The sequence below is a fragment of the Sinohyriopsis cumingii genome, chromosome 12 (genome assembly GCF_028554795.1).
Source record: "Sinohyriopsis cumingii isolate HCF-2022 chromosome 12, ASM2855479v2, whole genome shotgun sequence".
Taxonomy (NCBI): domain Eukaryota; kingdom Metazoa; phylum Mollusca; class Bivalvia; order Unionida; family Unionidae; genus Sinohyriopsis; species Sinohyriopsis cumingii.
The window spans coordinates 48219930-48292018 of NC_142972.1; the positions used below are offsets into that span (position 1 = coordinate 48219930).

General features: G+C 35.7%; 2 protein-coding genes across 4 annotated transcripts in view; both read right to left on the bottom strand.

The window, feature by feature from the left end:
• Positions 1–5589: 5589 nt before the first annotated feature.
• On the bottom strand, positions 5590–39543 carry LOC149786406 (uncharacterized). Its single transcript, XM_089975933.1, has 6 exons — positions 39241–39543; positions 23162–23347; positions 21103–21241; positions 17018–17235; positions 11276–11316; positions 5590–5752 (listed from the first exon to the last, which is right to left on the bottom strand). Exons 1-6 carry the CDS (start codon positions 39541–39543, stop codon positions 5590–5592), a joined length of 1050 nt encoding a protein of 349 aa, XP_089832059.1.
• Positions 39544–66425: 26882 nt separating this feature from the next.
• Positions 66426–72089, bottom strand: part of LOC149786407 (uncharacterized) — a 144192-nt gene continuing 138528 nt past the window's right edge. For all 3 annotated transcript variants that reach the window (XM_089976829.1, XM_089976830.1, XM_089976828.1), the window contains 2 exons: positions 71098–71140; positions 66426–69919 (listed from right to left, as the gene is read on the bottom strand). In XM_089976829.1, the coding sequence (XP_089832955.1) occupies positions 69894–69919; positions 71098–71140 (69 nt within the window). In that variant the 3' untranslated portion in view covers positions 66426–69893. The remainder of the gene's footprint in view (positions 69920–71097; positions 71141–72089) is intronic.

Consider the following 72089-nt stretch of genomic DNA (forward strand, 5'->3'; position numbering starts at 1 on the left):
TGAATTTGGATCAACTACATCGTATGAAAAATACTGGAAATCTCGCATTGATGTATCCCTACCTACTGGTTCATCCATGTCAAATACTTCATTTGATACCTGCGCGAACATTTATTACTAATAATATCGTCTAAAACGAATACCACTTCCTGAAACAAAACTTGTATTTGCCGGATTTGTATTAGCAACTTCCTGCACTAGATTTGTTATAGCAGCTTCTTGTTCTAGATCATTTATTTTTTTATTTGCCGCTTCATTTATGACCCTACTAACTTCGGGCGGCATTTCGCTGGTAATTGGTAATTTGACGGGTTGTTTTTTACGTACTAAACTTAATATTTTATTTTTGATAGCGTTGAAGCCTTTACTAGCCAAATTACCGATACCAGAAACAGCGGTCTCACCTATTTTTCCTATCGCTTTCAATCCTAATTGTTTTACCATTGGTCCAATTTTAGGTATTACTCGAGTAACTAGACTTCCAATGATATCGCCGAATCCATTACCGTGAATATATTTATATACTGGCAATCTAGAGTTTACTATGCGGACCTGTCTGGGTCTGCGTTGATGTTTATGAATAATCATATTATTCCAATTATGTTGTTTTAATCAATGAGTTCGTCGATAAATTCCTTATAAATGTGAGAATTAATGATGCCACCACGGAATAATCGCTGACAAATATCTGATGCTTCGTTGACTATTTCACGAGAGTTATTTCCGGCTCGTTTTCCTCCAATTAATACTTCAAGGCGAGATACGTCGTTGACAACACTATTGGGACAAACTGAATATCCACTTCCATATCCGCTTCCTGATGATCCTGGTTTAGGTGATGACATTGGTGAGAAAAAATCTTCCTCTTCTTCTTCTATACCCATTTCTTTTACTTGTTTATAAAATTTTTTGAATCCGGGATCATAAGGATCTATTCTCTCTCCTCTTCTGGCAAAATACACAACAGGTATCCATTGTTCAGGGGTGTATTTATCTATTTTGTTAGGTTGTAAATATTTACCTCTATCGCTATATTTAGCGGCAATTTCAATTGATTTGTTGGATTGTAGTTTAGTAAATCCAATTGGTGTAAAATCTGCTTTGGGATTACTATTATAAAGTTCTGAAAATTGTATTGATCCAGTAGGAGCCGGTTCATTTGCAAATGTTTCAAATTTTTTATATCTCTCATCATCACTTCTAACCTGAGATAAATTAAACTTTATCCGATATATTGCTTTATTCCAGTTATCCTTATTATTATAATGTTTCTTTCCTTCCGTCGTTAAATGTGTCGAGTAGTTAAAACTTCGATTTGCATAATATCCAAGTTCATCAATATTATTAGGGTCAATTTTTCCTAAACCTTCACTTATCTCGTTAAAACCGTCGGGTGTAAAAAACTTAATTTTCATATTCGCAAGAGGATCGCTTTTTGCTAATTTTGCTTCTAGTTCTTTCTTTTCTTCGCTTTCTTTTTTTAATCGTTCTTGTTCTGTTATTATTTGTTGTCGTTGTTCTTTTTCTTCTTCATCTCTTATTCGTCGTATTTCTGCTTTTTTTTCTTCTTCTATTTCTTCTTCTTTTTCTCCACTTAGATATTTAAACATTTCCTTTTGTTTTTCTTCTTCCCGCCAATCCGGTGATAACGGTTTTCCAGATTGATATAATTCTTCTTGAAATTTCTCTCTTTCTTTTTTCAATAACTTTTCTATTTTTTTTGTTTGTACTTGTTTTTGTAATTCTAGTTTTTGTGCTTGTGCTTGTATTTTATCCTGACGAACTTGTGTTTGTTCTTGATGAATTTGATCAAGTTGACCAGGAACAATTCGAGTATGTTGCTCGATATCTCTTGTCATAGGAATAAACCCAAGATCTCTAAGTTCCTTATCCTCTTTTTGTTTACCATATGCAACTTGTTCGATAATTCCAGTAACTGGACTTAACCATTTTGACGATACTTCACCAATATGATGTTGTGAATCATCATACTCACGAACTTTTTTCTTAAATAATTTTTTCGTCGGAATAAGCTTCTTTACTGCCGCTAATTGCTTTCGCGCTAATTTAGCAGATTGAGGTTCTCCAACTGTGCTAATTTTTTTACTCATCTTATTTTTAACGATATTGTTTTATTGTAAAATAAAATTAGTATCCGCAATAAACAAATAAATTTTACCACCCCCCCCCTAAATTTTGTTAAATTTTTTTTTGTCCAAAAATGCAGTCCCGGGCGAAATTTTACTGATTAATTTGCAAAGGAAGGTTTATTTTTGAATTCTGAGGGTTGTACGGAAAAGTTTTGTTTGGAAGGGTTAAATCGGTCTGTGCCACCTGGTCTGTAGCCCCCCTCTGCTGCTGGTCTTGATGATCTTGAAGACTGTCTTCTTAGATGATGTATTGTCTTCTAAACATGTCTACTGGAGCTGAAATTTCTCATTCAGTAGTCTCTGTGTGGCAGCATTATTCTCATCAACATTGATTTTAACGTGTGGTGGGACCGAGGGTTTTGGATGGAGCTGATGTGTCAGAGTCTATAGACTGCAATGTTTTCTTCAACATTCTCAGAATTTGCATCAATTATTTTAAGGTGGCTGCGAAGTTCTTTGACAAATGTCTATTTCATATCTTTGTGTTTCAATTTAGAAACATTAAACTATTTGGGCATTATTTTCCTTTTATTGTTGTCTGCTAGGCTGAATCCAGATATTGTGCTTGGAGACTATAAACCTGTGGTCAGTCAAGCATTCTTCACTTTCTATGGTCCTTATCATTCATATCTTTGCTGTGTATTCTCCTGACAATGATGTTGTCAATGCGATGCCAATGCTCAGAGCATGGGTGCTTCTGAAATGGTTTGTTGTAGTTTGGCAGGCGGAAGATTGTGTTGATGACTAGAAAGTAATATTCGGTGAATTTTCTCAGCAGGAGAAGGCTTTGTTGCATCTGATAATGACACCTGGCCATGTCTGGTGATCTTTGGCAAATTGGACATTGAAGACAGAAAATATGTGTATCTTGTCTGCCTTCAATACTTCTGCAATAAGAAACTCTAGGTCTTTATAAAATTTAATAAATAAAATGTGCCCTTCATCTGTGTCAACTCTGATACTGAACTCACCATGGAAGATGATCTTGTCTACCTTCAACACTTCTGTTTTAAGGGAATCCGGGTCTTCACAAAATATGTACTTGATCTCATCTGGGATAGTTATGGTGGGTGCACAGGTGCTGATGAAAGCTGTACATCATTGCATGTAACATGGAAGTTAGGGTCCATTACCACTGTGTCATATACTGAGTAGCAGCCTAGTGACACCAGTGTTTTCTACTGAACTGCACAATAGTGAAAACTGTGCATATACTATGCTGGAACGATCAAAGTTGGTGAAACGTTCATTTTAAAAAGGAAAATAGATGTAATATTAAGCTTAATATTGTTTTCTTACTGACAAGCATTGAAAAACTAAAATACAATGGTTTCATTTTGGTCAAGAGATCAACAAAAATATAGCGTCATTTCTAGAACTCTGGTATAAAAAGCATGTTACAATGATGTATACACGGACACATATACACACATAGTGAAACTCCTGAAGAGTGAACCCTTAGCATAGCGGAATCCCCTCAGGACTGAAATGTTTTTGAGTCTCCAATTCTTCATTTGTTATTATCCTCTTTTCCTAGGAAACTCAGCTCTTTATACTGAAGCCAGTTCTGATTCTAAATACAAGATTTCCACTAAATTAGACCGCTTCCTCCTGTAAACTGCGGAGCATTGAAACCATTTCTGATATTCATCAACAAAAACAAGATTTTAAATTAGTTACTGTTGTGCACATACTGGCTGTTAGTATGGCACCATTTTCATTTAGGACAAAGAAGACATCATTAGAAGTCTTTTGATGCAAACCCCGTGTCATAATGATCATCCATTCAGGGGAGTCATGACAACAAGGATTTTAAGATAGTTGGTGTGGCATTCATATTGGATGCACACCTGGCACTATTTTCATTTAGGAACAACCAGGTATCATAACAAGTCTGTTGGTTCAATCCCCTTGCTGGTGAAGGGATTGCAATATTTTCAAATATGTATACTATGGTGACCATATTGAAGTCATTTTCATAAAGGACCAAATAGACACCATAAAAACTCTTTTGGTATTGTTATATATATATATATATATATATATATATATATATATATATATATATATAGTTTCTATAAATTTCGGTAAAATATTTTCGTAACTTTTTTCTTGGTTGTAAACTGTAATGAATATGTTTTTTAAGATTGTGTATAATTGTGCTCTGTATAAAGCACAAATTACATAGGATCTATAAATAGTTGTTTACATACGTGTTGACATTTAATACTTATACTCATAATAATAAACCTTAAAATGGCACTATTGGCATAGTTTCTCAGTGACTGAAGGGATATGGAAATTTAGAGAAGAATAATGTGGCTTGCGTAAGATTAGGTGACTCAATAGTGTATTTGGCCATTGCAAAATACAATCACCATTTACGACGTATATAAGGAGAAAGTTAAACATTCAGTTTGATTTGGATTTCTGGGGCCATTCACACTTTTTGTGTTCCGGATGTAAGTCTACAGACATATTTTATAGTGTACTAAGATATTTGTCGTGAGAAAAAACATTTGTTTGGACTGTTCAGTGGTGATAGAAAGTGTTCATTATTTGGACTAATATTATTCTGGAACTGTTCTAAGTTATTCAAAAGAATTCTGGACAACGCCATCACAGTTTTTGAAGGACCAGTACATTTCCGGTATTGAAATTATGTAGGACTTTTCATTCGTTTAGGAGTTTCAAAAACTTTTATAAGGACAAATTTGGATTCGCTTCATTATATTGTAAGTTCCTCTCACACTTTTCATTTATTGCTATTAAACTTAATTATTTGTTGAGTTTTACAAAACTTTTTGGTTTTGCTTCTTTTCTGTTACTTAAGTTTCTAACAATATCAAAATGACTTTCCTAGACGTGCCAATATTGAAAAATATCAAAATCAGGACTTTGCCTCCAATTCAACATTAAAAATCGGGAGGCCGGGTAAAAAATCAGGAGGTACAAGAGTAAGGTGTATATATCATGATAAAGATGTTTATTTTTGTTTTTTCTGTCCATTGTACATGTATGTCGCAGATTTGCATTTCTGTAAAAGTTCATCCTTTATTTATCATTGGGAGCCAAATTTGCTAACAAGAAAATCTTCCAAGGTTGATTCTGACAGGCTCTTTCTTTGGCTGTTCTTTTTTTTCTTCTGACCATTAAGAATGCTCTCTCAGCATTGCAGACTCTGTGCAGAATTGAAAGTATTAATATCATTACTCTCCCAAGGGGTGGAAACAACAGTTGGCCAGATCCATCCTTTTTTTTCCTGAGAGCAACCCACTGATGATCTGCTCTTTCCACATTCAATTCTGCATCTAACTTGTAGATTTGGTAAAACGGAAACTCTCTAGAGCAGATTATCAGTGTTGATTCCTTCCATTTGGCTGAAGAAAAAAAGCCAGGTCCTTCAACTTTCTAGAGCAGATCATCAGTGTAGATTCCTTCAATTCGGCTGGAGAAAAAGGCCAGATCCTGAAACTCTATAGAGCAGATCATCAGAGTTGATTCCTTCCATTTGGCTGGTGAAAAAGGCCAGGTCCTTAAACTCTCTAGAGCAGATCGCCAGTGTTGGTTCCTTCCATTTGGCTGGAGAAAAAGGCCAGGTCCTTAAATGATACATACAATTATTTAGACATATCTGCATAGCTTGCATGAATGAGTCATCCTTTAGTGGAAATTTATCCTTCATGTATGACAGTGATTGGATCAGAAATGCCCTACAGTGCATTCTTGTCTGTAACTGTGCTTCATTATCATCTTCTCTAGAAGCTTGTTTACCATGGCAAATTCCAGTGTCCTCATGTTGTTAAGATCTTTGTTTGCACCATTTGTGCTTAGCTGTTGCACTGTGTTTATTAATGTCATTTAGACTGTCATATCGTATTGAGAGATGCTGTGAATAACATTGGCAGAATGCATGATAGGACCCGCGAGTCAGTGGATGAATGAAAGCTAACTGCTTCTCCTAATCACTCCTATATTATTGATCCCATTTCTTTTTCTTGGCTGGTGAAAATTTGTCAGTTACTTCCTTTTCTTCTTTTTTGCGCTTCTTGCTGTCCATTATGTTGATGTGATTTGCTGATGAGGTCGGATAAAGAGAAGTACACTGTGAAACAATCTCTTTGTACTGGGAGGTGATAAACGGAAATCAAGCCGGATATGCTGAAGTACTAAGAAATAAACTAGGCACCAAAATACCAGATACAGAAATAGGGAAACAGAAATGATGATTCTGTGTTTAGAAAAAATACGCATTTATATTTCTTCAGGATTGTTCCAATCTTTACAGTAGTTTTGGCAGGTCTGCTTTCATTTGTGAGAGGTAGCTAAAACAATATTTTCAAGAAGGCAATATATTGGCATTGATCAGTACCATTTTAATTTAGGATCAACAAATCATTTTGAGCCTTTTATTTAAAAACCCCATCTGATCTGAGAGTTATACTGGAGATCTGATTTAAGTATTCATTCAGGAGAAGTAATGGCAACACAGTTTTCAAGCTGGCCACTGTGGCAGCCATATCAGATATCACATCAATAACAGTTTCATTTAAGGCTAACCAAACCTTGTAAAAAGTGTTCTGATGAAGGCATGTGTCAATATTACTTTAGAGTCATGAGGAGTAGTGATAACATTTTCAAAATGGTCATTGCTTCAGCCATATTGGACCTCACATCAGTTTCATTTAGGACCAACTGGATAACATCATATGAAGTCTTTTAGTGACAACCTCATGCTGATAAGACCATGCAATCAGAAGAAACACCAATAAAACGATTATGAAGGTGGATTCTGTGGTGGTCATTTTGGAAGTCATATCAGCACCATTATCATTTAAGACGAACCAGACAAACTAATAAGTCTTTGAGCGAAAACCCTAAGTCAATATGACTTTCTGTTCAGGTAGAATCGTGCAAACACGATTTTCTAGATAGCAGCTGTGGTGGCCATATTGGATTAGCACCATTTTTATTTAGCACCAGCTAGACTTCATAAGAAGTCTTTTTCTGCAAAATCCATGCTGATGTGACCATGTAGCAATAACAAGATTTCAAGATAGTTGCAGTGGCAGCCATGCTGGGTAACATATCAGCATGATTTTCATTTAAGTCCTACTAGAAATCATACAAAGCCTTTTAGTCAAAGGCCCATTTTGATATGACCATCCATTCAGAAGGAGCGACAATAACAAGATTTTCACTGTGGTGGCCATACTGTATGTATCATCAGCAACAATTTCATTTCAGACCAACTTGACCATAGAATAAATGTCTTGTGAAGTCCTAACAATGGTTTAGGAGAGTAGCCGTCACAAAAGTACCGCCTATACTAACCTATAAGGTAAGACCACCTGCAAACTGCACAGACCCAGATCTGCTGTTGCGTAATGTGCAAAAAGATCTGGGCCTGTTCAGTTTGTTAGGAGTAGACAGTAGAACAAAGAATATAGACCCTGATTTGCAGGTGCAATATTCTATGGCAGATCAGGATCTTTGTTGTTTGCAGTTGGTCTCGACTTACAAGTGAGTACTTGCATTACACTATTGTACGGACAGATGATGGATCATTATGTACATGCATTTATGTAGCTACGACTGTCAAATGTTTCCCTTCACATGTCAAGATGTCAGAACAACCAGCTAAGTGTTGTATGATTGAACAATCCTTTCAGATAAAATTAGTCTGATCAATGAGTACAGTGTGTATAACATGGTAGTTGGGAGCCATATAACCTTACCGTGTTATAGACTCAACCATGTTATAAGCAACCAGTCAGTTAGATGAAGAAAATGATGCATGTACCCCAAAACATTTGCAGGGGGGTAGGTACTAGGTACTATATGCTGGTGGTAAAATATGTGCTTCATCTGTACAGTTACCATCTTAAATCGATGCATATTAAATGAGAAATACACCTGTAGTGAAAACAGAAGGAATATATAATAGTTATATAGAGAAACGCAAATTGGTACAAATATGTGTATACTGGTTATATATATATATATATATATATATATATATATATATATATATATATATATATATATATATATATATATATATATATATATATATATATATATGTCTAATGTATATCATGAATAGAGAATCAATATATTGTACTCACCCGCGAATCTCATCATTTACATTGAATCCACAATACAAGTGATTCCATCGAAAATATGCACACACAGAGATTTAAATTATTCAATAATTTTGTCACAGGTCGTATTGGTCTGAATTCAGTGGGAAAATATAGCTTAAATAATGTAATGAATGACGAAGCTAATTTACCTTATAGTACAACCCAAGTCAGTAAAAGTTAGTTTGTGTTTTAGGCCGTCGTTGGTAGTGTTTGCAAGCATAAACATTTTCCTTGCAAAAAGCAAACTTTCACAGAACAGTTACCATGTTCCTGTCAGGTTGTAAAATGCAAACATCCATCAGATTCCATTAGTTTTATTTAAGTTTGGTACTGACTTCCTTTGAAGAACAGTTCTATGTTTTTATTGAAGACTGTAGTCGGCTTTCTTTGATGAAGTGTGTACGCATTCCTGAAGTCACAGCTAAAGGACACATTTGGAGAACCCAAAAAATGCCCATTTCTTTTTGTGGCGGTAACATCAAATAATTGTATTTCATGATTGAGACTGACTTTTTTCATTTGCTAAGTACGTTTTCAAAACAATTGGTGCTTCAAAGGTAATCTGTTTTCTTTGAAATATCAGCAAACTATTTTATCTGGGTATATTTTTAAAAGGGAATTGGCCGTCATTTGGTCTATTCTAGTTACTGTTACTCCCTGCGTATTGAATAAACCAATAAGTGTTTTTTTGTCTTACATTTGTGGTAGCAGTGTGATGCTGCTTTCCTCGCATGCGTCAGAAATTTAAAAAAGGGTCAACAGACGATAGAAACGCAGGTGTTCTGGTCTGATGACAGAAATTATTACAGAAAATGCGAGTGTTCGGAAGGATTTAATTCTGAATGAAAAGAAGAGGAATTTTACTTATCATCCACATATAAATGTCAGTCTATATGTAAATATATTAATTACGAGCGATCACCCAAATATCTGACGAACGATAGATTACGAGATAATGCCTCGTCCGGTCGATCTCCGTTACCAGAAATGTCAACAATATAAAAACGGATATCTCACGGACAGTACTCAGGCAGCATGTCAAGATAAGTGGATTATGATATAACAATGTACTGTTTAGATGGTTTGTCAATATGGACAAAGAATTTGTTCACATAACAAAATATAAATTTCAGTACATTTTATATCCAGTTTGCAGCTTCCTTTCATGGGGCCGCTGAATTTCTCCACTCCAAACGAATGGTTGTATATACAAGTTAAGCAGCCAACAATGTCGTCAATAAACAAAAATCGCCAGATGGTATACTTTGCTGCCAAGAGGTGGAAAAAATCCAAGTTTGCGACATTGCCGAAGCTGTATGCGATCCCAGAATAGACTTTTTATACATTATTTTTCGTACTTTTAAGAAGAAAAATTACTTTTTCGTGTAGGAGAAAAATACATATAAAATTTCAGGAGCATTGCCATGATCGTCTTGTATTATTCATACGCGATCTCTTGCAAAAAATGGTAATAAACGTTTTACGTTTTTTTCGTTTTTTTAGAAAGAAATTTGTTCGTGTATGAGAAAGAAAAAACAAACATATATATGAAATTTCTGGTACTACACCACGACCGTGATATATCCGAATTCGTGTTAAAATAGAGCATGCTATAGCAGGGTAACACGGTATGAATTTTCCCAAATACCTTGATTGAAGAAATTAGGGTGAAAATTTGACATAGGTGCATGTACTGTTTAAGATATTGTAAAGAAAATGGAATTCTACAAAAATGAATTTGAAATTAAAAATGATGTAAACAAGTGTCCTTTCAATAATTCCTGCAAATCTGAGAAATTGAAAGAACTAGTGTGGCAGTGGTTTAGTCATGCTAGGACCAAAAACATTTCCAATTGCAGACCCTATCATCAAAGAAAAGCTTATTGGTTTTGTCAAAGAAATAGCAAGTTTGAACTTTAAATGATCCAATGGATCATTAAATAACATGCTACTTGATGAAGGACTCACAGTCAGTGGTATGGGGGGGGGGGGTGTTGATAAGGAAGAATATTAAGTGAGAAATACCAGAAATTTTATTAGTGAGTATAGTCCTAATAATGTATTTAATTGTGATGAAACTTGACTCAATACAGTTAAAAAGTAGATCTTTCCTCAAATGTTTCTTGTCATGAGGACTGTATTTCTATGTGCATCAACTGGGTTCATGTTACAGGATGTAATTGTTGGAAGGAACATATGTTGTTCAGCTCATGTATTATCAAATATTATCCACCCCACTCCCCCAAATTAGCAGGTTCATTAACTGTGTGCACTCTAATGCACACATACACCAATGTTATGTCATAATGACAATATCATCCTCTCTCTCATCACATTAGTGGTTGGAATTTGTTTGGCACCAGCAGATATGGGTCTATGCAGATTAAAGCCAACTTGACTTATAATAAGCAAGTATATACAATATTGCAAAAGACATTTGACAAAAGATCATTTCCGGAATGTGTACAATCTGTCAGATATTAAAAGATTCAAGAGGGTTTTTATATGAAAATTTATAACTAAAGTTTCAGTTAGAAAAAGAATAATAACAAGTTTGCAATGTGGATTCTTATAAAAATGATGGGTTACACAGATAATGTTCATGTATGAAGCATCAAGGTGAAAGTAAATTTGTTCTTAACAAGATATGGTAATTAAAAAGATTTTTTGGTCCTTAAAGTGTATACTCAATTTTCTACTGAATCGTGTCAAAATTCTGTCTTTGAAGTTGTTTCATAATTTTCATAATCTTATTTGTTTAGACTTGCATCATCAATAAAAATACATACAAAACATTACAAATGCTGAAAACTCTCTATAATCTATTAGTGCCTTCCAGTATTTTGTAAATTTGAAACAAAATGAACAAACAGAAGCAGTCAAGCTACAAAACATCACTCAACTCTCTGAATAGTGTAAGAGAGATAACTCTGTCTTGATTCAGTATACTGTCCATGTAACTTGTTTCATGGGATTTACCCTGCCAATGGTACGCTCCTCAAGTGCCTGTCTGGATTGTTCTGCAAAGGAAATAGCAAGAATATAATAAAATTAGGGACTGAATTAAAAAGAAAACATGTTGATAAATTTAATGTTTGACACTAGTAATCAGCTAGTCTGGGTCAACAAGCTCCCTTCAGTTTTCATCACAATGCACCAGAAGCTAAACGAGGTCGCACAATAAGAATGAAGTAACACATAATTGAACCTCCCATCTGGATAATCAGCCTTCTCATCAGCTGTTCGCATCTGGTGCAAAAACCTTTACGTTTACAAATTTTATCACTCTATCCATCAACTTCTACAACACTCCCTTTTGGTTAAATTGTTCCATTCAATTTTATTTGTAAATTAAATTTTAAGCATGCAACTTCAAAGGAAAATGAAAAAGATGGATGATAGAAGGTGCAAGTGAAAGTTGAAATATCCAAGAATAATCAGGTTGCCACCTATCGAATATCCATAGTCCAGGAGATTCGGAAACTGCTCCAAAAAGAGACAGTCAGCCATTTTGTTTTTTCTACTAGGAGGAGAGCGGTATAGGCAGAAAAAAATGGACTGATCTTTGCTTCTTTATGTCTTGTGATAATATAATTTTTTCCTTCTACCAAAACTTAGAAACCCTATAAATTTTAAAATTGTCACAAATCTATTGAAAAATGGATTTTAATGACTCCCCATCCAGCCTGCCTAATGCTAATATAGAAAAAAATTTAACAAATGTAAGAAGTATCTTATTTTTCTTTTCTTGGATAGTTATTTCCTGTTTGTGCTTTTACAAATCAACCCAAATACACAAGGGAACAAGTTTAAGATTGGCAGGAAATGTGGATTATGCTCTGACCTATGCAGACATTATAGTACATGTATTGCCTCTAATGTGCTTGGAAAATGATTATTCTAAAGTGATTCTTTTAAGCCATAGGTTACTGTCTGAATCTAAAGTTGTTCAGTGCTCGATTTTCAGGTTTTGACGGTAACTATCCTGCATATCATGATAGTTAATGCCTCTGAAATTGTTTAATTACCATTTTGTGGATGCAAGTGGCATTTCCTAAATTAAGCACTCAGAGTAATGCAGTTGTCATTCTCTAAGCATTACATCTCCCTCAATATTGATCAAATACAAACACATTCGGAATATAGCAGTTGTGATGTTCTCCAAGCGGTATAGTTATTACAGAAGCAGTGTTAGTACAAAAGATGGCTGAAGGGTAAACCCAGATAGTTACTAAACCAGTCAGTAGACACTTTCAAGCACGTAACTACCAATTTAAATGCCTTATTTCAAAGTGCATTAGAAGATATGTAAAGAAAAAAGGTATGTAATTAAAACCTGATTTGACACCTTGACCTTGCATATAAAATAATGAAAGTGATATAAGATGTCATCAAACAGAGAAGCATACAAGTAATGTGGTTTAACCCTGTACATTGTTGTTTTTGTTGTTGTTAAAGGGTTTAACACCAATTTTCAGCAGAAGATACACTATACATGGTGGCTAGTATAAATGGTGGCAGAATAACCCAGGAAAACTCTGGACAGAACCCCTGACAAACGAGAATCTACCAGCAGGCTTTCTCACATACCAAAATTGGCTCTTCCCGAGACTCGAACCCACACAGACATCTTCATGTGACAGTTTCGGTTTTTATGTTGGTTTTAATTATATTTTTAACCTATTATTGGCTATAATATGCCAAAGAAATGGGAGCTTAGTGCTTTTACCAACGATACACCATGTCATCTGAGATAATGTTGCTCCATTTATTATAAGTACATAAGTACACCAAGCCTCATTCATTTATTTTAAACATCTCCTGGGTTAGAAGGCAGAAGGGCAAATGTGGCTGAAACCTAAAATTTAGAACTGTGAATTCATTCACAATCAAACTTTCTAAAATTAAAATAGCCAGATTTCAAGAATTTAATATGCAATTGTTGGTTTTAATAAAATATAAATGGCAGTTTTTAAGAAATATATATGTAAATCAGTGACTAGAGTATAGTCCATATTTCTGAAGAGGTCATTTATGCACAAACTACCTGTAATTTTAGGGCACCCATGGAAGAGAAGAATGGATATTTTGAGGCAGAACTGTAACACTGCTTCCACTGCTTTATCGGTCAGCTCTCTACATCCATCCATGTGAATATCCTACTAGTTAGAAAGAATTTCCTGGAATCCGAGCTCTCTGTTGAACCAAATTATGTTTGGAGTTTTCTAAAACCGTGAAGAAATGTGGTCGGAGAATGATATCATGTAAATACATTTTCTCAAAATGTCTCAAAAATAACCTCCCTCGACCTGCAGTCACCAACACATAACTCACCAAAAACAAGGATATGTCTTTCAGAAAGGGTAAAATCAAAAATAAATTTACAACTGCAAATAATATCAACTATACTGTTTTGAATTTGACAACACAAGTACTGACCTCCCTTTCATAAGGCATCTGAACTTGAGTAAAATGACTCAACCAAATTTTTCATCGCTTGATACAATGTTCAAAAGCCTGTTATTAAACATTCTGTTTTAAGGTTATATGGTCTGAAAATTTTACCTGAGCATGCATTCAGTCTTGAGACATTTTATGACAGTCAGACCGGACAATGAAAGTTTCATGACGAAAAAACAGCGATGTCTCAGAAATAGTGCTCATCAACATGCAAAGTCTTTGAACAAATGCATGCCAAGTATATCATAGTAGCCAGTTTTTTGTGATGGAGTTTAGAAATCATTGTAATAAATGTACCAGTCATACTTCATGACTATACATGCAGACATGTTGAAGAAAATGAGTACAGATAGGTGTAAAACAAAATATAAACAACACTGACAATGACGACAACAAGTTTTGCACAAGTTATACATACATTCCACAAATGCTTCATAGGCAAATTAAAAAGTTTAAATTGGAGGAAGTAGCTGATCGTGTGATTTAAAGCACAGTATAGATTCTAAGAATTAATTGACTTGTGCTATTTAGATACTTCAAATGAAGGACAAGTGACTTGGAACTTATATTTGTCCAGCATAAATTCTACTCATCCTATACTTATGTATAATACTGAAGTTTCCTCTTTGTATGTTTTATTAATGATCTGGCAAGGTCTCTATGTTCAAGCTTTTCTTATGTCTATTCATGTTTTAAACATATATATATCGAAAACTTTTATGATGAAATTTCACTGATTTTTTCCTTATTTCACCTCGTAAACCAAAAGTAAGGATAATTTTGAGTTTGGTATTGATAGATATTTGCACACAAAACATGGCACAATGGACTCATCATATTAGTCCAGCTAATTAAATTTGACAAACCATGCTCATTAAAGTTTCTCATTTCTTGATCACTCGAAGAATAATACTACTTCTTTTGCAATTTGTTTTCTCTTCTTGTATTTTAAACTTTATTCCTTTTTGTTTTGTCTCACAGTGCAACACAACAAAAACTTTCTTATGTCAAACATGCCTACTGCTCAGGTTGTTGTAGGTAGCATCAAAATCCTTTTGCAAAGAACAAAATTAACCAATTGACAAATCAGTCTATATTGTCTTTAATGTCATTCAATTACAAAATAAACTGTGTTAAATGAAAGCTTGTTGGTAACCAATTGCTAAATCTGACGCACTTAAGACCTAAACACAGGTAATAAAGAAATATTATGGGATAGTTATGTAAATGTGAGCTAATTTAAATGACATCCAATGATTTAATATCTTCCTGAAAATGGACACATGTAACCAGACAGCAACAAACAATGTTATTTCTGCCAGTTATGTTATGACTGTTGAGACATATCCTTAACAAAGCATGCCAATGATTAGCTATGTCTTTTTCACATTAATATCTGATAAATTGTTTAAAACTGTAATTGTCCAATTAGGTAAACTTGAAAAAAGTCACTTGCCCTTCCTCATATCATTTATTAATTTGACTCTATCTATATATACATATGACAGTAAAATCTTTGATTATAAGGATGACACTTCTCCAGACTTTTTGACTTTACGGACCACTGCAGTCTACATAGATTATGCAATTTATTCTGTGTACATTTACGTTATCCATACATCAAATTATATGAAAACAATCCATAACTCCTGATGAATCAGAAGAAGTATGCTTAATATAGGTTCATTTCTATTAGGAATGAAAATATACCAATATGCCAAATATCAACATGTATCATGATACACAAGATGCTATGATAAAGAAGCAAACAACTAATACATTACTCATGGTCATTGAAGATTGAAGTTTAAAAGTAACTTTCGTAAGGTAATTATTGTTTGAATCAATTATCCATTTAAAGTATTGATGTGTGTATTAAAATGGTAGAATTATCAATGCCTCATTACATTGAATCATTTCATCCCTATTATAATAAAACCTCAGTTTGCAGAACGTTTTAAAAAGAGACGGTTTAAAATAGGTTAAGGCTTGATGCAGGTGAACTTTAAGGCAAATTTGACTTATTAACGTATAGGTATGTGTACATCCTGATTGCAAGTTAAAACTACTTTTATGTATTGCTCCATTTTATGTAATCCTCATTTCCAATTGGTGTCAGAGGAAACGTATATAACCCATAAAATTGTGTCGTTAACAGTTTATGAAATATGTATCTCCACTATCTGAACCAATATCATTACACAATCAGTACAAAATAATTACACTTCTACTGTTTTCATTTGTATGTAATGGAAAAAACGCTCCTTTTCCAACTGGTGCCACATTTATGTGGCAGGAGGTAGTAGCCTACTGCCGAGCTCTGTATCAGCAAGGTCAGGTATGATACAGTAAAGTGAATAGTATTATAGAAAGGTAGACAGATATAGCTCTACAATGATACAAAATAATCTGGACATTTTAGTTGCACTGCAAAATATATTATTGGACCCGTTTGTTTTCCTGCTCAAACTTCACCCATGGTCAGAATCCGACTTTGTGTCCGGATTTTAGAATGTTTGGCCTCATATCTAAAGCACACCAGTCTGAATTGCACACAGACAGGAGAATCATTGCCAAAAGTAGGATAAGGTGGGCATTTGGAAGAAAGAGTGGTCTTGATACGAAAATGATGTGTCCGATAAGCAACAAAAAAACCCACCAAACAAAATAACTCCAATTTTTACCCTTCCGATCATACACAAGCAATATAACCAATGGGAATGATGTTTATAACGCAATTTGGTATCAGTTTAAAGGAAAATCTGTTGGAAGTCAATTATAGTATATTTAAAAAAGGTCATATTCCTAAATATTACAGCATGTTAGAAGAATATTCATAAAAGAAAATACACATTACAAATCTTATAAGACAGAACTACAGTTGAAAATTCCTCACCCTCCAATTTTAGATGTAAGTTTTGATCTTCATTGTTACCTTTTGTGCTCAGTTATGCCACAATTGATGTTTTGGACATCATCGCTCATTAGTTATAGAAAGCATAGTGTAACTTTTTATACTACAAACATTTAGTTGGTATAGCAATTACAGAACTTTGATAACTTGAAGAAATGCAGTTTGAATATTCAATTGTATCAAGTTTTTTTAGATCACCGGTAAATGATGGCATTAATCTCCAATGAAATAAAGTCTTTATGTGACTGATTTATGATGTATTATTTAATGAGGATTTTATTGTATGAGCAGTCAGTCCATCTTTATGTTCTGTCTAAATTCAAAGTTCAAATGAACATGATGCAAACCTTGGTGTGTGCAAAATTCACACTCTGCAATAATCTGCTATTTCGTCCAAAAGCTTCCAGTGACAGATATGTAAGCTCCTGACATCCTCCAACATTGAGATACTGCAGATGGCGACAGTTATGAGACAGTGAGACTATGGCCTCATCTGTGTTATTTAGACAGCGACGCAAATACGCAGTCTGCAAGAAACAACAGGACTGGGCCAGACTTATCACACCTTAAGAAAAAAAGAATGAATCAGTCTTTTGAATTTATTTATTGATAGATGTTAAGCTAGAGATTTTATACAATCAAATGGTGCAGTCATCAGGGCGTGGTAATGAAGTTGTCACTTCCAATTCAAAATCTAACATTTAATAAACTTTGCCATGAATAATAAAAAAACCCACAAAATTATCTTTCTTTTTATCTTTAGAGTAACTTTGAAAAGTAAAAACTACACAAAATTTTACTTATGTTTCAATTTTGTTTTAATGAGTAACATCAATTTGTTGTACAGCTAATCAATAATGCAAAAAGAAAGGTATACATAACATAAAACATTTCTGCTGCCAAAGATTTCACTTTGATAAAAGTATTTCATTACTGTAAATTTTGCCAGATACCAGTATATTGTTTTGCAATTGAAAAATGGGTATATTGTATGAATTGGATGTACCCTTTTCCTGGAACCCCAACTGCAGTTTCTGTGTCTAGGGAAAACTGTCATTAACAATGTTATTAACAATTTTTCAAAATCTTTCTCCAAATTTATTAATGTTTATTACATAAGTTTGATATAAATTCATGTACCTTAAATCAAAAACAGGAAAACAGGAAATCGCTTGTGCAATGCAGTTGCACTTTTATTTCACACAGAAGATTGCATGAAGATATATATTAACTTACCACTTGATTAAAACAACAGCCTTAGTATTTCCTGACACAGTAAGAACTTGTATGTAAACTATTATGAAACGTTCTCATGACTAACATCTAGTGAATCAGTTTTCATCATTCAATAAGTAGTATGTTTTTTAGTTTAGTAAACGTATTTTGATTCCTAGATATGGCAAAGTAATGCTGGGTCATCAATGGCATCATATCCCATTCAAAAAAGACTGTAATAAGTACAGTATGTGTAGCTAATAAAAATGTTGCCGGCCTCTATTTGTTCATACACAATATGTTTCAAGACAGCATTCTGGCTCAAACGGTTTGGAATGGTGTTTTACAGCACAGGAAACAAAGTATGTTGATGCATAAAACAAATAAGACCCTAATCTGGAGGTGCAGTATGATAAGGCATATCAGGATCTGTGTTGTTTGTAGTTCAAATCAACTTATGAGTATATACGGTAACCAATGACCCACCAAAGCTTATATGCCTCCATTACTCACCTCTTACAAAATGCAGGAGAGTACACTGGGCCTATCATACATCCTGACTAAAAGAAATGAGGGTGCCATCTGATCTCAAGGACAGTATTGTACAATAAATAAGCATTTGCTTTGTCATAATGAAAGTTAATTTGAATTATTATAGTTATTTACCCCCAATAACTGTAATGCATTTTTCATGATGAATAATGTCCTTTCAAAAGATAGTAAAAATTATAATGAATTATATAGGTATTTTATCTTTAATAATTTCTTTATTTTGCAGGAATTTAAAAATAACTAAATAAATATTATTTACATATTTACTGAATAAAATAATAAAATTTGTGAGTGTGACGTTTGCACGCACTGGGGTGGGGTTCTTCCAATATAATTTAATTAAATTAAATTGAAAGTTCCACCCTGGCTCGTTAGGTTAGAAAGTTAAATTAGTGACGAGGTAGATTTACAGCTCTGAGCCCCCAGTCAGCAATGCCGACGGTTAAATTATGGAGAACACGAAGATGAAAATTCAGTCAATAACAATTTAATAAATTCGATTAATTAAAACGATAACTTCCAATCACACGTCTTTCCCTCGACCAAGTGACAGCCTAATTCATCCCGTGATTTACAGTGTGAGTTCGATTTCCCCCTGTCCTTGCATCTACTCATCTATTTCTTTCCAACTGATTCGTTCCTTCTTTCCGTTCCTCTAACTCCTCCTTTGTCTCCGTTTCCCTCTCTACTATCTCCTCCTCCAATTTCGCTCCCAGACTTCAATTTCTCCTGACTTCTCTCCTTTCTTCTCCTTTCCTCCGTCTCTCTATCTGAGACTACGGGACCAAACTGTAACTGGTCTGTCCCTCAAAGCTTCCTGTGAAAAACCACAAGGCGTTAACATATGTTTTATCGAATCTCACCTCACACTATATCGACAATTAATCATCAGATAAGCTATCACGGTTTCGGTCACGCATGCATACACATCGAAATTCCCACACACTTCTTGCAGGGTAAACAATGGCGTAATAACACGGTATCAGCGAATTTGTTATACAGACATGAATACATTGCGTCACGTCAGTATATACACATATATATTTAATCTGATCGTACTACAATCTGACAACAATCAGACACATGTCTGTACATTACAAATATTCAACAATGGCAAAATCTATAATCATATGAACACATGTGTTAGTCTACTATAAAATACCCACATAGCTAATTACAATATTAACTCTTACGACGGCTAGCAAGCTATATAATTCTTTACAAATATCAACTCATTTCTTCAAAATATGCAAACACATTAACAAACAAAGTCATTCTTCGTGCTACGATTCTAGTAATAATAAAGTCTACATACGACCTACAATTAAAATGCAGTCGCATTCCACAAAGACCGAACAAATATCCTACTGACCTTATTTGAAGCTCTCTACTTAGAATTTCCTGCTCTAAGATTTTCCCGCCAATAATGAATGGCTATTCGGAGTTACGCTAACCTCTCCTCTGGGTAATTTCTCTCAGCGAACTAATTCTGGCCGGAAGACGCGGAGGTATCATTCTACCCAAATCAAGGTCTCTCCCCTACTCGATTCTGATTGGGTGGCGCTGTGACCCTGTCCAATCGTCTTAGCGGCCAGTTCAACCTGTCTGTCTCCCATTTCTTCAGGCAACTTCTTTTGATCTTGGACAACATTTCCACACCTAGGTGATAATTGGCTATCGGACGGCCTAGCAACTCCTATGTCCCGCTCTCCACTTCTAGCTACGGCAATCTTACGTAATGGATTAGTGCTAGCCTGCGGCAATGTTTAAAATCAAACAATGGCTTGTCAGAATTACTTTGATTATACATCTTTCAACTGGGGCTACTCTGGGTCGGGGTAAACATGACAGTGAGCTATATATAGTCACACAAATATCACTCTGAACTGTTATGCATTATAATGATACATATTCCTTTTCATTTTATTACTTTTTATATATAAAAACAACTCATTATCATGTTTATTGTATTCTGTTAGAAGACAGATCCAAATTTTGAACTAATTTTGTTTTTGACATTTCTGTCTTGAATTTTGTTTGTCTGTCACGCTTCTTTATTCTGGGTCAGTGTTAGAAACTATGTTCTTAACCATAACATAATCTCATTTTACTTCCCATGCAATCTTCCTTTACTACTTGAATGGATGTAGTAACATCAATGTTAAATTTTCTGCAGTCTTTAACTGGATAATGTTTGCAATAAAATCTATTCTGTGCTTGGCAACACTCGACTGAAGAAATAAATAATCACCGATAACTTTTCAATATTAAAGCATACATTCTTAACTAGGAGAATTTACTGGAAGTGATCAACAACACTGAAAAAACAAGTTTCCCATTTGGGGTCCAAAGTTACATTTTTTACATGATACACAATTAAATACATGGTATCTCTGCTTGTATAAAACCTACTAAATAGCTGGTTTAATACCGAGCCAAAAATGGTACCCTGTTTATTGATGCACTTAACAGTATTTACTCCAGTGAATAAAACTGTAATGGGTACTAGCATCTGCTACGAGTTAACCTGTTTTGGACTGGCATCTGTCACGGGATAGTCATGTACTTTGAGTGACTTTACTCTATGGAAGCAGGACTAAAGATTATAAAATAGCCCCATGCTCAACTAGTAACCTTGGAATAACTTGAAATGTGCTGACTTTACCTTCGGTTGTTATGGTGGTTCTGGATTGTTTAGCAGCATTCAAATCTATTTGTCTTAGCTCTGGGCACCTGCGTAGACTTTGTAAAGATTTGTCTATAACATCACACTCATATAGGGTTCTTAAATGATCATGAAGGACCTGGTAGATAATAAAAAAATAATGCATTATATGTATAAAACAGTAAAAATATGTAAAGTATAAAGTTTCTTTAGTCATTTAAACTGCAAATAAGATGACTTTTAAAGATTAACTTTCAAGGTTGTTTTTGCATGATGGGATTCAAATCAATAATTCCAATGTGTGACTACGAATCTATCTCTGTTTAAAGGTTTGGGAAAATACATTTATTTCGCGATTAAATCATGTTTTAACAAAACAATAAATACATGTATGTAAATAATGCTGTATATACAAATAATTATGTCAAGTCCAATATATTTATATATAGTATATATATATATATATATATATATATATATATATATATATATATATATATATATACTAAACAAATGGAAGAAACACAATTCTATCTTTGTCTTCAACAATTAAGTGATGTTGTTACAGCAATAATAAACAGGCATTTGTTTGGTCCTTCAAAGAGAATCTTTCACGGTGCCTTCAACACAAGTACCTTCATCAAAGCAAGCCAAAGACCTGTCATCAAAGGAAGTCAGATACACACTTTAAAAAAAGCATTTTCTTATTTTCATAGTTTCCTGTTTGCAGCTTAAACGTCAGTCCTTACGATCGCTACCAATGGCAGTGTAAAACTCAAATTATTGTACCAATTTATTGAAACAATAGATATGTGGCAGTCAAGTTACATGAAGGTGGAACATCTCGCAAGAATGTTTGCTAAACGTTTTAATTTGTTCTCATGTTTTCACTTCCATGGTAGCTTTCGCATGATGGTAGTTGTCTCTGGCTGACCAAAATCAAGGCCAAGTTAAGCAAATATGCATTGCCGGTCTGTACAATCACCAAACAATTAACTGCTCTACTGCATGAATTTAATGGGAATGGTATCCTATCCTTTTTAGATTATAGGAATAGTAAGGTGTAACAACAGAAAGTAAAATTAGTGGTATTTTACTGAGGGAAATGCAATTTTACATCATCAAAATAGTACTAAAATATGGGTATACAATATGTTATTGTGCCTAAGCTGCTAAAACATTTACAAATCTCCCTTGGGTGGAGTAGAATAATTAACTCGAGTCAGCATTAGCATCATGATGGTGGCATTCATTATAGTAATTTGACTGTCTACTGACGAATGCACGTTTACGCATCAAATGAAACATCCTGAAGGGGGTTGCAATGATGTACTTTTGACTGAAAGTGGTAATGAAAGCTTGCTGTTAAGTGTAAGGTATGCTCAGTAGCAGGACCAAAATACACTGTAATAACAGCTTTCTACATGTGCTATTCAGTGAGACTCTTCTATGAAAATACGTCAAAAAACTCCATTAAGTTTGTGGGGAAACCAATTACATCATAAATTGAGATTAAAACCTGGGACCTTCTTAGGGAATTGGTAATTATCACATGACCTTGAAAGAGCTCAGAATGCAGAGCTCAAAGAATAGGTCTAATGGTGTACACGCTTTTTTATTGTTAATATATAAGAAAAACAAATATCTAACAGTTAATACAATAGGAATTAGTATATATATCACGTGCATTTGATGTAGTTACATGTTTACAAGATACATTAAGTTTTTATGAAGGTAATATCCATTACCTTTAAATGCGTGCATGCCTTTTCAGGACAGATATTTCACTGCTGAATTACAAGTCAATGCATATTTTCTGTTCCTTACCATAACTTCAATCACTTTTAGTTGGATGGTAACACTTCACTTTCTGCAAATTCTGAACTTTTCACGGACATACAATCAACTAAGCAAGGAAACTGAACTCACAAAGCCTTTGTTCACCCTATAGACAAATAGCATAGAGAATACTTATTTAGACCATTATTAATGCCTAAACTTTACATGTCACCAATATACTGAAGGTAATCGGAATGAAAAATTAGAAAAGCATTCATACCTTTTTGATATTAGCATCTGTAACCAGCCATTTCTTAGACATCAGATACAAACATTTGTCTTTCAGATTCGGAGGCAGGTTGTCCAGGTCTGTGACAAGTTTGGTAATATTGTTAATAATGGTCTGGATACATGTGCAAAAGTTAATCACAATAAAAACATAAAGTACACAAACAAGCGTTTGTACCTACAACCATGCGCATTCTCTCATGTTGTTTTAAAACTCACTAATTGTATCGCAAGCCTGATAGTTGTTTACGCTTGCACGTTATATGATTCCTATCTTAATTGCTAAATGAGAACAAAAACACAACAGTTTATATGGTGGAGCGAGATAGCATATAGAAACAGGATACCTTAGTTGTGAGAACCTCCGATTCACAGCTAGTTGTGAGTTCAAACCTCAGTGCTAAAATGCCGTTTCAAGTTTTTCTTTGTCATCAAAAATAGCCGATACCAGCTATTGATACTTGCTGATAAATGAAAAGCTACAATAAGTGATCATACGGGCTGCTGTTGTTGCAATTACTGACTTGACAGTTAGTGAAGACATTCTCTTAATTAATTTGACAGATAGCACAAATAATATCTCACCAGTCTAGAAGTGTCACAAATTTGCTATAAATTGCAGATGCGTCATATTTTACAGTTGCCGCCATTGCTGTTTATTTTGGAAACAGCAGCAGGAAATTTTCGAACCAAGCAATATCAGGTTCGTTTTCCTTTAACGCACGGTTACAGTAAACGCTAGGGCTCGTATTCGTTTTATAATGTATATATGACTGATAGGTAAGTTGTCAACACAATTTTACAAAATTAGAAACAAAAATATTTTCATTAAATCTTCCTTACAAGTTACCTATCAGTTATACGTTGTGATAAAAAACAACTGAAACGCCGAAAATTCTGTGCAACTAGTTTCGCATTTAATGTATGCTTCTTCAGGCACGAAATGTTTTGAAAATAACGGATGACGTCTTTTATTTCAAAACAACAATTACGTCATTACGTAACGTCATAAATGATATGCATCATCATAACAATTATATATGACATGATCTAAAAGATACACGAGTCTCTAATGAAACTTGAATTAGTAAAATAATAAAATAAACTATAGACAAACAGTCTTACATATAATTATATTGTTATAAATGATATACAATATATCAATTTAAATTATACAGTTTTATATGGTGCATTAGCATTAAGTCCATTAGGATACAGAGTATCAAAATTATGAATCCAATAAGTTTCTTTTATGAGTCTATTCATGTCACCATGCACAATATATATTGGCATGAAAGAAAAATCAAGTAGAGGGTGATTATTGGTGTTAAAGTGTGTTGAAACATTAGAGGAAAACTGAGGATCTCTATAATTTTTTATATGAAAGCGACGATTATTCATTCTCTTAGAAACCTGTTGTAGTGTTTGTCCAACATATTGCATGCTACATTTTTTACAGGTTGTTAAATAAATCAAATCAGTTAGTGTTATCTCGTAGAGAAAATACTCTTTTGTATTAGCACTACTGAAAGAATTACTTTATGTTTGTACATTGAAAGCACCGGTGTCTGTTACATTTAGATGACGAAAAGTGTATTTTTTTATTTTATGTCTGTTTAGTTCTGATTAAAAAATCTTGCAAATTCTTGGGTCTTCTATAAGCGAGAACTGGTTTAATTCTGAAAAGTGATTTGACGCTAATTTTATTGGATAAATTTAGGAGACTATAATATTTATTAATTATACGACCTATATTAGGTAATGAAGGATTATATTGTATTGTAAAAAGAATTACATCTCTCTCTATTTTACATTCTGCTATGTTTAAAGCCTCATGTTAAGTAAGATTACGGGCTTTGTTCAGTGCAGAATCAATAATGTATGTAGGATAATTTCTATTTTGGAAATAAGTTAGCAATTTATTCAAAGAATTTTGTAATTGACAATCATCTGAAATAATGCGTCGGTATCTTTTGGCCTGGCTATATTGTATACCGTTTTTACATGACATGGGATGACATGAAGAATAGTCTACATATTGGTGGATATTAGTTTCCTTGATATGAATATTTATAGAGATAGTGTTATCAATATTTTTATTACATTTACATCTAAAAATGAATAATGCGTACTTGATGCAATATAAGTAAATTTAATTGTCGGATGAAAATAATTCAGGCGATCAATAAATTTGTTCAGTTCTTCATTTGAATGGTTCCAGATCATAAATATGTCATCTAAAAATCTGATCCAAATAGATGGATTAAACTTTTCGTTTTGAAGAAAATCTTTTTCTAATTTACCCATGAAAAGGGAAGCGTATGAAGGAGCCATGGGACTACCCATTGTTGTACCCATTATTTGTATGTAATTCATATTATTGAATTAAAAATAATTGTTTTCCAAGATAAGTTTTTTATTTTACATATATCTACACTAGATAGTGTGCTATTATTAAGATTGTTATCAATAAAATATTTATTTGCTTCATATACTGCATCAAGTACGCATGTTTCATTTTTAGATGTAAATGTAATAAAAAATATTGATAACACTATCTCTACAAATATTCATGTCAGTGGAGTGGGGCGATATAGCAACAATGGAAAAATACATTACGGACCCCCTGGGTCTGTATAGGGGGCGCTCACTAGTTACTATGTACTTTTGAGAGAGTGATGTATGTAATATGAAGTTGTTTGCATTTAAAACATGCACAGTGGAGAGAATGTTGGCATACCTCTATGCTACATTAATGTAATGTGGATGATATTTCTTCGGATATTGTACTTTTGGAAACTGTACATGATTTAAACACACTGCTAACTAAAATGATTGCTCCCTTGTGCTAAAATATCAGCCTGGATTAGTCGTAAGTACACTATCCATAGCAGCTATTAAAATAGGGAAAATTAATTTTGCCAGGCTGGTCAATACCAGCTTCTGAAAGTGCAATGAATGAAGTACCACATATATAAAATGAAAAAAAAGTTATTGGCTCTATTTTATACAATTTACCTCTGACGTTCAGGAAGTGAAAATGACCAAGTGGAGCTAGCACTTTTCGAAAGGTTCACTTCTGGAGTAAGGCCAAGCTGTATACTCTATAACCCATATTACACCCATCAATCATACACCAAAATAAAGGGAATTAAAGGTTCTTTGAATTATACATAAGATATACAAGGTCTTTTTAAAAAATATCCAGTATAACTAGTGAGGAATGCCGGGGAAATTCATTTTCTTTAAAATCCTATGCAAAACTCGAAACTGTAGAGCACCGCCATAGCGACAAGAGTTATAGCGACAATGGGAATTAGGATTACAAGACCCCTTGGGCCTGTATAGCGACACTTACTTTGAAGTACACGCTGGGCCACTATAGCGACAAGGGAAACTGAACATGGGACTATTGGGCTTGTATAGCGACAAAATTGGGGTCTATAGAGCGTCTGACGTCACGGTTGGGGAGATTGGTAACAATGTTGCAACTAGGGGAGGTGACGTCACATTACTGAGCAAAGAGCGGGTGTACAGAGATATCACAGAATGAAGACAAACACACATACAACTTTTTTTTTAAAATGGTGAGGCAAGAAAGCAATTCTTTCCGAGGCATATGAGTGGCCCTGAAAAGGGCCTTCGGGTTTATTTAACATTATTCCGTTAACATATAGGGCATCTTCCTCAAACTTTGTCTGACTTCTGGTCCGTAAATCAACACTCTCTTCAAGCAGCCTTGTCTCTCCACATAAATTCAGCTTTTCCAAATGCTTGTATACGTGGTCTTGACAATGGTCCACGATGGTTTCACATACATGGGTAAGTCCGTATGGAAAAGCATTGACGATACGAGAGTAGAGGAATATACTATGTTGACACCTCTTAGTCTCATCCCAACACATTTAATTGGTTAAGACTTAGTAGTGACACCCTGCTTTTCGAATGATGCTTAATGATTTGTGTATCCCTGTCCACCCATAACGTGTTATAAGTTTGTTTGTCTCCAAGAAGAATAAAGATAACAATTTGGTCAGGGTTAGTTTAAGTTTTGTTCATCATATGACAGAGTTAACTCATGCGTACGACGATGCCACTCAAACTCCACACGCCTATCTACTCGTCTATTTGAAACCCATACTCCCGATTATTTGCGATTTCGTACCCATTTATTTCACCACTGGTGTCAAGACGGAGGGCCTGTCCTGTAGATGTCCCCGTCCTCGACTTAACCCAAACAAAATCTATAAAAACCTCGGACACTTTTCGTCTGTCTCACACATTATCAGCATATGACGTACCATCAGTCTCATCTTCCCGTTAAATTGATTCGTGCCTTGTATAGCACCAGTCGCGAACAAAATCCACAAAAACATGCTCGGTTCTTTAAAGCCAGTCTCAGAGAAGTCTTACAGTGACAGCACGACAATTACTGCAAGGCATCATTCAGATTCCTCATCTCACCAAACGCTTTTTTGATAGAAACAAAGTAGCCTTGACACAAATAGCCGATCCCCGTATCGACACTCAATAGTAAAGGCTAATCAGTTTGAAACCAGGAGGGAGCGATTTTCTAGGAGGTATCATCATTCGCTCCCACTTAAAATGGGATCCTAATGCTTCCAAAGTTCTGCCCAAGAAAATAGCCATTCCGAAAATAGCTAAACGAAGCCCAAAGAAGAAAAAGAGCAACGGTGTCAAGATCGGGTCACATCCCTGGAAAAAAGAAAGGTCCCCAGAAAAAGAAAAGCCCTCAGAAAACAGCTTCTACCCATAAGAGAGGCACTTATGCCAGGACGCAACCTTACATTTGCAAACCACGACCTGGAACGACGGTGACCGCGTATCCGGTAGGCTCAGGTTCTTCCACTTCTCCGTTCCTGGGGCTGCATGCCCAACCGCATTTGACAACGGTTCGTCCTTAGTTGATGACACCATAGAAGTCTGAGTCTCCAAAAACTTCACCTCTAGCGCTAACACCCTTCTCCTATTTAACTGCAGTTGCAGCTGCTCACAAAGTACCTGCTCCCAAAATTAAAGTCCAAGAGAGATCGGGCATGTTACAGAGTTTAATGGATTTGTCCAAGCAAGAACTCATTAGATTCAGTCCTTTGCGAACGCTTCCACGACGTGTGATGCCTGTCATCAAGTTGATACGACGTATAGACAATCAGTGTTGACGCGTTCCAGTATAAAAAAAAACTATGAGACAATGCATGGATATCAGTGTTTTTGTGCTCCTGAAGACCCAAAGATGTCACCCCCAGGTAATATGCCTCTTCCAGACCCAAAGGAAAGAAAAGGAAAGGACTGCCTCCTCGTTTAGTCAAACATGGGCACATGATGTCTGTCCTGCCCAAAGCTTATCCAGCCATGCGGAAAAAAAACCTCATTGAAACGGCGTCTAAAGATGTAATCGATACCGTGTGCGAATGATGTTTGAACGTCCTGAAAGGCACGATACCTTTGTGAAAATACCAGAAACCATGCTTAGGCAAACATCGCCACGTTCATCGCCAAATGGTTCAAAAGAAAATCCCCATTTGTCAAAACAAGATGTTGGTCCAACAAGGAATTTCGCTCTAATGTTAGGACCTTTGCTGAAAGGAGTATTGGAAACCATGATGGGAATACTCGTGGGAGCAAGATGAAAAGAACCTCTCGAGTCCCAAGATCTCAGACGTGACACTTGATATCGAATGTAAGGACGAAAACTAGCTTTAGTGCCTTACAAACGATGGATGGAATACCATAGTTGGCACGAAGAACGGACCGCGCATTGAATCCCAATCCAAATTTGACTTAGATGTCCCAGTTACAACACGAGTTGCAGTCATTGATGGATCGCCACGATTTGTCCGAAACAGAAAAATCCCAAAATTACGATTGACTCTTTCAACGAATGCAAATCTTTCATTAGAAAGCTTTAGACAAAACAGCTCTACCCACTCTGAACAATTTTAATACCTTGATGAAAAGTCCATCACTCCCACCACCCTCACTACCCCCACCACCCCCACTATAAAACGAAGTGACCATCATGCCCTTTCACATAGCCACAGCTACTACTACCACTACAGCGACCACTCCTTCACCCAGTTTTTTTTCTGCAAGATCTACAAAAGCAACCATTGTGGGTGTGGTGTGGTGAACGTGTACCAGACCTTTCGAACCTAATTTTAACCAGAAGAATTACTTGTGATCGTACTTGTCCCTGCACGAAGCCACGGGACATTTAGGGACTAATACCAGCCACGGCATTTCGTACGATGATTATACAAGAGGTTAAACTTTGTGGGCTTTTGATTTCACTCCAGACCAAGTCAGTGACGAGGGACATTTCCACCGTACAAATTCTGGTTAGCTGCGTGTAAAAATTCAGTTTGCAGAAGCTCTACCCCAGACGGTGAACGTCATCATCTATGCATACTTTGATAATACCATAGAAATTAACAGTTTGAGAGAAATCATTCTAGACTATTATAAGCCATGGAAGACTGTTATCCCTCTTTACACAGTGGATAATCTTTGGACATGGAATGTGAACAGCCCGTGGAAGCAGACCCAAAAGACTAAGACGAAAAGGATATAGTGATAAGTCCAGATGGCCGGATGAATAAAAATAGTTAGTCTCATGTTTTGTTAAATACTTGGCAGAAAAAATTACGGAATTGATCAAGGAAGATTACTATGGGTGTCAAAATGATCATCTGAGTCAAATTCAACACGATACAAGTTTGATGCTGAGTCAAGAAGAAAAAATGGACGAGTATCTGGAAGAAGCTTGGAGTCTCATCTCGGAAAAAGCCGTCTTGCATCAAAGGTATAAAGACCTGCGTGAGCTTTCTTGTCCTTCATTAACGACTCTAGCGATATATCACATCGAAGCTCTTTTGGCTCAGAGTGAAGCGATTAAACGATGAAACGATTACTTGTCAAATTCAAAGGAAACGTCAGGATTGAATGTATCACTTATCATCACATGTGAAGACAAAACAAGAAAAGAAAACAACACAAACATGGATACCTGGGAACTTTATTACCTCTTGAACCACGGTTCTTACACTGCTTTTTGGAATGCTATCGTGTGTGCTAAAGATGAAGTACATCATCCCAAACCTCACGACCATCAAGCTTATGTGATCAACACGGACGACAGTCATCTCACAGGAACCCACTGGGTAGCCGTCTACTTTCCTCAAAGAGGATGCGTGGAGTATTTCGATTCGTATGGATTGCCCCCTTTGGAAGACGATATCATTGACTTTATGAAAAGGAAAGCTCAGACAACACGATTCAATAATGTGAAATTACAAGGCACAGATTCATTGGAGTGTGGACAACATTGTGTGTATTTTCTGCATCAAAGCATTCTGGGATATTCTTTAGAACATTTAGTAACTTATTTTGATCGTCATTCTTCTAAAAATGATAAAAACATACACACATGGTTTTGTGAGCATTATGGTTATCTGTTGACTTTAACTAGGAAACATAGTGTACACCAGTGGCCCAAGGACTTCCAACAGTGGAAGTCTAACTTCAGTTCACAACGTTGTCAATCTTGTCCAAAATAGATAGCTATTGGATAAAAATGTTTATTGTTGAACTGAATTATTAATTTTAAGAAAAATTATTAATCGTTGGTTGTTAGTTGTTAGTTATTTGAATTCGTTTGTTTGCAGTTTGTATCATGAACCATACTCCTTGACTTCTCTCTGTCCCTCGAATCAATTTATTTGAGCGTTCTGAGACGAAACCGTGTAGGGATGTTTTTGATCGCGTCCGTGCTTGAACGATATAAAACCCGGGTAGTCTCCTGTCTGACCATCCACTGTCGACTCATCCTCCTATGAAGATGTGCTCAACATAAGCCAAGCTGAACGAAGCTTACGTAAATTTGCATCATGTCAGGCAAAGCCTGATACCGAAACCTGAAGAGATAGAGTATGTCAGAATGTTAAAAAGTCACTGAAGACCTGATAGAAGATCTCTTCAGAAAGGAAATTAAGAGGGAGAAATAAGAATAGACGGAGAAGTACAGACTTCAGAAACAACATAGACAGCAGCAGCAGCAACAGCAACTGCAGTAGCAGGAAACTGACAGAGGTTTTGTCGACTGTTGTGTCGACACCAAAGAGTTCTCCTTCTCTTTCCAAAGAAGCAGACCCTGTCCTGAAGGAAAGCCGGTCGCCAGACAAGGTCGCAATCTTAGATCACAAAAGATTGCCACATCTCCTCGTCCACACAAAAACAGTCCTCTTCAGGGCTACCCAATACTCTAGAAAATAAATACTCATTCAGTTGCCAATGGTATGTGAGTCATTTAGAACAAATAGAAGTGCGTCTATCTTTGTTAGAAAGTGTGACTATAAGCGAATAAAAAAGGGAATAAGTGTTTCTTTGAAGTCCGCGTGTTTTTGTGGGGTTTTTTTGGTGATGATACGGGCAATATAAATTTTGGTGCCAGGGTATGTTTTCCTTCACGTCCGTGCTTGGCCGTTATATAAGGAACGCTCGTCAGTCTGGCTACCCATTGTCAACGAGAAGACATTGGAGAATGAGCAGCATAATTGCCAAACCTATCGAACTTCAAAGGCACCTGGAATACTCAAGGTGACTGTGGATGAGCTGGCTATGGAAGCCATAGGAGAGGAAGCAAAAATAGAAGAGGAGGAAGAGGAGAGAAAAAAGAAAGAAGAGGAGGAAAAGAACAAAAACTATATTGCCTCACCGCATGCAGAGAGCTATGTGAGAAGTTAATCCTGAGGCAAGGACGCATCTAAAGAGGCAAACACTAGTCAATATACCAACACAACAGTCTCTACCAGCACCAAAGCCAGTAGCAGTACAAGTACGTGCAGAGAATATACAGAGACCCCAACATCCTAGAGTATGGCATAGAAGAAGAAGAGAGAGGGAGGTTTTGACAATCCAAGAGACAGAAGATTGGGAGAATGAAGCCAATCAACCTTCCTCAGCACTCCCAACCACAAGAGTGAATTGGGAGAATGATTGGAGTCGCCGTTGTATCTGTGGTGCTCGATCTGGGAGATGTCATCACCAACAGGTGCATCTGAAGTGTTTTCTTATAAACAGCCCTTTTCAGGTCTAGCCAATAATCTAGAAAAGAGACACTATTTAATTTGCCAATTTGTGTGACCGGAGTAATGTGACTATAAACACTCACTCCTTTACTGATGTGTGTGTGTGTGTGTGTTTGTATGAGCTCGCGAACGTTTGTGTGGATAGTAGAGTGTGTGGTTTTTTTAACCTTCATACTGTGAGGATGGTATAGTTAGGTTTCATTTTGCATCTTCGCGTATGTAGATAATATAATTTGGGTTAAATTTTGCTTTTCCCGTGTGTGGATAGTAATTTGGTGGTTATTTGTTGCTTCTTCCCGTGTGTGGATAGTATAATTGTGGTTTTGTTTTACTTCTTTGCTTGTGTGGATAGTATATTTTGGTTGTGTTTTGCTTCTTTCCGTGTGTGGATAGTACAATTGTGGTTATGATTTGCTTCTTCGCCTGTGTGGATAGTATATTTTGGTTTTGTTTTGCTTCTTCCCGTGTGTGGATAGTACATTAGTGGTTAGCTCTTGCTTCTTCGCGTGTGTGGATGGTAGGTAATATGTCTAAAGAAAAGTAGGGGATGTTTTCCTTCACGTCCGTGCTTGACACATAAACACTCAAAGCCTTCGTCATTCGCGCCATTCTACGGAAAACCGAAAGAAGATGGTAGCAGTGACAGCTTTGTTTAATGATTTGAAGTAGAGTTATTATTGGATGATAGATGGTGAATATGCGGCTGAAATGATAGAGAAAGAATGGAGGTTACCAGAGGGCCTGGACTATACTAACAAAATAAAAGTAGCCAGGGAGAAGATAGAAGGGATAATATAAGAAAAAGAAGTCAAGAAGTTGAGGGGATTGGTTAATCCCCCTTGTGTCAGAGTGGGAACGTTGAAAGAGGCCTTGGATAATGTCATCCAAGCCAAGTGATTTTTTGGAAGATATATTGTATTGGACGGATTTGCAATTTGTCAAAATGGGCCTGGATCAACTAAAAAATGGCTGAAGAACTGATGAGAAAGATGATGGACGTATACGTAAAGAAAATTAAAGCCAAATGGACTAAGGAGAGAAAGGACAAGAAAAACTTAAAGAAGAAAGAGGAATCTGAGTGACCACATAACAACTGGATGAAGGTCCAGGAATTTTTTTAGATATATGGGCCACGCAGATTGGATTCGAGAGACGGACATGAAGAAGAAGAAAGGAATGATTGAAAAAGTGAGGATTTGCTGGAAGAACTGGAGAAAATAAAAGAAGAAGCTGACGAACCCTAAAGGCCCTTTTCATGGCCACTCATATGCCTCGTAAAGAATTGCTTTCTGGCATCCAATTATTTTTTTAAATGTTGTATGTGTTTGTATTTTGTATGTGTTATCTCTGTACTCCCGCTCTTTGCTCAGTACTGTGACGTCAACTCCCTTAATTGCAACATTCTTACCAATCTCCCCATCGTGACGTCAGACGCTCTATAAACCCTACTTTCCCATGTCGCTATACAAGCCCAATAGTCCCATGTTCAGTTTCCCTTGTCGCTATAGTAGCCAAGGTGTACTTCATAGTAATTGTCGCTATACAGGCCCAGAGTGTCTTGTAATGCTAATTCCCATTGTCGCTATAACTCTTGTCGCTATACAGGCCATAATTGACGTTTCTGCGTTGTACCAAACTGTAGTTACGGGCTCAGAAACTTGCAATTTTCGCACATTTTGCCTTAGTGGACAACACCGCGCTTATGTGACAACCGGTGAAAAGAGCTACATATAACTTCCTTGCGACTCTACGATACAACCATTCTTTAAATATAGAATAGTGGTAGATGCAAAATTAAGTTTTTACTTACCAATAACTCGACTCAACTTCATGAAACCTGTTCCATGGAAGAATTAGACATTGTCTTCTTCAGTTCACATACATTGCATACAAGCGACTCTCATTTTCAAAACATATACACAATGGGGGCACACACAACAACGGCTTAGTTTCAGTTTTTATGTTAGACGTGAAAATTGTTGTCTCAACGCTTTGTGTAAAATCACTTTTACAACCCATGGTAGGGAATGTGACATTGCAATGTCTTAACTCACAACTATGAAATCTTGTGGCACATACGCCAATACATACTGTGTTCATTCGATAATATTTCAATTCTAATACAGGTTTTCAGAAACTGATAAATGAAAATATGTTATCATTCTGCAAAAGAATACAACAGGCCGCCCGTGAGAAGTGTACATTTTACAACTTCTAAAATCTCTAGCCCACCCACACTTTTCTGGAAGTTTCGCATAGAATTTATAAAAGATTAAGACCAATGAACATTTGTAGCATACGATTTAACCTTGTCCTCAGGAACTCAGAGAAGGGTAACCTAATGTTACCTTCTCTTTGTCTTATAATGCGGCAGAAAAATAATGAATGATCGCGCCCTACTTCAATTTCTGCTTTCAGCCTAAAAGTAATCTTATAAAGATTATGATAATATTGAATGGGGATGGTAGTTTTGTTTCTAAAAAGGAGCGAATGAGAGTGTATTGATGGGTTAGAGCTTTAGTCTATTCATGATGGAGATTATAGGGTGGTTAGGGGATAGGGGAGTTTTCTTTATTGAGAAGGTATTACAATTCTTATTTTGTTTTAGTTTGAAAACACCGCTTATTTTACACAATTTCTTGTGTGAAATGAATGTTAATCTTGTTTCAAATACGAAGGTGTGGGCAGGTGGAGGGATATTATTTATGGGGGTAGAGATCTTTACTTTATTTGTAAGGAGGATCCCAGCATGGTAAAAGGGCTAGGGAAGTTACATTTGTTTGCAATTGATTTTTGAAATCTTATTTTTATACCCCTTCTTGCACATCCTGCCCTGTGTTAATGGATGATATTTTTATTTACAATATGAGGGTAGGAGAGCGTAAGGCCATTATATATCTAGCTAAAGACTTTTACTTTATTTACAAGAAGTATCATGGGATGGTAGAGGATATAGATAAGTTAGTTTTGTTTATAAAGGATTTCAATTCTATTTTATTCCCCTTCTTTTAAATTGTACCCTGTGTGATCAATAAGAGTAAATGTTGGTCTTTCCAAAAGAAAGTAGGGAAGTAATGACAAGAGGGTACTAATTTTACTTTGTTTGTAAGAGAATCCTCATGTGGTAGGGAGTTATGGAAGGTAGTTATGTTTACAAGGGACTAAACTTTATTTGATATACCCCTTGTTTTATATCCAATCTTGTGCACTCAGTAAATAACTGACTATTAGTCGTTTCACTAGGCTTTTTTAAAATTAAGTTTTATTATTATATTTACTTTATAGATCAGGAAACCCATACACGAGAAACATATTCATTTATTTAAAGGGCCGACAAAATCTAGCCTACTGTATGTCTCTCAAAAATGGAACTTACATGTTGCAAAACAGGCGGACCCATCATATGAAATGTATGACGTTTGTCATTTCACGAGGCTTTTTTAATAGTAAGTGGAGTTTTATCATTATATTTATTGTATAGGTCAGAGAATCCATATATGAGAAACTTATTTTCATTTAGTTAAAGGGCCGACAAACTCCAGCCTACAGAATATTTCTCAAAAATAGAAATTATATGTAGAAAAACAGGCACACCCATCATGTGAAATGTATGACGTCATATTAATTTCATTCCGAACGCAGAAAAACTCATATTTCCCTCCAAATAGTGCTGGAAGTGTCAATAAAGGAGGTTGGTATGGAAACAGTGTTTGGCAAATATATATTTGTAGAAATTTCATCTTAATAATAATGACAAGCCAGTATTTGTGTTGTTCTACAGAGCGGACAGTGGAACTATGGAGAGTAATTCAGATGTGCGGAATGTTATATTAAAGGCGTCCAGTAAGAGGAACGAGGGGGGGGGGTTGGGGGCGCACACTCTGAATCACAAAAGGTGATATGTGAACATGTTGTAATATCAAAAATAAGAAACTGCACAAACTACAGGTAAAGTGCACTGAATATGTGATAAATAAAAATACGCACGATGTGAAAACAAGAAAAGCAGCTGATAAATATGGTGCATTTAAATAAACTGTTAAAGAGACAAGATGTAAGAAACTACAGATGGATTAAAAAAAATAAGGTATAATAGGAACATTACGGATCTGTTAGAAACGAAAAACAATAAACTCAACTTCTACTTACCCAAATAAAAAAGCATTTGTGGCGGAAATGTTTAAGAGAACATTAAAGACTAGATTATATTGGCATTTTGCCAATAGTGAACAGAAAAGGGGTTGAAATGTTGACATTCATCTAGGTTCGATTGGCATGTGACCCCAAGTGAAGGAAGCGAGGAAGAAAGCAAAAACATTACAGTTATTCTATTCGATTATTTCAAAGTTGAATCACTTGGAAAATCAACACTAGTCAAACAACTATTAATTTCCAAAGAGCCACCTTTCTACGTTAACAAACGAAATGTTTACGTAATGAAAGTAATTTTAGTGCAATGATACGTAACAATTGACTCATACCGATATTCAACATTGGTGAAACTGTTGCATTTCGAAATTCGAAACAAGATTGCAAAATACCATTGTTTTCTAACTTGATAGACGAAATGTTTGAGGTCATGAAACTATCTTTAGGCAATCAGTTATTGTACGAAATTCAAGACGCAAGAGAAAAGATATAGTATATTTTACTAACAAGAGTGATCTATATAAGACAAACAAGATGACATATACAAAGATGAAAAGATGTTCAGAACAAACGGAATTGACAAAAGTAGGTACTTATACAATATAAAGGGTATGATGAATCTTGTAATACTTGTTAACAAGCTGAAAACAGTATGTCATTAAAATAACTTTAGGAAGCAGTATACACAGTATCGGGGACCTTGAACGTCATAAATATCAACTCCCACAAGCATGATATCCTTTAAACTTCTTTCAAATTCAGTTAGAAAGGTACAGTACCCATTTATACAACTAATCAAAAATATATGCCTTTCCATGGAGATAATTGTAGCTACAAATAACGTTAATGCATACGTAATTCCATCTGCCAAAAACATTCTACCGAAATAATCATATTCAGTTCCTTTAATATTTACACATCTTGGATGACCTTACACAGTTGTAGATATACTGATTTTGAAGACAGATGTTTTCATTTGACGTTAATGAGTAAGTGATATTAAACTACACAAATAGATTCTACAATCATTGTTTTTTTAAATGTGACAAAGGTATCAAAGAACAATCTTAAAGAGGACATTCACAATGATGTACAAAAACAGGAGATGTAAAGAGCATGTAATACATGAAGATTAGCAGGTATTAGAAAGCAGGAACAGACAAGATTAGGAAAACAAATCAGCAGAGAATTGCATGTAAATGAAGATGTAATCTATAAAAAGCGACTACAGTTTACATAAGTAAAATCCGATTTCATAGTAAAATGTTGAGTTTTATAAATGTTTTAGTAAATGTTAATACTTTTATCATATGTAAGAGAACTTAAGCAGGCTTACTTTTATACGCATATACTATATTGCCTATCTACGCCCAGAAGAAACAATTAGAGGAATTCAGTAAATTATAACAGATATTACTGCTGATACTGTATGACTCGGCCGGGATGCGAATCCGTGACCTTCCACATCTGAGGAGGACGCTCTAACCACTAGGCCACCGGAGCGGTCTCCAGGTCCGAAGTAACACATAACAGTGTTTCAAATGTTTATGAACAATATCTGACAGTACGATACGAAGTTGCTAAAGACATAAGGGAGGATAAAGTGAGTAAACATTATGCAGACAAGAAGGCATAACATAAGCTGCAGTGTTACTGTTGCAACTACGATTGCTCTGGTGCAACCCGCGTAACTTGTCGCTGAAATATTCTGCATACAGCATAAATGCAGGACACACTCAGTGGACATTGCTCCTAGAGCGGTAACACATAACATATTTAATCTTGTCAAAGAACATATAGATATTGACATAAATAATAATTATACTGATATGTTGTTGTACACCTTCGAACAAAAATAAAAATACCAGCTCCATTAATACCAAAACCAGTAGAGTAGCCGCAGTGTTTATTACGTTCAAACGTAATCTTATTAAACACTGAAACGATGTATGTGCAACAGGTTCAAAATTAATAGTGTTACATCATTAGGTGAAACAGTGTACATGTTGATTTTTGTAATCCCTGTTATTGTGGCTATAGAAACTATTGTTAGACATTGTTTCCTGAATATTGTCAAAGTTACTATATTTTGAACGTTATTTTTTACCATACAACTTTAAAATGTTGAAGGTCATTTTGGAAATATCTTATTTTCTCCTGATGACTTATCTAAGTATTCCTGAAGAATTTTTATCTGGTTGTCATTACGCTTATTTGCATGGCTAAAATGCTATTAAAATCAACTTCATTATTCATTGTTTCTAACCTTGTGCTTTCCACGGTACTAAAGCTCGACGTCTGCGTTCGAACAACTATGCTCTGCTATTTCGTCTATGACTTTATGTTAATTTAAAGACAACATCATGTAAAAATCACCTTTTGATTGTTTGATATATATACTGAGGATAGGTAAAATCTAGTTTGCCATCTTCAGTTGATAGAACATTGAACATTGTCAAAATGGTGTTTGATTTTATGCTTGATTTGTGTTCTTGCATATATCTATATCGCGTATTGCGAATTATTCTCAAATACGTGTTAGGTTGCTCTCGTTTCCTGTGCATTTTTATGTATTTATGTATTAATGCCGTTGCTTTCAGTTTCTTTGCATATCATTTACATTTATTCATTAAGACAAGTTTCTAAATAACGGACAGTTCTGTAAAACTCGTGAAACACGTATTTTGCTTTCCTGGAAATAGGTCTTAATACCATTAAATCCTACGTACCATTTTGTCCCATACCATTTTGTCTGTACCGTTTTGTCTGCAACACTGTATCCTTACCCATTTGTCCAATACAATTATGTCCGTACCTTTCTGTTTGCTACCATTTTGTCCTGGTACCATCTGCACCTGCATTTATATCTCCTATACTTGTTTTCACAATCTGCATCTCCCGATATGTTTTCCTGTCTCTGAATGTCTGTTGCTTTATCATATATCTCAGCATTTCTATTTCCCCGACATGTGTTGTCTCTGCCTCTCGCTTCCCTCTCTGTCAGCATTTGTATTTCCCTGACTTGTATGTTTCTGCGTCTCGCTTCCCTCTCTCTCTGCATTTGTATTTCCCTGAACTGTATTGTCTCTGCCTCTCGCTTCCCTCTCTCCCTCTGCATTTGTATTTCCCTGACTTGTATTGTCTCTGCCTGTCGCTTCCCCCCTCTTTCTCTCTCTCTCTCTCTCTCTCTCTGCATTTGTAGCACATTGACTTGTATTGTCTCTGCCTCTCGCTTCCCTCTCTCTCTCAGCATTTGTATTTCCCTGACTTGTATTCTTTCTGTCTCTCGCTTCCCTCTCTCTCAGCATGTGTATTGCCCTGACTTGTATTGTCTCTGCGTCTCGCTTTCCTCTCTCTCAGCATTTGTATTTCACTGACTTGTATTGTCTCTCCCTTTCGCTTCCCTCTCTCTCAGCATTTGTATTTCCCTGACTTGTATTCTTTCTGCCTCTCGCTTCCCTCTCTCTCAGCATGTGTATTGCCCTGACTTGTATTGTCTCTGCGTCTCGCTTTCCTCTCTCTCAGCATTTGTATTTCACTGACTTGTATCGTCTCTCCCTTTCGCTTCCCTCTTTCTCTGCATTTGTATTTCCCTGACTTGTATTGTCTCTGCCTCTCGCTTCCCTCTCTCTCAACATTTGTATTTCCCTGACTTGTATTGTCTCTGCCTCTCGCTTCCCCCTCTCTCTCTCTCAGTATTTGTATTTCCCTGACTTGTATTGTCTCTGCCTCTCGCTTCCCTCTCTCTCTCTCTCAACATTTGTATTTCCCTGACTTGTATTGTCTCTGCGTCTCGCTTTCCTCACTCTCAGCATTCGTATTTCTCTGACTTGTATTGTCTCTGACTCTCGCGTCCCACTCTTTCAGCATTTGTATTTCCCTGACTTGTGTTGTCTCTGCCTCTCGCTTCCCTCTCTCTCTCTCTCTCTCAGTATTTGTATTTCCCTGACTTGTATTGTCTCTGCCTCTCGCTTCCCTCTCTCTCTCTCAGTATTTGTATTTCCCTGACTTGTATTGTGTCTGCCTCTCGCTTCCCTCTCTCTCTCTCAGTATTTGTATTTCCCTGACTTGTATTGTCTCTGCTTCTGGCTTCCCTCTCTCTCTCTCAGTATTTGTATTTCCCTGACTTGTATTGTCTCTGCCTCTCGCTTCCCTCTCTCTCTCTCTCAACATTTGTATTTCCCTGACTTGTGTTGTCTCTGCCTCTCGCTTCCCTCTCTCTCTCTCTCTCTCTCTCTCTCTCTCTCTCTCAGTATGTGTATTTCCCTGACTTGTACTGTCTCTGACTCTTGCTTCCCTCTCTCTCAACATTTGTATTTCCCTGACTTGTATTGTCTCTGCCTCTCGCTTCCCTCTCTCTCTCAACATTTGTATTTCCCTGACTTGTATTGTCTCTGCCTCTCGCTTCCCTCTCTCTCTCTCTCTACATTTGTAGTACTCTGACTTGTATTGTCTCTGCGTCTCGCTTTCCTCACTCTCAGCATTTGTATTTCTCTGACTTGTATTGTCTCTGCCTCTCGCTTGCCTCTCTTTCAGCATTTGTATTTCCCTGACTTGTATTGTCTCTGCCTCTCGCTTCCCTCTCTCTCTCTCTCTCTACATTTGTAGTACTCTGACTTGTATTGTCTCTGCGTCTCGCTTTCCTCACTCTCAGCATTTGTATTTCCCTGACTTGTATTGTCTCTGCCTCTCGCTTCCCTCTCTCTCTCTCAGTATTTGTATTTCCCTGACTTGTATTGTGTCTGCCTCTTGCTTCCCTCTCTCTCAACATTTGTATTTCCCTGACCTGTATTGTCTTTGCCTCTCGCTTGCCTCTCTTTCCGCATTTGTATTTCCCTGACTTCTGTTGTCTCTGCCTCTCGCTTCCCTCTCTCTCTCTCAACATTTGTATTTCCCTGACTTGTATTGTCTCTGCGTCTCGCTTTCCTCACTCTCAGCATTTGTATTTCTCTGACTTGTATTATGTCTGCCTCTCGCTTCCCCCTCTCTGTCTCTCTCTCAGCATTTGTATTTCCCTGACTTGTATTGTCTCTGCCTCTCGCTTCCCTCTCTCTCTCTCTCTCTCTCTCTCTCTCTCTCTCAGTATTTGTATTTCCCTGACTTGTATTGTCTCTTCCTCTCGCTTCCCTCTCTCTCTCTAAGCATTTGTATTTCCCTGACTTGTATTGTCTCTTCCTCTCGCTTCCCTCTCTCTCTCTCAGCATTTGTATTTCCCTGACTTGTATTGTCTCTGCGTCTCGCTTTCCTCACTCTCAGCATTTGTATTTCTCTGACTTGTATTGTCTCTGCTTTTCTCTTGCCTCTCTTTCAGCATTTGTATTTCCCTGACTTGTATTTTGTCTGCCTCTCGCTTCCCCCTCTCTGTCTCTCTCTCAGCATTTGTATTTCCCTGACTTGTATTGTCTCTGCCTCTCGCTTACCTCTCTCTCTCTCTCTCTCTCTCTCTCTCTCTCTCTCTCAGTATTTGTATTTCCCTGACTTGTATTGTCTCTTCCTCTCGCTTCCCTCTCTCTCTCTAAGCATTTGTATTTCCCTGACTTGTATTGTCTCTTCCTCTCGCTTCCCTCTCTCTCTCTCAGCATTTGTATTTCCCTGACTTGTATTGTCTCTGCGTCTCGCTTTCCTCACTCTCAGCATTTGTATTTCTCTGACTTGTATTGTCTCTGCTTTTCTCTTGCCTCTCTTTCAGCATTTGTATTTCCCTGACTTGTATTTTGTCTGCCTCTCGCTTCCCCCTCTCTGTCTCTCTCTCAGCATTTGTATTTCCCTGACTTGTATTGTCTCTGCCTCTCGCTTACCTCTCTCTCTCTCTCTCTCTCTCTCAGTATTTGTATTTCCCTGACTTGTATTGTCTCTTCCTCTCGCCTCCCTCTCTCTCTCTCAGCATTTGTATTTCCCTGACTTGTATTGTCTCTGCCTCTCACTTCCCTCTCTCTCTCTCAGCATTTGTATTTCCCGGACTTGTATTGTCTCTGCCTCTCGCTTCCCTCTCTCTCTCAACATTTGTATTTCCCTGACTTGTATTGTCTCTGCCTCTCGCTTCCCTCTCTCTCTCTCTCTCTCTCTCTACATTTGTAGTACTCTGACTTGTATTGTCTCTGCGTCTCGCTTTCCTCACTCTCAGCATTTGTATTTCTCTGACTTGTATTGTCTCTGCCTCTCGCTTGCCTCTCTTTCAGCATTTGTATTTCCCTGACTTGTATTGTCTCTGCCTCTCGCTTCCCTCTCTCTCTCTCTCTCTACATTTGTAGTACTCTGACTTGTATTGTCTCTGTGTCTCGCTTTCCTCACTCTCAGCATTTGCATTTCCCTGACTTGTATTGTCTCTGCCTCTCGCTTCCCTCTCTCTCTCTCAGTGTTTGTATTTCCCTGACTTGTATTGTGTCTGCCTCTTGCTTCCCTCTCTCTCAACATTTGTATTTCCCTGACCTGTATTGTCTCTGCCTCTCGCTTGCCTCTCTTTCCGCATTTGTATTTCCCTGACTTGTGTTGTCTCTGCCTCTCGCTTCCCTCTCTCTCTCTCAACATTTGTATTTCCCTAACTTGTATTGTCTCTGCCTCTCGCTTCCCCCTCTCTCTCTCTCTCTACATTTGTAGTACTCTGACTTGTATTGTCTCTGCGTCTCGCTTTCCTCACTCTCAGCATTTGTATTTCTCTGACTTGTATTGTCTCTGCCTCTCGCTTGCCTCTCTTTCAGCATTTGTATTTCCCTGACTTGTATTGTGTCTGCCTCTCGCTTCCCTCTCTCTCTCTCTCTCAGTATTTGTATTTCCCTGACTTGTATTGTCTCTGCCTCTCGCTTCCCTCTCTCTCTCTCTCTCAGCATTTGTATTTCCCTGACTTGTATTGTCTCTGCCTCTCACTTCCCTCTCTCTCTCTCTCTCTCTCTCTCTCTCTCAGTATTTGTATTTCCCTGACTTGTATTGTCTCTGCCTCTCGCTTCCCTCTCTCTCTCTAAGCATTTGTATTTCCCTGACTTGTATTGTCTCTGCCTCTCACTTCCCTCTCTCTCTCTCTCAGCATTCGTATTTCCCTGACTTGTATTGTCTCTGCCTCTCGCTTCCCTCTCTCTCTCTCTACATTTGTAGTACTCTGACTTGTATTGTCTCTGCGTCTCGCTTTCCTCACTCTCAGCATTTGTATTTCTCTGACTTGTATTGTCTCTGCCTTTCCCTTGCCTCTCTTTCAGCATTTGTATTTCCCTGACTTGTATTATGTCTGCCTCTCGCTTCCCCCTCTCTGTCTCTCTCTCAGCATTTGTATTTCCCTGACTTGTATTGTCTCTGCCTCTCGCTTCCCTCTCTCTCTCTCTCTCTCTCTCTCTCAGTATTTGTATTTCCCTGACTTGTATTGTCTCTTCCTCTCGCTTCCCTCTCTCTCTCTAAGCATTTGTATTTCCCTGACTTGTATTGTCTCTGCCTCTCACTTCCCTCTCTCTCTCTCAGCATTTGTATTTCCCTGACTTGTATTGTCTCTGCCTCTCGCTTCCCTCTCTCTCTCTCTCTCTCTCTCTCAGTATTTGTATTTCCCTGACTTGTATTGTCTCTGCCTCTCGCTTCCCTCTCTCTCTCTCAGTATTTGTATTTCCCTGACTTGTATTGTGTCTGCCTCTCGCTTCCCTCTCTCTCTCTCAGTATTTGTATTTCCCTGACTTGTATTGTCTCTGCTTCTGGCTTCCCTCTCTCTCTCTCAGTATTTGTATTTCCCTGACTTGTATTGTCTCTGCCTCTCGCTTCCCTCTCTCTCTCTCTCAACATTTGTATTTCCCTGACTTGTGTTGTCTCTGCCTCTCGCCTCCCTCCCTCTCTCTCTCTCTCTCTCTCTCTCTCTCTCTCAGTATTTGTATTTCCCTGACTTGTATTGTCTCTGCCTCTTGCTTCCCTCTCTCTCAACATTTGTATTTCCCTGACTTGTATTGTCTCTGCCTCTCGCTTCCCTCTCTCTCTCTCAACATTTGTATTTCCCTGACTTGTATTGTCTCTGCCTCTCGCTTCCCTCTCTCTCTCTCTCTCTCTCTCTACATTTGTAGTACTCTGACTTGTATTGTCTCTGTGTCTCGCTTTCCTCACTCTCAGCATTTGTATTTCTCTGACTTGTATTGTCTCTGCCTCTCGCTTCCCTCTCTCTCTCTCAGTATTTGTATTTCCCTGACTTGTATTGTGTCTGCCTCTCGCTTCCCTCTCTCTCAACATTTGTATTTCCCTGACTTGTATTGTCTCTGCCTCTCGCTTGCCTCTCTTTCCGCATTTGTATTTCCCTGACTTGTGTTGTCTCTGCGTCTCGCTTCCCTCCCTCTCAACATTTGTATTTCCCTGACTTGTATTGTCTCTGCCTCTTGCTTCCCTCTCTCTCTCAGCATTTGTATTTCCCTGACTTGTATTGTCTCTGCCTCTCACTTCCCTCTCTCTCTCTCTCAGCATTTGTATTTCCCTGACTTGTATTGTCTCTGCCTCTCGCTTCCCTCTCTCGCTCTCAACATTTGTATTTCCCTGACTTGTATTGTCTCTGCGTCTCGCTTTCCTCACTCTCAGCATTTGTATTTCTCTGACTTGTATTATGTCTGCCTCTCGCTTCCCCCTCTCTGTCTCTCTCTCAGCATTTGTATTTCCCTGACTTGTATTGTCTCTGCCTCTCGCTTCCCTCTCTCTCTCTCTCTCTCTCTCTCTCTCTCTCTCTCTCTCTCTCAGTATTTGTATTTCCCTGACTTGTATTGTCTCTTCCTCTCGCTTCCCTCTCTCTCTCTCTAAGCATTTGTATTTCCCTGACTTGTATTGTCGCTGCCTCTCACTTCCCTCTCTCTCTCTCAGCATTTGTATTTCCCTGACTTGTATTGTCTCTGCCTCTCGCTTTCCTCACTCTCAGCATTTGTATTTCCCTGACTTGCATTGTCTCTGTTTCTTGCTTCCCTCTCTCTCAGGGTTGGCATTTACCTCACATTTCTAAATTTGCATTTTTGATATTTCTGTATGAAGCCGGAGTCTTGTTAATTCCTGTTCTTGAGGTTACAACTGTAATACTTTTAATTTCTTATCAAATCTCGGCACAGACTTACTAATGAAACTACCATCATATACTTTCCTGTACAACCAAATAATGAATCCAAATATTCTTTATCTCTTGTTTTTTGACGGTGCGTTTACGTCTGAAATATAATATAGTTTTAATCAAACTCACTTTGATTAACACAAAGGTTCGCTATTCACACACACACACAGACACACACACACCACACACACACACACACACACACACACACACACACACACATATATATATATATATATATATATATATATATATATATATATATATATATATATATATATATATATATATATATATATATATATATATATGGAGAGAGAGAAAGAGAATCATACATATATACCAGACAGAACGGAAAGTGCATTTATTCCTAGATTATTTAGAAGAATGTTTGATAATAGTAGGACAAATAATATTTAATACAAAAATTATACAGGTTAGAAATTTTTATTTCGTACTCTACAGAGTTTTGAACCAAGGGTCTTCGTGTAAACAGCACCCATATATATATATATATATATATATATATATATATATATATATATATATATATATATATAATTGATTTTCGTCTGTGGATGATGGTATCTGTTTAAATTTTATATGTATGTACAATATATATTCCTCGTGTAGTGGAAGCCAGGATATCATTGTGTGTTCATATACTATTACAAGTCCGATACGTCTAAATTTCTTCCAGTCTATTTATGATTTTCCTCATTCCCACAGTGTGAATTTTATCGGTTCATCGTCCGCGTACCAATACTATGCAATCATAACTGTCCCGTAAAAGGTGATACCTAACGTTTGCACCTGTGACTAAAATTATAGGCAAATTAAAGTATTATTGATGTATAAGCTACACAAAACTGTAGTTAAAGTATACCTGTATCGGCCGTACATCATTCGTCGGCAGGTCATGGTGTACTCTTTTTGCATAAAATCACAAAGAGAATGAACAGTGTAAACCATGATTTGCCTTTGAAAGATAAAGTGGCAAATCCATGTCCGTATGTCGGTTGTACACCGTTGGGACCACGTTATACATAAGTAATTACCGTATTGCTACGTCTGTTGACATGTCAGTTAATCCTTTTTGAACATGATACATTTGCTTGCTTTTATAAATATAATGAAAACTAATACCTCGTCAATTTATACAAAGCCTTCCTGTGTTATGTCCAAATGATCTCTTTGCGAAGAACTTGAAAGACCAAACAAATTATGTGTTACACGATTAGAAGAAAATATGTCATGTATGCTATTAAGTGACCATTGCACTTTAGAAGGTTTTATAACTTATATAAGATGGAACAGTTGTATATTTTGTTCCTAATCAGATTTATTACATTGTCATATTATAATTAGTAAATAGTAAAATGTACATGGGCTAACCAATACAATAATCTGATTTGTGTGTTTTTAATTCTGTGAAATTCTATATATTTCAATCACATTCAGCATAAATGAGTAATCGTAGCATTACATATCTTTCATGCAATACGCATCTTTGTTGGTAGCTTCTCGTCAATTTTAATTCATTCTTGCCCGTTCGGATAAACATTCACATTACCCCTAGCTAAAAGAATAAAAAACCTTAATATAATGACTTGGAATGTGCAGAATTGGTAACAATGATCTACCTGTTTTGCGTTGTACCCTGTAAATGATCAAATCAAATTTTTCGAAAGTAAACGAGATAATAACGAGAAGGGCACGAGGGAGATGATACGTATGTCCTGACAAATGCTTCGCAGTTGAGACAATATGAAGACTTCAGATATTAAATTCTAGACGGTATACGATTTAGCATAACTTGATGAAGTGAGAAAAATATCGATAAATCCAGCATAAAAACAGAATGGGTTCCAATGTCGATGGATACAGGCAAAGCATACACTCTGGCTAAAGTTTCTTAGGAGGTATCTCTCTCTCTCTCTCTCTCTCTCTCTCTCTCTCTCTCTCTCTCTCTCAGTGTCTCAAATTGTAAGATTCAATGCACTCAGAATATGATGTATTGCTGGTGGTCTCTGGCAAATTTGCCTGTAAACTTATGTATGTATGTATGTATGTATCACGGTTTAGACACAAACTGAATGTGTTATGAATGTATCACGGTTTGGATGTCCTCTAAATGTCCAAAATCGTGGTTTTCTGGTACATCAACAAAAAGTTCTTTAACTGAGTTCACATATACACACATATATCATAGTTTAAGGCTATGAACGCGAAAAGAATGTGTTCTGCTGCCAGAGGACAAGATAGTACATTCGTTCTGGTCGAGGCTCCGCCTTCAGAAAATATGCCTATGTCCGTTATGTGAGTCCTATACGTATTTGTCACAACAACACCCTGTCAATGCGATTTGTTCTATGTTAGGGATAGCACTATCCAATAACGTGTTTAGAGTTACAAAGCTAGTCTTAGATGTTTCATTTTACATAATTCCAACGTCTACATAAATCAGTAACATATTTTATGTAAATGTATGGAATCACCCAGTCCGAAAATTGCGAGTTCAGGTCTGTTTTGTCGGCTGCATCAAGTCATTTTACTTCGCTTAATAATAACGTGACTAGGCAACAAATATTACTTTATGCTTATTCAAGATTATATCAAGGCTGCATATTTTCGTAACATTTGTTATATTTATGGGTTGTCAAACTTAAGGTTTTGCTTTCGGTCTAGAAATGGAATCTGAGAAAGAGACCAATCTTTTTTGCAAAGGTTTCAATGTAGTTTCAAGATTTTAGTAAGGTCGTAATGGCTGTGGCGAAAATAAAGGTTTTATAACGTAACTCGCTCGAGATGATACCACGAGGTGTGGTAACGGCAGCTCTAACTTATATCGAACCGTCCTATATACAGGGACATATGGTGACAACGTGAGGTTCTGGTTTCATAAAATGTACTCTGAGTAACGAAATAATACTAGGCAGAATTATTATTTAATATTGCTATTGATATTATTATATACTTTTATTATATACTTCTGAAATTCAATCATATTTGCTCTGCTTGCTTTACTATTTGTCAACAAGTATAATGATTTGCAAAACTGATGGTAACATCCATGTGCATATGGACATACTGCTCCACGTGTGTGGTCTATAATGAATTCATTAACATCAGGGACAGACATTTATGATTACAGTACGCTAATGGTAGGACTGAAAAGTGCAATAAAATACAACAAAATAAAGTTACACAGCGACGTATGTACTTACAACAAAATGTTCTAATGACTTCAAGTTCGATTCCTGACGACGGATTCAAGATGGAAGACCATGACGTATGCTGTAATCTTTAGTGTTGAAGTTTACAGTTCCTAGTAGAAACAAGAAGTATCACTCCAGTTTTGGAAATCTGAATAATTTGTCATATCTTCACTCTTCTTTTCTCCTCGCTTTTCTCATTCATTCTACTTCTGGTGCGCCTTTAGTCCTCTTGATTACTGACCTTTTTGATCTTTTGATTTTATATTAATACGATATTTCGGTCCGTTTATCAATTCAATGTTAAGACAATCACTCAGTGTCATACCCAATAAACCCTATCTTGCTGAATATATGTGAATCATGAACTTCCTATCTCTTCTGTGGTTGAAAATAACATCTCTTGCTGTACCTTTGGATTCTCCTTGTGATATACATTTCTTAAAATGGGGTCAAAACTTAATGACATTCCCTTTCGTCGATGTATAACACCAAATGTTCTTCCAATATGGCCCAATTCATTATCACTGGCTTTTTTCCCCATGCACCTTTCTAATATTTTGGATGCTGTCTCTTCATCTTTTGTCTGAAATTACTGACTGGAATACCGTATGCACTTGTCTCTGCTCATCTAATGTGGATATCTTTATCATTACACTGCTTAGTGTGACCCCAGTGGAATGCATTTATATGCATCTCTGTGGTCAATCTCTCGAGCAGTGCATACTCCAAAGCTGATACTACTACCATTATGGGAGGGTGATAGAGCATGGTTCATTTGGCTGGGTACATGACTTGATTTGTAATGTTCTATCAAAGCCGTCAGGAAAATCCAGCATATCTGGAAGCTCCATTTAAGCATGATAATGTAAGTGAAGACTTCACACTGACCAGAAGTAAGTTGTATCCATAATTTCTTCCCAGTCTTTGAGCACTGGCGATAGCTACAATTTCGTTACAATGCCTTATTATATCAGTATGCAGGGAAATGTTTTATTTTCAGCTGATGTTTACTTAATGAATTATGTTCAACATTTGTCCTCATCTCACTTCAAGCTGGCTGACAGATAACTCCTGATCCCACAAATTTTGTTCTCAGCTCCTCTGGGTGTGAATGTGCTAGCGAGTCAATGAACGTGACGAATACCGAGATATGCAAAGCTGCTGACACTCGCCAAAGGTTTTTCTTGTCTGTTTCTATATTCTAAATAGTTACTAATTTACTGCAATCAGTTTCAACATCATCATCTCTCATTAATATTGCATCAATGAGGCCTGTTGTTTCATAGACTGATATTAAATTCATGACTTTTGTACTTTCACAAGTATAGTACTTAAAAGTCAGGAAGGAATATTGCATACTGTTTGCTCCTGGCTATAAGCTTAAAAAGATGAGTTGCAATCTTGTAGTAAGGTACAAACAAATCATCGAGAACCACTTTCAATGTGGCTATATCATCATCTCTACCACTGAAAGGTGGAGGATGATGGCATAATAGTGGTGATGACTGTGCGTTGCTTAGATATTGACACTCTAGTATGTTACTATCAGTACTGCAAACTAGTTTTATCTTTATTTGTCATAAACGGTATCTATTTCTTCAATAAGTGCTTGAACATCTTGGGGAATATCTTTATCAGCTTCAGCTTGTATCATAATGCTTGAATATTAATCCTTCTCCTCTTTCCCGTCTTCTCCTTCTCATCTTTAGTTCAATTTATCTTCATACATTGGTTGTACAACCTCTTCATCTATATGACTGTCATCAATATATGGCAACAAATCATAAGATATCTTTGGATCATACTGGATGTTTCTCATATCCTCGACTGTATCACCATTAACGTCAGCTGATGTAATGGAGATAATGTCTCAGTTAACTTCGTCTATACATTTACTGGATATGTTTAGTGAGAAGTGTAAGTTTCTGTCATTACTAAAGTGTCCATTTTCTCAACAACATGAATTGCCAAGGATGAAACGTTTTCGTCTAGATCCTCGTTTTCTTGCAGAAATTCAGAATATTCCATCAAAGCTGCCTTGTTTAGAATTTCTATGAAGGACTGGACTAACGTAAGTCTTGTTCAGATGTATTTGAGCCCCATGTGACATGTTGCTGAAAACGTTCAAAAGCACACTTTTTGTCAGTGGTCATCTTTAGAAGCACCAATTTTTTTTCTTCAGTCGTGGTACTTCCTTGCATGCACAATCTTCTGTTTCTTCACACGGTGGAAGATGACATCTTAATACATTGTTTGAATCCTTTGGAATGCATTTTATTGTGATGGGCAGGGTATTTAGCTGATTTATTCTCCTTTCACCAGGATGTGAGTCTGTTTTCGTAATGCGTTGGACAGGATTGTCCATGAAATAATATAAGATGGTAGACTCTCAGACAAATCAAATGTTCAGAAGATGAGGCATCATTTGCTTTTACCTAGTATAAACGATACGGGTTCAGATATATTTTAAAGACTTTGGCTTATATTGGCAGCTGATGTGATGGGAAAAACCCCCAGATGAAATGTTATAGTAGTTGATGAACAACTCATCTGTGATAATATATTGTATGAGACCAATGTAATTTATGTTAAGTGTTTCAGTGATGAAGCAAAATGGCAATATAACGAGGATAGTTTTGAGATGTAGAAGTCATCTGACGATCGACGCATGAGGCTGTTTTTGTTAAACAGTGTTCTTTCTAATAAACACTGGAATGGAAAAGGAAAGTGCAAGCGCCATTATCTCATTCTATTAAAATGGTTCACATCTAAGGGGTCCGGAATACAATGTTTATCCTCTTTAAATCATAGAAATCGAAAGGAATCAAGAATTATGCGTTCCTCTGGGGAGATCTTGGTCATCCACACCAGATGAAATGGACACAAAAGGGGTCGGAGTTTTCCAGATTTCACATGACGTTTTGCAAGAAACGCTCACCAAGCTTAAGGTAGCTATTGGGAAAGAAGAGTATGACAGGCACATATACATTCTGACTTTTCTTCATCGATGCATGACCTATCAGAGATATATCACCATATGTCTCAACATTATGTTGAAATTCATGTAATTCGATACCAATGTGTATTCTTGCTTTATATGCACACACATCTGTTCACTGAAAGCATACGATATTTTGAAACTGAAGAGCAGGTATGTCTCTAAGAGCATTGTCTGTGTCGGTTTTTATTTTCTCAGGTCAATGGATACTTTCCAGATGGATAGTAATTCCATTTATCGTATCATTAGTAAACTTCCAAGAAACATTCCACTGACAGACCTTCAAGCAAAACTGGTTGAGTTCTTTCCCCTTATGTTGCTGTGTCTGTAGGGTCTAAATCCATTCAGCAAATTGGGAAAGTATATGAGCTTTGCGAACTATCTTTTTACGTCCTCTTGGGACCGCTTCGGTAGCCTATTGGTTAGAGCGCCCGCCTTGGATGCGGGAGTCATACCAAAGACTTTCAAAAATGGTACTAACAGCTCTTTCGCTTGGTGCTCGGCATTAAGAGGTTATTGTTAGGACTGGTCGGCCTGGTATCATGATAATGTGACTGAGTGGGACATAATGCTACATGTCTGCAGCATGAGCCCCATTGCTAGACATCACTATAAACTGTCGCAGTGCAGACATCGTATCGATATAACTGAAAAATTGTTAAAGTTACGTTAAAAGTCCAAATCACACACACACACACACATACGTCCTCTTGGAATGACGTGACAATTGTGACCTTGAAGAAGAAAAGGTTACTGATGCAAGCTTGATGAGCACACAAGAGTCTGAGAACATTCAATGCAAAAAAAGATTAAATTCACATGGGGGTCATGTTTTTTGCTCTTTTCTTAATTTAATTATTCTACGAATTAGTTGTTTTATTTTGGACTTCGACGACTTAGCAACAAACATAATGGCATCCTTTCTTAAAGGCACAACTATGAACATTTTGTTGCGGGTTTGGACATGCTGCCAACAAGCTGTAGTACAGGTACGATGATAAAATCACTAAACCGGATTAAAGCGAATGATCTTGCAAAAGACATGTTCAATTATTAGGGCAACCAAGTAACCTACTTAACCAATGCATTTCAAAGTGATGCAAAATACATGTTATACAGAATGGAGAAAAGAATAAACACACATATAGCCTTAGGGCGAAAAGTAATATTAAAATATATATAGTTTTATGTATATATAGTTTGTATTGTTAGGTAGTTTGTTTAATTTTTTATTATTTCATTATTCTCTGTTGTAGTGTTACATTATATGTTGGACTTAACCTTGTCCAAAATTAAGTTTCTTTAATACTTGACCTTAATTATTTATTGTTTTATTCTGTAAACATAGCTAAAATATGCTCTGTATGTATGGTTTAAAATTAGGATCATTATTAATAGAAGAAATTATGTTTATTTGGGCCTTGGTCTAGATTATTGAAATTCCCCAACATATTACCTGGTGTTCCTGACATAGTCCAGTTTATATGATAAATGTAGTAACAGATGTTTTAACAATAACAAGCATTTTATTTTGTATACATTACGAAATTTCTAGAAGGTTATTTTCCATTAGATAATATTTTTCTTTAGAAAATGTTAATAGAGACCTGAGGTCAATTCCAAGACCATGTAACATTGTTATTTGAAATATTATTCATACGTGCTTTAAGATCTAGCAGAATCGATTTTGTATCATTGTTGCGTGCAGAAGTTCATTTGGGCTGGAGTTTGTTTCTTCAAATTATTTAAATCAGTTGTTATATTCTTTGGAAATACAGAGTGCTCACTAAAATAATGTTAATGAACAAAGCCATTCATTAGGATTTATCGTACATTCAAAGATATAATTATATTATGTGTTTCAAGAAAATACCGTTAGTACAGCAACATAATACAAGCCGCCATAGAAACACCAACAGCTTCAGTGTTGGAACTTATTTGGGTTTCTTTTAAAGTTTATTCAGAACTATTATTATTAAGACTGGTGATTCTAATCATATGATTAATTTGTGATTTAATTCGCAATATAGTAAGTTCTTTTTTTTAATTTACATTTTGTATTCTCAAGAAATAACTTATTTATTGAATTTTACAAAGCTTCGCGTTTTCACTATTTTATTACTTATTTTAAGAGCATAGACTCGTGACAATAAGTTTAAAATTATTGGACAATATAGTCTCGAACGTGAAATGTAATAAAATGTTTAACACTGTGAGTTTCCATTGCATCTAATGGGAAACATGATGTTGAAACAACGCATACTTGTATTCCACTTTGGAGTAAGAAACAGCCAGTTATATACAATTTAGCATCCAATCATCTACTATCCAAAACACCGTTTGTAGTGATTAATACCAAGTCATCTACCATCCAGAACCCATACTGTACCATCAACACGCCATCTATTTCCTCATCGCTTCTAGAAACATCACTTCCAAAACAAGATAGTTCATATTCAAAGGGGAATCCAGGACTGCGTGGACGAAGATGATACACACCATATTGCCCACACACTGTCGAATAATACCTCGTTATTGAATTGAATGGATACAAGACTTCTCATAAAATCGTTGCTGTCGTCTTCTAGAGGAGATGATCCATAGGAATCAAAATAACCTGTGGTCGTTGGGAGAGTAAACAGCTGATGTAGGTTCCTGAACGATGATTGTCGTCTGTGTTAACGACGTAAGCTCGAACGTTTTAAGGTTTTCGACTACCAAGTTCATATTTAGAACATGCGATTTATAGGTCAGATCGGGTAATAAAGTTCCTAGGTATTCATTGTCACAGATAATGATAAATAATTAGCTCACACTCACTTTACTTTTTCCTTAAACAGATCTGTCAGTTAAATAAATGAAAGGGAAGCTTCTTTACCTTTTTGCACGAGACGCGTTTTGTTTCCAAAGAGTCAACAGAGGTAGAGAACCGTCATTCAACTCCACCCATTAAAGATTTTCTTTTCTGAGACGAGGGTCCATGCGTTTTCCGGATAGTCTTCCAACATTTCGTTTTGACTCATTATCAAACATGCACTTGACTTAAATGCTCGAGTTGACAACCGAAACAGTATTTTCTGGTCAAGATCTTGATTCTTCCAGTCACGTATTTGGCGAAACAGAGACTCATGAACATATGCAAGGCTGCGGATCTTGCGCTGAGACGCATCAGCTCCATTCGCAAATATCTTTCAGTTGATGACACTAAAACACTTGTATGTTCATTAGTGCTTTCAAGACTGGACTATTGTAACTCAATTATGTCTGGTTCATCTCAATATCTACATCAGAAACTTCATAAAGTTCAAAACACAGTTGCTCGGATCATACTTAGAGTACCACGATCAGAGCACACCTCCCCGCTGCTCTGTACCCTACACTGGTTATCCATTCGATCCAGAATAAAACACAAACATTGTTCTATGTGCTACATTTAACTGACGGACTCCGGTCCAACATACCTATCCGACCTAACCCATGTGTACACAACAGCAATATACTTGTATTTGTTTAAATTATTCATTGGAATTACAAAGTACTTATTGACTTTTGGACAACAGACTATTTTTGTAATATTGTGAATTGATTCAATGCCATTCCAAACAATATCATTGTGATACATCATGACTGATGTCACATCGTCTCATCCTAGACTATTGGAAAAGCAGCACATTCCGTACGAGAATTCATTGGGAACATTCAACTCTGATACTTTTATACCTACGATAGAACTTTTAAGACTATTTGGGATTTAAATTACAATAATGTAATTTCCAATAAAATTTTCACTTTGTATTGTAAAGAAAAATTTACTTGTTGCACGTTACTACACTTGATGGTTTCCCTTTTTTTCTACTGTCCACTGGGAATCCATTCACTCCAGAAAAAAGCGACAGCTGTTCTCTTTGCAACATTTCGTTGACTGCCTCTAATCAAAATTGTATATCTGACCTCATACATGGGTAGTCCCATTCCGGATGCTTACGTTCCCATCTGACCTCATGCATGAGTAGTCAGATTCCACATACTTACGTTCCCATCTGACCTCACGCATGGGTAGTCCCATTCCAGATACTTACATTCCCATCTGACCTCACGCATGGGTAGTCCCATTCCAGATACTTACATTCCCATCTGACCTCACGCATGGGTAGTCCCATTCCAGATACTTACATTCCCATCTGACCTCACGCATGGGTAGTCCCATTCCAGATACTTACATTCCCATCTGACCTCACGCATGGGTAGTCCCATTCCAGATACTTACATTCCCATCTGACCTCACGCATGGGTAGTCCCATTCCAGATACTTACATCGCCATCTGACCTCACGCATGGGTAGTCCCATTCCAGATACTTACATTCCCATCTGACCTCACGCATGGGTAGTCCCATTCCAGATACGTACGCTCTTCTGATGGTACACATCTTCTCCTTATTCCAGCTATAAAAAACCAAGCCATACAGACAATGACTTTTTGTGCCCCATGTTACAGTGTCCTGGAACAAAGTGACTCTTGAACAGAGACACTGACAATATGACATCATTCAAGATCACACTGACAATATGACATCATTCAAGATCACCTGTTATGACAGCAGGAGTATAATAAAGACGTAACAATGTTTCTCTATCTGAAATATTTTCAGAATACTTTTGTTTCTAATTTCACGGTTTTTATTTTTTTGCTATGTTGTCTATGTATATGTCCATATTTTCTTACCAATACTGCAAAGCGTTTAAACTTTTATTATTATTATTATTATTATTATTATTGTTGTTGTTGTTGTTGTTAGGAAGGCATGATATCTAAATATTTACAAGAACTCCGAGATAATATTTGGCGTTTATTAAATCAAATATCAGATGGTACTACTTTAATGAACTGTTGTAATAATTTCGTGCAATTTGTTTCAAATTTTGTTTTGAAACTTAAAACTAACTTCTGATGCACGAATTTTGCCACGTAATTCAGCAGTACTTAAACTTACATGTTTTTCGTAATTCTACAAGGTAACGGTTACCTATTACTATTGTTATTATAGAGAACTTCCACTCAAGTTTCTAGAAGTAGAATGCTAATTACTGTTGAACTACAAGCTTTTATGTTTTATGTTCGTGTTTGTATGTGGTTAATTGTCTATGAGCGTGCTTGTTTTAAAAAATAAATCTTAAAAGCCCATCGGTATTTGTAACGGTATGTATGTATGTATGTATGTATGTGTGTGTGTATGTGTGTGTGTGTTGGTATATGTATGTATGTATGTATGTATGTATGTATGTATGTATGTATGTATGTATGCATGTATGTATGTATGTATGTATGTATGTACATGTGTGTATGTATGTATGTGTGTATGTACATGGGTGTATGTATGTATGTATGTACGCACGTACGTACACAACCCGCGCGTGTGTGTGTGTGTTAACAAATTGTCACCTAGACCTTGTCTTTTTGGTAAGTGAAGACGTGTGCATGGTTGTATGTTTGACTACTTAGGATGTATGGATGTTTGCTTTTTGGTACGGATATGTTTGTTTGTAAATATGTATATGTGCTTGCTTCTCTGCATGTTTGCTAATAATGATGTACGTTTGCTTGTCCATAAGTAAGAATGATAATAACTTGTCTCTTTTCCTTCCTCTGTTTGTTTCGTGTAAAGATGAGTTTTGGATTGTATTTATGAATATTAGTAAATAGTTCATAAGTACTGTTTTACTAGTCTGTTTTATTTGTTTGCGTGGGTTTTGAATCAAGTATGTTTGTTAGCAACAATTATATACCCCTTATTGTCCATCTTTCGTTTGGTTTGTAATCGTGAGTGTTGCATTGTAATTATGTGTTAGTGGCCATCCCACGACTTCCTTTACCCTGTCCCGTTTTGTCCGTAAGGATGGTATTTGTAATTGTATTTGTTAGTGACCGTAAAAGAACCCCACTCTTCCTCATTTATTTGTTTGTGTGTGTTGGTATTTGCCTTTAAAAACATGAGAAAGCCCGTAAGAACAGGCGCTAGTCTTCATAACGTTTAACAATTGTGAGAGTTTATTTAGTAACCGTGATTATTATCTGTAACGATATGTGTTTGTCAGGAATAATGTGCTTGTCAAAAAGAATGTGCGTTGGTCGGTAATGATATGTTCGTTCTTTAATTCGTGTTATGTAAAAAGACAATCATTGCAATTTTTTATTGGCTTAAATTGTTTAAAAATGATGCATATTTAAAAAAATTCCTTTTGATTAATTTTAATTAAAACATAGTTTGGGAACTTGTTTAAATTTTTCAAAATTAATTCAAATTTTGAGAAATTTATTCTGTTATCTTTTTTAGGTTTCAATATTATGTTTGTTTGTTGGGTCAAGAAATAATGAGTGGATGAATCAATTCTAACTACGTTTGCTATGGTGTTGGCAGTTTTAATGCTCCCAAGCTAATTCCATAAACGGCTCTACTTGATTCATTACAAAACAGTGTCGGATCATAGTTTGAGGCTGACCATAATTCATTGCTTCGTGAATTTCAAACAGGAAGTCTGGCTAGAACCATAGAATTTATCACAAACGAGAGCAGCTGTAAAAACTAAGTTTAAAAAGATTTTTGTCAAGCTGGTGCATAACTGTATGTGCAGTTCACAGGAAGAAAACCTCTTTAAAACATATATAAGACATGCAAAAATGCAGATGTAGCTGTTGTTGTTTGGATATTTGGTAAGAATTTGATGTCACAAGATATGTGACACGTCTCCATTCTCATTCGCGTCATATAAGTTGTAGATGTGATTTTCTCTTCAACCGGTTATATATATATATATATATATATATATATATATATATATATATATATATATATATATTATTAATTAAATACATATGTCATCGTAATATTGCATTATATAAACATCATCAATCTATCATCACACGAATATCATAATATGGCAACATTTTTTATGCAAACAATGATTTAATTATCTCTATTAAGCAGTATGTTAAAAGAAAACTTGACCAAATGAGCTTAAATGGGTATTCCTTTATTAATTCATTTTTTTTCTAAAACAAAATTGTGAAGTCAATATTCGTTTCCATAACTGAACCGACAGCTGCAATACCGAGTTCATGATAAAAACGGTCATGTCTCTTTCGTGCTGCTATATTGGAAAATGGAAAAGATTAATGTAACAGATGGGAGCCCTCTCTAGGATACTGCTATCAAATAGATCTCGGAGGGTAGTATAAAAGCAATGTTGATGATACTGATTCCATTTAAATTGGATTGATCTGTGGATGCTTACGATGAAGGAGGAGACATGTATAAAGATCATCATACATTCTTGCAGTCAACGTATAACGACAGTGTGAATCTTGGTAGAGAAGAAGATACTGGACAAGATACTTGTTTCCAAAGGGAAATTTATAGTGAAACAACATTTTTGTAATTGTTATTGGAGTGACTTGTAACTGCTGTAGTCCGTGTATGGAGAAGTAGCTTGACAAAGAAGGAAGCACGTTTGGGTAATGTACTCAAATCGGTATTTCGTACTGTCGTCTTGATCTTGAAACCTTTCTTTCAAAAAGACCTGCAAGTTTTGAAAGGCAAGGTCCTATCCTTTAGCAAGGAAAGCAATTCATCGAAGACATGATGCTAGATCGATAGAATCAAACAGACTGTACCGAGTGTAGTCTCACTATACCAACAAGTTTGTTTGTACTATCCCACCGATTTGAATAAAGGACACCTTTACTGTGCAAAAAAGTGCAAGGAACTTCGTCGATTAATGCATTGAGTTATAATTTCTAACGTGACTGTGAGTAGAGTGGCCCTAACAACGTCATCATCTGCGCGTCTCATGCTTAACAGAAGTTTTCAATATAATATACGGACATGCTCGAGATGCATTTACACTTCCTGGACAAGTCCATTTTCAGCAAAGGGGTATGTGCACAACTACAGATGTACATACATAAGTCGTCTGCTTGCGATATTTACAATGTCGAATCAAGCGAAGGAAAAGAATGATAACACATTTTCCTTCACGTGGATTTAACATGCGGTTTAATTTCTATGTTCAAGTGTGCAAAGGAATATATTTACAAAATGTTAATGTTATGTAATTTACGGAATTATCCGGCAGTTACCGAACAGGATGAACTACGCAATGATGTTGTCTGATGGAAATAAATTAGCCCATAGTGTACGCAATATGGCGCCGTGTTATTATGGAAAGTCCGTTAAGCATGAAAGGTGCAGGGGATGTCAGTATTTGTGCCAGACTGGTCACAGTCAGGTTTTAAATAATAAATCAATGATTTAGTTAACTTACTTATGTACACATTTTATCACATTAAACGTATTCGTTATTGAAATCGGCGAGGGGTGGGTTTACAAACAAACGGGGATGTAAGACTAGACTATAGTAGGGAAAATGTGCAGATCAAAACAGGAAGAGAACGAACTCATTGTACCGTCTAAAAAACAATATAACGTGCTAGTCAAAACAATTTTTCTGTCACCACACATTAACGAAGACAATAATAATAGAGACGTCGAAAAACACAAATAATAAGACAGGGCAGTATGAGCATATGACATGTTTATTAACAATTACGAAGTAAATATGGTGATGCAAATTTTTGCGACCGTTCTAAGACAGAACGCGTCCTGCTCGCCATGAAAGTCACGATGACAAAGATGCATGAATCACAGTGGTTAGAATACTATTCAGTGTCATTCACTACACATCGAGTTCGAAAACAAGGAACAACTGAACACTGTATCAGTCTGAAGAAGAGATGTCGGTACTTGAAAGTAAAATTGACTTCCAAATTTGACTTAATTGCCGGAGTAACTCCAGTCAACAAATTTGTGAACTCTTTTTTAGTGAAGTGCATTTGTAAATTATCAATAAACTTCTGGTCAGTAGCATGGATACCATCTCACATCGGGTGTACCTAAAATAATCTAGTCAATTACGGAAATAAAGGAAAGAACGCGCACTTAATTTCTTATGTAGTTTAGAAATTCGGCGAGCTCAAAAAGTAAATAACCACAATCAATAATTTATCCACCGGCAAAGGAAATTCAATCAAATCGCAGTTTGGAAATGACAGATCATTTGTATTTGAGCATGTAACTGCAAGACAAGTACTTGTTAAACGGAGCGAACATGCGTCTTAGACTGAATTAGAATAGCACGTATTATATTTGATAGCTAACATTAACGGTTTTGAAACATCATCGAAAAGGTTAGGATGTACGTGCAAAATTTAGAAGTCTTATTTAGAATACTAAACGAGATCATCAGACTATGATGTCAAATATCAGTCACGACGCACTGAAGTAAACACCTTAGCCAATGCTGCTAGATCACGTATTCGAGGGTGAGATACCCAACTGTACTCTTCATTGGCATCATCAACAATGCAGCTGTAAATGGAGAATGTTGATTGAAACCTCTTCGAGTTCCATCCCTACGACGCCTCCTAAATATAAATCACACATAAACATTGCATAACAGTTCAATTTGAACTCAAATTTATCCACACAATGCTAATATCCCTCATAACTCCGTTTTAATCAACATTATATCCTTCTTAACTCCGTTTTAATCCACATGATAGCTGAATGGCAAGAAATACACAACCAATTTGCTATGACAACTATGCTGAAGCTAACACCTTGTGGAGATTTAATTTCATAGGGCAGTGACGAAAAGCATTTCCACTATATGAAATCGACACATCTGCATGTCGAAATTCAATTTGATCAAGCACTCGACAACTCGATGAACGCGATCTAGTTTGAGTCACTCGACAATGCCATCGACCTTGATAGTCATAGGTAAAGTGGTCCTGAGCTATTAAACTTCCACGTATTGAAAACGTATTCGCAGAACTGGATGAGCAAGAACAATAACTACAACAGCGACAGCGGCAACAGCATATTTAAAGTGTTAGAGAACGACGAAAAGACAAAGGAGGATATTAAACAGCATTGATAAGACGGAGAATATCATATACTTATTTAAGAAGAAATGATGTTTCTACCCATTTGAATAACTTGAGACTACATCAATCATATTTGATACCATGTTGAGAGTACTGAGTGTATGTTCATCAAATGTGTAGCCTTGGATTTCTTCTAATACATCTAATGAGTTGCTTTCGAACCATTTTCTCTGGAAACGGCCATGAAGTTGAATTATAGTGCATTGACCATTATGGCTGCTTGATAAGGTAATTTAAGTCAGGGGCATGACAAATGCGTGATGAGTAAATGGAATCCTGTCTCACCAACCGGAGTTGTCAACCTAGTATATATCTTTAATATTACATTCTGAATTCTTTTGTAGATTGCATTCCTGGTTATTCCTATATAGAACTTATTATCATGTTTAAAGATTAGAGCTCATTTTCATGCTTAGTACCTGAGTTAGTCATTGAGCTGATATAGTGAGGCTTATTAAGCTGTTCATTTTGAAGATAAAAGATCAACAACAACGTCTTACGTGATTATATATCCTTTATTAATGTTCGACCTATTTCTCTGTCCATCTAGTGTGTATATGTGTTTTTGAGATTGCCATCAAGTTGATTACTTTTCCTTATTCCTGACTGAGTAATGAATATGTAACACGTTACCGATTCTACAAAGAGTTAAATATCCCTAACAAAAAACGTTCTAAAAAGCGCTCAATTTAAAATCAATTAGGTAGTGGTTTAGGTTTTACAAAATATCGATATAATCGATCCACGTTGTACCTGTTTTCATTCTCCGTACCCATACGCTTGTTTCCCTATTGCCAAGGACTTCAAGACAATAGGTGAAGTCAGCTGAAGGCTTTTAAATTCGTAAATGCTGCAAATAATTATTCTTTTAGCACATTATGACCACACTAGTGAATAATTTCCAATTGCACACTTGCGTGCTTTTTGTCTGTTTGTTGTTGTTTTCACATTTGCATGAATCATTAGAATATTAATGCTTCAAACCATGTTCCACATGACACGACGTAGACATCTAGCAGAACGAATTGATCATATCTCGATTTATATACATGTGTGTGTGTGTTAATTATAATACTCAAAATAATTCGTACCTCTTTAACATTAGCACATTAACGGAAGGAATCAAGCCACTTACAACGGGGAGGTTTTGCAGAAAACGTCAATATCGGACCAAGCTGCGTTCGTAGAGATGTTATCAGCGATGAGTATAACAATTACCTGAAATGAGACTAAATCTGCTACCCCGAGAGTCCTCTTCTCGTTTCTGCATATAGTTTCTTGACTGGATCTCTCTCAAACCTCTTAATTGTAACAACTCAATCGAATCGCGATGGAGTTACACCTCTCAAGTAAATGTGATGAATAGGAAAAAATGTTCTCAAACTCTTACATTTTGATTTCAGAAGTTCTCGAGAAAACCTTCGTTGGAAACATCTATCGGTAAAAACGAGACACTTTTTCATAGTAATATGTGATGACGAAAATAGTAGTTGGTGGAGAACCTGGATATATTTTATTTTTAAAAATAGCACAAGCTAAAATATATTTGTGTAGTTTTAATGGCAGTACCAATATCATGCATGATTTTTGGTACCTGATATTTTCAGACATTTAGAAGCGGACGACAATGTGGTTTGTAGTTTTAATAAAATGCCATTATTTCTCGATAAATACAATGTAAGAATATTTACAAAACACAACGTCGATCAAGCTATAATTCATAGTTTGAAGACATATTAGAAAATCGCCAAAAGGTTCTCTATTGTATATTATATATATATATATATATATATATATATATATATATATATATATATATATATATATATATATATTATTTACATATATGTTTGTATGTGTGTGTATGTGCGTGTGTATGTGTGTGTCTGTGAATGTGCATAATTTCAAATGATTAGGTTAGGGATTTCCATTATTAATGGACAATGCATGAAATGTATGGAGACCTCGTTATCAACACTTTGGTAAGAAACTATTGTTGTTTGATGGAAATACTTATAAACGGATGGAAGGTGTGAAGAGTACGTTGATTGTTGTCGGAAGGCAAGATAGTATAATTATGAAGTGCTAAACAATTTTACATTTACCTGAAAGTATATATCTGCCACAGATTAAGTTTTTGACTTTCAATTTAAGCTTCGTATTGAAATTTGTCTTGTGGAAAATACACTACGTTATGAAAGAAATGTAATTACTTTGAGTTTTGGAATTGCATACCATTATTGTTATGGCCATTGTAACTTGTCTTAGGTGTGCTTACCATTTATTATTGCTTTTGAGAGAGTGACATATGTAAGGTGAAGTTGTTTGCCTTTAAAACATGCGCAATGGAGAGAATGTTGGCATACCTCTGTGCTACTTTGACGTAATGTGGTTGACATTTCTTTGGATATTGTAATTTTGGAAATTGGACATGATCTAAGCACACTACTAACTAAAATGACCGCTACCCTGTACTCAAAAAACCAGCCTGAATTAATCTAAAGCACACCATCTGTAGCAGCTATTAAAATAGGGAAAATAAATTTTGCCAGACTAGACGATACCATTTTCTGAGAGTGCAATGAATGAAATACCAAATATATAAATGTTAAAACGTTATCGGCTTTGTTTATACAATTTGCCTCTGAAGATCAGGAAGTGAAAATGACCAAGTGGAGCAAGCGCTTTTTTAAAAGGTGTACATCTGGAGTGATGCCAAGCTGTATACTCTATAACCCATATTATACCCATCAATCATTCACCAAAATAAAGGGAATGACATGTTCTTTAAACTATACCTAAATAACACAAGGGCATTTTTAGATAGACAATATAACCAGTGAGGAAAACCAGGAAAATTCTTTTTCTTTAAAATTCTAAACTACGCAAAATACGAAATTGTAGAGCGCCATCTTAAAACAAATATAAAAATGTATGCAATTTTTTAAAATTGTTTTCATATCATTATGTACGATGTTCTAAATAAAATGCTACATTAATATTGATGTTAAGCATGAAGATAAGCTAATTATTCTCATTTTACTGTTGCTTACATAATTTGCAATGACGCATGTTTGTGTGAATAGTGACCTTAATTATGGGGAAATTAGATGTCTCAGAATATAGGAATAGAGTCAATTTTAATTTAAAACTTTTGCATTAAATAATCGAAATATAGATATAAAATGTTTCTGTTAATTTATTTGCAATCAAATTTTAAAAAAAGCAAATTCTCTTCTTCCATAATAAACAAATGTTAAATATTATGCAATTTGACCTTTGACTTTTATGAACCTCATATGTTCCATCTCTTTTCAATCTGTAAAAGCTATTGTTGACATCTAAGGAATAATTCTGGTCAGTTTCAAGTTCCTGTCTTTCAGCATAACATTGGTTGCTATGTTGACAAAATGTAATGTATATTTTTAAAATAGCTCACTTTATATCATGAGGCGGAGGGGAAGGCTGGACTTGTCAGAGGCTTTGGCACTAATAAATACTATTCTGGGAGGGAAAATACAGAAGAATTATTCAAAAGGGCTGTTTTGATGCTTGGAACTTAAATGTTTAGCCATACAATCAAAATTAAGTTATACAATAATTATACGTATGTTCTCTTTAAGGGAGCGCTCCCCAGTTAGTATGTACTTTTGAGAAAGTAACGTATGTAATGTGAAGTTGTTTGCATTTAAAAATGCACAGTGGAGATAATGTTGGCATACCTCTATGCTGCTTTAATGCAATGGTGCTGACATTTCTTTCGAAACTTTACCTTTGGAAATTGTATATGATCTAAGGACACTGCTAATTAAAATGTCTGCTCCCTTGTGCTAAAACAAATCAGCATTAATTAATTAAATTACACTATCTGTAGCAGCTATTAAAATAGGGTACATTAATTTGCCAGACTAGACAATATCATTTGCTGAAAGTGCAATGAATGAATTACAAAATATATAAAATGTTAAAAAAAGTTATCGGCTCTCTTGTTATACAATTTACATCTGAATTTCAGCAGGTGAAAATGACCTAGTGGAGCGAGCAGTCTTTTGAAAGGTGTACATCTGGAGTAATGCCATGCTGTATACTGTATAACCCATATTACACCTATCAATCACACACTACAATAAAAAGAAATAAAAGGTTCTTTGAATAATACCTATAATATACAAGGTCTTTGTTAAAATGCCAATATAACCGGTGAGGAAAACCAGGAAAATTTATTTTCTTCAAAATTCTAACCCTATGCAAAATATGAAATTGTAGAGCGCCACCTTATTCAATATTTTATATTTTTATAAGTACTTTTATTAATTCATCTTGTGAGCTATATCTACCAATGTTTACATCAAGACAAAGTCCGTTTGTAAACTCTCATTGGATACATTGATGCTTGCATTAATCGACGACTGTGACACTGACATTTGATGTTTGGCCCCAAGTTAAGTTTTTCTATTCTATAACAAAATAACGTTGAATGTGTAGTGATGATTCATCCGTGAGATGCTTCTACGCGTAAGATTTATACCTTTATGCATGGTGCACTAGGATCAATTTATACTTATAGACCCATTAATTAGGACAGAGAGGACATTTAAAAAATGCCCCGTTTATGTATAATGTCTAATCGTTGAGAAAGTCACCTTTCTGAAGAGAAAGTGGAGGAAGATTTAAAAGAAATAGAAAACTTGTATACAATAAAACTGTACTATAATAATAATAATAATAGTAACAAAAAATAATAATAATCTTTATTTGATATAAGTTTTACAGTTCTCATATAAAGTTCAAAACTAAAGGCTAATAAGCGAATAAATGACCAAATATATAAATGGCTCTTGTCTTCTGAAAACGCTACTGTATATCTATCTGAATTTGTGTTTATGCAATTATAACGATATAACTATATAACAGAGAATGATACATGAAGTAATATAGATTAAGAAAAGATATCTAAATGTATTTTCTATATTTAGTTAATTGTTGTTATTATCATCGCTGAATAAGAAATCATGGAGACTGAAAGAGATACTCAAAAACTATGCAACTAAGGACAACGAAGTGAGAAAGACAATACACATAATTTCGAACTCCTCGCAACGTAGACAACGCAACAGAACTGAATGATATGATGACCCTGTACAAAGCAACAAAAGAGGACGATAGGTGAATATGGACCCAACCTAGATGTACACATCAAAGGAACACATGGATAGGCAATCTCATCACAGAAAGAAAATACAAACAAAATACGAAAAAAACATTTTGAATTCTAAATAGACCCGAGTCTTCCTCAGACAACGGACAAATATCTGGATATCTGCATGCTGAATGGACCCCATAACCATGGAGGAAGTAACCAATGCCATCAAGAAAGTAAAAACGTAAGATCCCAAAAGAAAGGGCATTTATGCAACTGTAACAACTGGAGAGAAATTACACTTCTTTCTGGGACTAGTAAAATATTCAGTCGAATTGTCGTAGATCACATTGTACATGTTTTGAAGTAATCACCAGGATAGAGAAGGAAGGAGTCAGCAAAAAGGTCTTTCTTGCATCAATGCGGCAACAAACTATAGACTGGAATAACTACTTCTATGTGATGTTCTTCAATTTGGAAAAAAAAGCATTTCACGGTGTGCACATAGACACAGTAGGGAAAATTCCTCTGAGTCATGGAGTACTCTAGAAGATGTTAAAGATCATTAATATATTATATGTCGTTACAGTTACAATTGAAGGGTTATTTGTGGAGAAAAGCAACAGACAGCTTAAGGTTAGGATAGAAGTGAAATAAGATTGTAACATTTCCACTATTATATTCGTCCTTGAAATTAATTATTTCATGAAAGAGAAAACCCAATTCAAAAATTGATGAATCCAATAATCACTGACCTCCTTCTTGGAATATTTGTACTTTGCAGATGATTTTGTCCTCTTATCTAGTCACCACCAAGACATAAAACAAAAGGCAGATCGACTGGCAGCAATATCAGACACAACGTGCATGCAAATAAAAATAGGAAATACTAAACCTTTCACGAAAACAACAGTCGAATAAACCACTATCATCTACATGCAGAGAGCAGAGGAGAGAGTACGCCACTTAGTTTAAACATATTTGATCTGACACAAATTTTGTTTACAATTGATATCATGAATTTCTCTGTTTCAATGTACATGCAGAAACCCCACACTTCACGTATCGAACTTATCAAACACTTTGCACATTTATTACATAGGTGACATCTAGTGGTTAAATTAAAATAACAACATCTTATTGATCTTACGGATGTAAAGTGAAGGCTTTTTATATTTTAATAACGGTATTTGAGCAATGGCGAATTTACTGTTTTAATAAAACAACAAAGCTAAAGAACTAAACTGATTAACAATCTCGATATGTATACATCTTTAAATAAGAATCCTATCATGTCTTACTTTCGACTTTGACCTATTTACATTAACTGTAAAGGTCCGCTTTTCAGAATGTAATAAAAACGGTCTGACATTGCGTACATGTTGTCTATGCTACACGAAAACGTTATTGGCAATACTATACTACACAAAGAACAAATTAAGCAAAGAAAAAAACGTGCAATACTATATAAAATGTGCATAAACAAAGAGGAAATACTTCACTACACGTTTTCACTAAGAAAACAGATAACACGAGCGAACTCAATGGATTGCCATACCAATTAAAATAAGATTTCTTCTAAAAATGTATCTTCCTATTAAGGAATATATTGGCAACTCGTGCTAAGGACTAAAGGAGTCTGTAGTGTTATTTTCCTTTTCTTTTCTTTCTTCTATGCTTCGGGAAATTGTTGCAATTATACAAAATACAAAGCAAAGTAAGCAAACCTCTACCAAATTAACATACCTGACTATCGGTTACACAGCTGGACATATTTAATAGATGTAACGGAGAGATTATGGGAAGTACTGTTGTAAACTAGACTCAAAAAGATGATTAACGCAATCAAACAGTCTCAGGACTCAACAGTTTGAAACCAATTTAGGGTTTATTACCATAAACGAAAATGTACCAGTAAGTGGAAAAATATGAAACTGAACCATTGTTGTTAGTAACGTTAGCTATTTTCAGTTTCAAATATCATTTCTAAGTTCAACGTTCTGTTTTACATTGTTTACTGAATATGTGGCCTGAATCACCAATAAACTTTTCGTCGTGTGTATTTTATTTAAACGGTTGATAATATCTACAAATAATGTAATCATCATGTACTACAGCTATATCATTCCATGGAAGGTTTTCCTTGCTTTATTGGCTAAGCAAAATATGTATGCACAATGCGAATGCCTTTTTGAGTGGACCGAACTACGATTTCTATCAGTTGACTTTTGACATAAAATCTGTGTTTTTGGTTTACTTGCAAAATGCTTTAAATAACAGGCCATATTGCTGTTAGTTTGGTAACTAATGCAAATTAATTTAACACATTTGCTAAATATTTGCATACGGACAACTAATGTCATAATGATGAAGACTTTTGATTATGAAAGATGGATGCGGTATTTATCAACGATGTAAGAAATATATTGTAAAAGCAAAAACCATAAATCTGGCATTATATAATGTATATGTAATCGATATTTGATTAATACCTCGGAATATATTTATATCAAAGAGTATAGTTTGAGTATGTAGGGTATTTTAAGTTTGAAAATATTGCTCACAAAATATATTCTGATTAAAATGAAAATTTTAACAATTTTATAACTTTGATGTACGGTTAATTATGTCTTAAGCAAGCCGATCTGGGAATTGACAAAATATCGATCTAATACAGATGCTGACTTAACACAGGTCTATTTGTACCATAATCTGGTATAAAAGATTTCAAGAAACAGCGGCTAAGTAGAAATGACCACTGTGTCAAATTGATTATACATTATAACACATAAGCTATAATACAAAGGTTAACACAAGAGTTATCTTGGCTGATGTTTAGTAGCATGTTCAATCCACGCAGAGTGATTTCTGTGATTTGCGAGATGGGGAGCTTCTCTATTCCATGATGCATCAAGGCTCCTAAAGCAACTTTATAAAATCAATATTAGAAGGTGCCTTATTTGGGAATTTGAATTGTCCAACCTACATGTTCCTCATTTAATATAGGATAAAGGTCATCATGTTGACAATTTTCGCTCTCCATACAAAGCTTAGTTGTAATACTACTCCTCTGTCTCACTTACAAAATCTGCAAGATAGAATAGATATACATTGCATACAGTGAGTTTAATGTATCAAGTGAAACATGATACCCTGAAGTAAATACATACAATTATATAATCTTATATTTTACGTACTGCTTCTGAAGAAAAAGGTTTACAACTTATGTTACGGAATTATGCATCATCTTTTCAATTTATAATATACATTTTAAGTCGTTTGAGATTAGGACAGTTGTATTTTAATTCCTTTAATTTACTGGTTAGTGCTGGAGTAAATGTACATGTGTATTTTGTCGTAAGAATTCACTCATAACAAGGCCGATCGCTGGGGTGAAACCAAACACTAAGTAGATCAGTCATGATACGTTAATATGAATGGGGGTCACGTAAACAAAATGTGTGATTCCAAATGCAATTATCTCATGGAGAAGTATCACGCGCGCTCTAGCATTTAATTGGTTCAATACGTTTTGAAGGTATAAAACCGTTTGTGTATATTGACGACTAAATAATTGTGAAAGGGAATAATACGTTTCAAATTGTTCTAGAAATTACTTAGACTCAGAGACTGTTTATTTGAAACGCAAATGGACTCTGTATAATGACCATACGCACCAACTGTTTTATTTTTATGCAGTTATGTGAGTGTGTGTACAATTACAGAGAAGAAAACAGTCATTGAGCTGAGTGGATAATCATTGATTTTTGGATCATGTGATTATGTTAAAAAATTCTTGACTATTTAACTTATTCAATCGCATTATATGAAACGTTCAAGGACTTCAGATATAGTCTTTGCTTATGAGATTACATTAAATTAAAACCATTTGCATTAATAATTATCTGCAATTCAGTGGCATTATCATAGCAGCACATAAGCACTTTAGAAGCTTCATTCATGATACCTTTGAATAGTTTTCGCATTGGAGACAAATTGATAGTACAATTAAGATTATTAAGATTACATTATAGGAATTTATACACTGTAAGTTATTTTTAATTGTCTGATTTGTTTGATTTTATATTTTACTTAAATAAATTTGTATTTTATAAAACGTGAATGCTTGTTTGGGTTTTACATAATCTTGTTATTAAATTTAAACCCTTATATGTAACACTCATCATACCGTTCTTCTGATGATGGCTTTATTTTATTTTACCTATGACTTAACAGATTTATATTAAGGTACGTTTTCATACATACCAGTCTCTGTGTCACTTGGTTGGCGTCTGTGAATTGTATTATTCTGCAAAAGTTTATATAAAGTCATATAAGAGGAAACAAAACATTTTAAAACACATTTGTATGGGGTATTACGTTTTTGCATGAAATAATTGCACGTTCTCGTAAGGTATAGAATTAGATCACATTATTTGTTACTCCGGAGTGAAGTAAGGGGTTAAATTATTTCAAAGACCCACATACCCAATTGTAAATGAAGTTCTTCAGCAAGAAATATGGTCACATGAAAATGTTGACGGAATATTAAAGAATGCTTAATTTGTGGAATATGTCTCTAATAGGAAATAACTGTTCTCTAAACAATTTGTTTAAAATTTGATATATAATATCGTTTCTAAGAAGCTCCATAGAAAACTAAATTCCACAGAAGTACTAGGTTGGTGTTCTTGACTTCAAAAATTGTCTTGAAACAAGACGTGCTTTTGACATTATTTCAGTGTAACTTATTTGGTAGTTTTCAACCGTAATGCATGTATCATGTGTACACATCGCTTCTAGTCACAAAATCATGCAGTGTAACACAATCGCTTGCCAATTGCTATACTTTGTGGTCTAATTGGATGTCTCTTGCATAACAAACAAAAACGCACGTCGATAAATTCATTCACAAGAGCTCACTAAGCAAAGCAAATGTTTTGAGGGGCAGTTGTGCTATCTAACTTTATTAAAACAAAATTCATACGCCAAATGCATGTGACTGTAATTAAATGTTATCAAAACGTAGATTTGTTATGTTATTGACGTAGAACCTTTATTGCAGATGGAAAAAGTGATACGTGAAAGGTATCTCTAACTCGAATGATCCAGCATTTGTTTCGACAAACAAATCATTTCGCTTAAAATAAAATTCAGTCTATCTAGATTGTACACTCAAGACTAATTTCCCATCCTACCAATATAATTTAAAAAGCATTTCCATAATAAAGATGAATTTAATATACGTTAACACAGTT

Excerpts from the sequence above, each read along its gene's own strand:
- LOC149786406 (XM_089975933.1), bottom strand. The coding sequence starts at position 39,543 with ATGCAGAGGGAGAGAGGGAAGCGAGAGGCAGAGACAATACAGTTCAGG. Across the intron at positions 17,236-21,102 it reads AACCACCATAACAACCGAAG|GTGTGATAAGTCTGGCCCAG; the intron begins GTAAAGTCAGCA and ends TTTTTTCTTAAG. Across the intron at positions 11,317-17,017 it reads TGAATTTTGCACACACCAAG|AACAATCCAGACAGGCACTT; the intron begins GTTTGCATCATG and ends TTTCCTTTGCAG.